Consider the following 72,089-nt stretch of genomic DNA (forward strand, 5'->3'; position numbering starts at 1 on the left):
AAAAAAAAGTATCTTTTGATGTAATCTTCTCCATCAATCCACTTCTGACCATCCTAACCACATTATTAAAAATATATCTCCCTTTTCAGAATTCTCATTGCACTGCAATTTGTCTAGCAATTACCATTTTGGTTACACTGAAATTATTGGGGGATTTATCTTATTTCTTTTACTATAATACACTGGAAGGTTCTGGCAGGAATGACAGCATACTACTCAGGTTTCTATATTGCATAGGGATGGTGCTTAAAAAAACATAGCTGTGGAATTTAATCACTGGAGTCTAGATTTCTAGTGCTGATAAGGTATTAATTAGCCACACATGACTATTTAAATTTAAAATTAAATCAGTGTAAAATTAAATTTAAAAATCAGTTCCTCAGGTGCACTAGCCACACTCCAAGCTCTCAACAGTCACGTGCAGCTACTGGCCGCCATATTAGATAGCTCAGGTACAGGATATGTCCATCACTACAGAAAGTTCTACTGAACAGTGCTCTATTCTAGAGCATCCTTGTTCACCTTTTTCATATAGTCCTTGAATTAAAATTGTGTTTACAATGCTTATACTTTATTTTCAAATTAAATAAAAACATTTTCTAAAATCCTGGTTGAATTACCCCGACTGTGCTCTCAAAATATGAATGACCCCTAAGACAACCTGGCTGTTTAGAGAAGTGGCTGATTCCAAGTCTAGGGCAAGAAATTTTTAAGATAAGCCTGGCCATCGAGTCATATCAGAAAATAAGGCAGATATCAAAGACTAGTGGGGTCCTGTCAAAAGGATTCGGGAGTCAACTTAGAGAAGATCCCAGTGGCCAGAGGATGTGAGGATTAATAAGAATTAACCACAAAGGACTGAATCACCCTGCATATGTAAAAATTCATAAGTTCATAAAGAACAAAACGAAAACCCTTTCAGTCCTTCTGGAAGATGAGAGGGAAACAATTTCTTATTTTTGAAACCTGGCAAATAAAGGGGAAGACTCTTTCCTGTAGGAATTGTTCCTCAGGGCAACCACAAACAGATGTTTATGGAAGCAATTCCAGGGGAAAAAAAAAGAACAAATGAAAGATTAGAAGATCCCATTTTGCAAACCCCTGCTGCAATAATGGCTGGGGCAAACAATCATCAGCGTCTGCTAAGAGCACAGAGGGACCTTGAGGCACAATGGGCCTCCTGCTGTAGGAACACACACTTATATGAAGTCACATCTAAGGTGAATGAGACCTGTAGGCCACCAAGAGGCAGGATCTAGCAGCCAATCTTAAGGAAACGCAGGCAGTGAGGAATGTGTTCAAGGACACCAGGGAATCCAGGCCTTGGAAAACTTTATGGTATAAAGGGGGAAAAACAGAAGAGGTGGGAAGCTGGAGATTAAAATAAATTGTAGAGACACCTGACATAGCAACCAAATGCAACAAGCAGACCTTGTTTGGATCCTGATGTAAACAAATCAATTGTAAGAAAGTGAGAGACAGAGAGAGAGAGACAGAGAGACAGAGAGAGAGAGAGCCCTCATGCATCTGCAAGAACTGGAGAAAGTTCAACAACGAGGAACTATTCGGTTATATTAGGGGATTATTACTGATTTCTAAAGTGTGATTATGCATTTTGGTTATGTCTTTTGTAAAAGAGTTCTTATCTTTTAGAGACACACACTGAAATATACAGATAAAAATGACACAATTCTGGGATTTACTCAAAATAATCCTGAATATGTGTTACATTTTTCCCAATGAAAAGTTCATCTAACTCAGTCTCTGTTTTCCCCAGCTCCATCCTGTAATCGTTTAAAATAAGTTTTCCAGGATGGCATTCTTCTGGTCTAATTTTGACAAGTGGAGGGGCTTAGGCATAAAGGTTCTGAGGAAAAGGCAGTCTCTGAACTTATCAGAGGGCTGTTGCATTAGAAAGCTCTGCAGCCAAGTTCCCCCCAGATGGTAACCGGGTTAAAAGCCTCACTATCTGCTGGGGTGTTCTCTCTCTCCCTGCATATTCTAATTCACCAACCAGATTGTCATTCAAGTCACATGCAAATTACATTGTTCCAGAAATTTGCAGGTCAGCCTAGAGGGGCTTTCAAGTGCAGGCGGAGGTGTCTCCACCTCCTCTCCTCCCCCTCCGGTGCTACCCCCTTCTATTCTTTCCACTTTAACAAAATGTACAGAAGTACAGAAACTCCTCTTTCAGCGTATAACTGAGGCTACCCTCTGGGAGAGCTTCTTCTGCCCCCGCCCCGGCCTTCCCTCTTCCAAGGATGAGTCAAGATCAAGAGCTCAAAGTTCAAACCCCCAGCTGGAAGGAAGGAAGCTTCTTTCACAAATCAAACTCCTGGGCACAGGTGAGCACTCTTTTCTAGGAATCTTTCAAAGAGGTTACAAGGCCTCAGTGGCATAGGACTAGTTTCTATGTTCACATTTTCTTCCAGGACGCCTGGCCTTTCTTCTGATTCCTATTCCGTAAGTTACGATCACATTTCACACCGACTCCTGTGATTATTCCCAGTGAGGCCACCGGGGTTTCGGATGTTCCAGCACTCTTCAATTACACGTTTGCAGGCTCTCTCAAGGATGGTGTGGCAAACAGCTAGTTATCCCCCTGCTGATCTATCCTGTCCTTTCAGGGTAAAGACTGCCCTGGTAAAGACGACATTTCCCAGCCTCCCTTGCAATTTGGCAGGGTCATTAGACTTAAGTTCTAACCAGTGGGCTAGAAAGAACAATTATGGTATCAATTTGGAATTCTGTCTTGAGAAAAAAGGCGATGAGTGCTCCTGGTCCTTCCCCCCTTCTACTGGCTGGAGAAGATGAGAAATGGATTCACAAGAAGAAAGCATGAGTTGAGAATGGAGTGGTCCCACAGCCCTGAATTGCCACCTCTGCACTGTGACACTGTGGCATGAGGAATATGACTTGTATCTTGTGGAAGCCCGGAGAACTCTTGGTTTGGCAGTTTACCCTGTATCTTAACGAATACAGACGGCTACCTACGACCTCTGGGAACCAATTCTACTTGGACAACTCTAAACACGACTTTATTTCCAAGAACCTGAAGCAGCTCCTTCCCATCACTTTCTTGTCCCAATTTCCTGTCCCTGAAGCCATGCGGTGCAATGCAGTCACTTTGATGATGTGTCTGTCCATGGCTATAAACTCAAGATTCACTTTGGGAGGCTGAAATTTTTCCATAGAGCACTCCACACGAACCTCTCCTCTTGAACGTCAAATGACAAGGAAGGTTTGGAAACATCAAGGAGCATTGGGCCTCTACTCCTACTTTCCGAGGTCCCTAGAGCTCGTATCTTTATGGTTCTTCCTTGGAAAAAGCATTTCCTTCCCACCAAGAGCCAACAGCTCGGCCAACACTGGCAGACATACTCCATTACAAGTAATAATGGGACGCAAGCACTTTAGAAGCTTTTACTAATTGAGCTGCTGAATATCCCTGTGAAGTAGGTAACTGTTATCATCCCCAATTACTGTCAAGAAGCTGAGCTGCAGAGATATTAAGTGGCTTGCCAGAATCGTGCAGCAGAGTTGCAAGCAGAGTAAGTTCTCTGGTAGAGGCTGAATTTCAGCCCTAGTCAAAGGAACCAGAAATGTCCTGGAAATCAGGAGACCTGTGTTCCGGTAGTGGTTCTGTCATCAACCACTGAGTAGAAGTCATTTCCTCTTTCTGTGCTCAAGCGTGTGCACGCTCGTGTGTGGGTGTGGGTGTGTGGGTGTGTGTGCGTGCACGCATTCGTGTGTGGGTGTGCATGTGTGTGTGTGTAGTCTGAATAATCTGCCCACCCTCCGGGCTTTTTCCCACTGAAGGCCGAAGCGGAATTTCAAAGGAACAGACATCCCACTGCTGATTCTCCCAGGAAGAAGTTAATCCTGAGACAGGAAATGAAGATTTAAAGGAGAAAACTTTCTCTTTAATGGGGAAGACTCCAAGGTGAAGAAAGGCCTGTGTTGGGTTAAAGTACGGTTCCCAGGATGTTCAGGGGAGTTAGGGGCTGGCCCAGGACACATGGTGAAGTGAGGAGCGGTAGGGAGTTCAGGGCCCCTTTCCAGGCCAAGGTGGGGCTGCTGAAGAAGGTGACGAAGGGAACACAGCCCAGCCTGGCAGTGATCAGTTGAGGCCAAGTTTATGGAGTGATGGGGCAAGGCCAGCAGCCCAGGAAGGAAAAATGTGAAAGACTGTGCTCAGAGGTGCAAAGTGGTACTTTGGGAAATGTTCCTAATCCACAGGGACACTGAGAAGAGCAAATTTCTCAGCATGAATGTTGTGTGCGCTGTGCCCTAAATATTTAGAAACAAACAGGAGGGGCGCCTGGCTTGCTCAGATTCGTTAGAGCATACAGCTCTTGATTTTGGGATTGTAAACTTGAGCCCCACGCTGGGCGCAGAGTTTACTTAAAAAAAAAAAGCAAAAGAACAAAAACAAAATACTTTGGGAACAAACAGAAGTCACAGGCTGAATGGCATGGGACACTCAGAGATCTGTAAGCCTCCTTTTCACTGAGACACATGAGCCAGAGCCCTGTGCGGCTGGAAATCCGGCCCAAGGCCTCGGGAGGAAGTCTCACTCAGGATTTTCACCCCTACTGCAGTCCACACTGGCCCCAGCTTGTAGGTAATGGCTGAGGTTGTGCTTAGGGCACAGGGCCTTCATTCATTGGAGGTCTGGTGAAGTCCCAGACTAAGAAAATGGGAAGGGGTGTCTGTGGTCTCTCTGTTCTATTCCCAGCTTTTGTTTTAAAGGAATTAAACTCAAGTAAAGTTTGGCTGACTCACTGCACACTCAATGCATCGTGACAAAGGTCAACACTACCCCAATCAATATCTGTCCCCCTGGAAAGTTCTATCACTCTAGAAAATTTCCTCAAGCTCCTTTCCAGTCAATCTCCTCACCCTTCAACAAGCAACTGATCTTTTGATTTCTATCATCTTTGTGTAGTGTGGTCTGTTTGAAAACTTGTTAGAAATGGAACCATACCGGGGCGCCTGGGTGGCTCAGTTGGTTGAACACCTGACTTCAGCTCAAGTCATGATCTCACGGTTCATGGGTTTGAGCCCCACATCGGGCTCTATGCTAACAGCTCAGAGGCTGGAGCCTGCTTCAGATTCTGTGTCTCCCTCTCTCTCTGCCCCTCCCCCACTCACTCTCTCTCTCTCTTTCTCAAAAATAAATACATTAAAAAAATTAAAAAAAAAAACCTGGAACCATATTGTTTGTACTTTCTACCCATTTTTAACATGCAGATGCTGTTTTCAATTATGTGCCAGGAGTAAACATGGCATGCCAAGAAGATACCAAGACCCAGAGGCTATGCATCTCCCCTAGCACACCTGACGAGGCAGAAACAAGCTGGCAGAGATTAAATTTCTCAACCTTCATCTTTTGCTGCGTGTCCAGGCTGATCTCTTGCTTCCCTCAGTCCAAAGTCCTGAAACCTCAGGGCTTGCTTTGACCTCAACTCGCCTCCACCTGGCCCCAGCACAGACCAGTCTCTGTACCCTGAGGGTCCCGGCATCCTGGGCTATATTGGGCTAGAGTAACAATCCTGATGCAGGCATAGAGCTTTGTTAAAGCTTTAGAGCTAATAATATTTGCTACCATTCATCGAAAGCTCTCCAAGACACCATGCTTTATGTTTGCATGTATCATCTCAGATAATTTTCACAGCCCCTCCCCCACTCCTGAATTATTTCAATTTTACACATGAGGAAACTGAAGCTCACAGAAATTAGAATGGGGCTTCTAAGACTTTCATATGCAAATGATTCACCTGGGGGGTCTTGTTTAAATGCAGATCCTTATTTAGTAAGTCTGGGGCTGGCCTGAGGATCGGTATCTTGTAATAAGCTGCCAATCAACACTGACGGTGTTGGCTCTTGGATCATAGTTGGAGTAGCAAGGGGTGACATAACCCCTCTGAGGTCACATCCAGGCTATGAACTCTGAATAGCTGCTTCCAAAGCTGGTGCTCTTAACCGTTCTGCTTATGTGGTGCGAAGAAGAAGGAGAAGGAGGAGAAGGAAGAGAAGGACGGGAGGGGGAGGAGGAGCTAAAGAACACTGGGGTGGTGGTGTGGGCAGATTGAACAAGTGAATCTGGAGGTTGGGACCCAGGGAGAGGAAGCAAGATGGTGGGCCGCTGGGGCCGGATTAGAGAAGAAGAATGGCCACCAGCCCCTGGAGGTGAGATTGATATAAAGTCTGGCCATTTAAATGTGTTTGCTATGTTTTGCTATAGGCCTTTTGATATAGCCCTGACCCTTCAGCAGCGTCTGTCACTCACATAACCTTGAGCTTGAATTGGTGCAAGTTTGGCCAGATGAGAATCGGGGTAGGATAGAACATATGTGGTAGGCAAAGATGGAGAAGGGAATCTAAATGGAAAGTCAGAGCCAAAGGAGGTTAGGGGAGGGGAGGCCCCCTTTGCCCCTGCCCCAATTTCCCATGAGAGAAAATCTGGGTCTCTTACTGTGCTTGAGCTGGGCACTCAAGCTCATCTTGTTCATAATTTTAAGAGCAGTTACAAGATTTCACATCTGTTACTTCATTTATTACACATAACAGTCTTGGGGGGCCAGAGGCTACGAATCATCACTCCTTTTTCAAAGACTCAGAAATCAAGGTGTGGTGGGGGTGGCCACTGGAATTTTCTCAGTCACCCAGTTGCAGGGTGTCAGAGGGGGGCCAGAAATGTGCTTCTCAATCCCCTCTGGGAATCAGAATCAGCTGGGAGTGTTTAAAGAGAACCTGTTGGGGCACCTGGGTGGCTCAGTCGGTTTAGCGTCTGACCTCGACTCAGGTCATGGTCTTACAGTTCGTGGGTTCGAGCCCCACGTTGGGCTCTGTGCTGACAGCTCAGAGTCTGGAGTCTGCTTCGGATTCTGTGTCTCCCTCTCTCTCTCTGCCCCGCCTCTGCTCATGCTCTGTCTCTCAAAAAAAAAATTTTTTTTTAATTAAAAATAAATAAACAAATAAAGGGGATCTGTTGCCTGGATCTCCACCAGCAACCTGATTCGAACCTGATTCGAATTTAGAGTTGGGCCCGAGCATCAGGACCTATAACCCCCCCCTTATCTGAGGAGGATACATGTCAACACCCCAGGGGATGTCTGAAACCACAGACAGTACCGAGCCCTGTATCTACTGTTTGTTCCTGTACATACATACCTATGATAGAGTTCAGTTCATAAATTAGGCACAGTGAGAGAATAACAATGACTACTAATAAAATAGAACAATTCTAGCAATGTAATGTGATAAGTTATGTGGATATGGTCTCTCTCTCTCTCTCTCAAAATACCTTTTTGTACAGTAGTCATCCTTCATTTCCTGGTGACAGGGAGATGACAAAATGCCTGTGTAGGAGATGCCGTGAGGTGAATGATGTAGGCGCTGTGACGTAGCATCAGGCTAGTAATGACCTTTTGACACTTGGTGAGAAGGAGAATCATCTGCTTCCAGACCACAGTTGGCCCTGGGGTAACTGAAGCCACCGAAAGCGAAACCACGGGCAAGGGGGAACTACCGTATTTTTCAAAAGCTTCTCATTGATTCTAATGTTCAGTCAGAGTGAGAGCCCCTACACTGGCTGATACACATAAAGTGCTTACCTCATTCAGCCCAAGGTCAGCCACAGCTAATGTCAGCGTCTGGGAACACTTTCACCATACAAATTCAAACCCCATGATGCCATGCTGTCAACCATGGTTCTCAGACGCTACTAATCCTAAGGATCACCTGGCTTGTTAAGACAACTCCCTGGTCCTCACACACACACACAGTTTCTGACCTAGTAGGTCTGGGCTGGGAACTTAGAACGTGCCTTTCTCACAGGTAGGCTTTCCGGGTGCTGTTGGCCCAGGGATCACACTTTGAGAACCGGTTCTACAAACCAAGTAAGGGAAGGGGACTCAAGAAGGCGAATTCTTTTCCATCTTTCTGGGTGAAATGGCCAGGCTGGGGCTCTTCCAGTGGCCTGCCATGACAGGTGGAAGGATCTGCTGTCCAGGCCACCTTTCACCAGGTGCATTTAGTTAGGTGTGACTAAAAATGGCTTGCTGGTGACTGACCTTCCAGGACGGGGGCCTACATTTGATGGCTAAGACTGAGAGAAAACACCCCTAGCCTAGGCAATGCCGTCTGGCTCACATGATTAGGGACTACTTGAAAAAGAGAGGGGCTAGGAGGGGGGAGGAAAGGAAAATCTGTAAAAGAAAATCTCTGGTGTCAAATGTTCTGAACACTTGAATGCTCATCCAGGCTCTCACAGACACAGAGAAACATAATGATATACTATCTATCCTTTCAACCCAAGGGAAGCGTTCTAGAACCTTCTTGGGATTTTCTGTTCTGATGGAAAAAACCAGACGCCGCCCCATTTGAAGCCATGAGTTGCATCACGTGCAACCTCCCACCACCTCCACCCTGACCACAGCCTGATCAGTCCTATTAGCCCCAAACTGCCACCTGTAGGCCTAAGGCAGTCCAGCAGCCAATGAGGAGGCCCGGTGCAAGAACTCTGACCAATAGGGAAGCTCTGTGGTGGGCAGTGGCTACCTGTCCAAGTTAGAGCTACTCTCTGGGGGACACACAGGATGACGGTAAAGCAGCAGCAGTGGTTAGGAGGTGAGACAAAAACAGAAGGAGGGCTGAGAAACTGGGTTACCAGGAGGACAGAGTCTTCAGAATAAGCAGCCCTTGTGAGGTGCTGACAGGGTGGCCAGGTCACTAGTACTGCTGATGTTCTCAGCCATGTTCCCTACTGGTTTCTTGCCCACGAAGTTTGTTGGCTAAGTAGAGCTAATGACCTCCTCCCCCTTCCGCCACCCCACAGACCAGCGATGGAAGTCTGGGTTTAATTCAAAGACCCTCATGGGCCACAGTCCCCAAAGGTCATGCATCCATGTGTTTTCTCCTTGACTTCTTCCATGTGGTTAAGCAAAAAGACCGAGGACAACCGCAGCCATTTCTGCCTCCACACGTTTGTTCTCCTCTGTGGAAGTGCCTTCATCCTACCTTCAGACAGATATTCTCACCCCCCACTGTCTCTCCGGTCATTGAGGTGTAAGACTGGAAAATCAAATATGAGCTACTTTGGTGCTATGTCATAAGTGTCCTATGAATTCAGGTAAAAAGCTTCTACAGCATAACTCACCAGAGCTTTCTGCACTGAGATGCAGGTGGAGTCCCAGTTAAATATGGATATTTGATCCACAACCCTTTTGGTTGCCAGTGAAAAAGAATTCCAATTCAAATTGGCCAAAAAACAAAGGGCAGGCATGGGGTAAGGCACACAATGGGAGGGGAGAAAGGAAGGGGGAGGGTACCTTTACTTTAGAACATCCCACTGTTGCTGCATTCAGGAGTTCCAACACTCTCATTAAGACTCAATATTTCTCGGGCACCTGGGTGGCTCAGTCAGTTAAGTGTATGATCTCATGGTTTGTGGGTTCGAGCCCTGCATCCGGCTCTGTGCTCAACACTTGCTCAGAGCCTGGAGCCTGCTTTGGATTCTGTGTCTCCTTCTCTCTCTGCCCCTCCTCTGCTCATGCTCTGTCTCACTCTGTCTCTCAAAAATAAATAAAAGTTAAAAAAAAATTAACAAAGAAAAGACTCAATATTTCTCCATTCCTCACCTCTAGTTCTCTTCATTCTTGAGTGGTAAGCACCACCATTAGTAACTCAAGGCTTACATTCTACCAGTAGCAATAAATGGACGCCTTCTTTTCTCTTAGACCAGGCAGGAGTCCTGGCAAGCCTCCATCGGTCACAAGTCTATCACAGCACCTGCTTATGGACTGGTGATACCTAGGTTTTGTGCCCACCTCTGGACAGAGAGTAAGCAAGGGCTGGTCCCCAAAGGAGGGTTGGGATCCTATTATCAGAAGAATGGAGAATGAATGCTGGGAAGGCAAAACCTATAAATGCCTTCTTCAGTATTTTCCTTGGTTTCATTCTCTCTGTCTTTATCTTTGCCAAGGAAAGGTGGCCCAAAGCAGGATTTGGATAGGTTGATGTCTTGGCCAAAAAGCATCTCCATAACACCACCCAACATCACCAGTTCCTGTGAGGCTGGCCATGTGTTTTCTGGCATGGATTCTCTTTTGTCCTTGCTTCTTTCTATAATCTAGAACACAAGTATGAGGATCTAACATTCCCTTGCCAGTTCTATCTCTAATTTGTAAAAGGGCATTCCGTCTCCCTGACTTCTCTCCAAAGAGACTGAAGACTGTCCCCCATACATGGTCTCAGGGCACAAAGCACCTGTACCAACAAGGCCCCTGGACGCTTCCCAGTAACATTGTTTCCTTGAGCCCCACCCTGAGGCTTCTAAAGCTACAAGGGAAATCCAAGATTTCCCTACGTTCCAAATAATGTCTGCCTTTCCGTTTTCTGCTGTAACAAAGCTTAAAACAAAGGCAAAGATATAGGGACTCCTTTTTGATAAATTCTTCAAGATAATGTCTTCTATCTATCCTGAAGGAATTAATCATGCATACAAAGCTTATTAAATTACAAGCATATTAATTCCTCTATCATTTATAAAGGAAAAGAGTTGGAGACCATTTAAATATCCAACCATACAAGAATCAGTAAACAGCTAATGTACATTCACTGCCATTATGCAGCTATCACATAGGAATACGATGCAACCAATAAAAATAATGTAGAAGGATATCCAATGATGTGAGAGAATAGGATATGCTGCTAAGTGAAAACAGAAGAAAATGCTACCTTCCATTTTTAAAAACTGGGAGCACACTGTTATTGGCCGAACTGTGTCGCCCTCAAAAATCATAAGGTAAAGCCCCAATGCCAATGTGATTGTATCTGGAGATCCAGCCTACAGGGAGGTAATTAAGGTTCAACGAGGTCATAAGAATGGGGCCCTGATACAACAGGATTGGTTCCTTATAAGAAGAAACATCAGAGAGCCCACCGTCTCTATCTCTCTGCCATGGGAGGACATGGCGAGAAGGTGACCGTCTACAAGCCAGGAGGAGAGTCCTCACCAGAACGTGGCCACCCAGATCTGGGACTTCCAGCCTCCAGAAATGTTGTTTACGCCACCCAGGCTATGATATTTTGTTCTGGCAGCCTGAGCTAAGATACTCATGTGTACAGATGGCATGAAGCCATGTTAACAGGGATTATCTCTGTGAGTAGGATTACTGGGGACTTTCAGCTTCAGCATTTTATTTTTGTAGGCTTATTATAGGGAACAAATATGATTTTTATAAATGTACAAAATCAATGCTATCTTTCTATATGTCAGTAATGGTTACTTATGGGTATGACAGAATTAATACATGTTCAGTGAAGAAACTGGTGGTTTTATGTTCTTTTTGCCGATCTGTACTTTCTAAAATATCTATGATAAGTAGGTATTAATTTCATTTTTCAAAAAGTTATTTTCACACAGATTTTCCCCTTACACAGTAAATCATCTCTAAGGGATGCCTGAGGCGCATTTGTGTGTGTGTGTGTGTGTGTGTGTGTGTGTGAGACAGAGAGAGAGAGAGAGAGAGAGAGAAGGAGAAGAGGAAAGAGAGAGATAGAAAGGGAGAGTGAGACCTTGAAAACCCATATCTTAGAATTCTTACACTCAACAAGCTTCAACTGACAGCCACTGCAGGTCAGGTGCCAATCTGTATTTTTTTTCTTTACTACTGTAATAGTTTTTTTTATCATGGTGTAAGAGTATTACCACACACTTAGCAGTTTAAAACAACACACATTTATTCTCTACCATTCCATGTGTATCAGGAACCCTGGCACGGCTTGGCTGGGTCCTCTGTTTAGGTTCTCACGAGAGTACAGTCAAGGTGTCAGCTGGGGCTGCATTCTCATTAGAGGCTCGACTAGGGAAGGACCTGCTTTCAACCTTCTTCAGGCTGTTGGCAGAAATCAGTTTCTCATAGTTTAGAGCTAAGATTTCAGATTCTTGCTGGCTGAATCTTGTTGGTCAGGGGCCACCGTCAGCTGCAAGAGACACCACAAGGTTTGTCCTTCCTACAGATGTTCCCCAGCATGGATGCTTGCTTCCTCCAAGCCTGCAAGGAATGTAGAGACTACAGCAGCACCTGACGTCTGGTAATCACATACACGTAATCATGTGTACTAGTGTGTAGAAGCAAGTCACATGTGGGGCGCCCGGATGGTTCAGGAGGTTGAGCAACCGACTTTGGCTCAGGTCGTGATCTCACAGTTTGTGAGTTCAACCCCACATCAGGGTCACTGATGTCAGTGCAGAGCATGCTTCAAATCCTCTGTCTCCCTTTCTCTCTGCCCCTCCCCTGCTCTCTCTCTCAAAAATAAATAAACATTAAAAAAAAAAAAGAAGTGAGTCACAAGTTCTGCCCAGTCTCACGGGGATGGGACCCACAAGGGCATAACCACAGGCAGATCACAGGGCCACCTTAAGCATCTGCCACAAATGCTATATTTAATTTTATCAATTTTGATGCATTTGAAAAAATGAAACAATGTAAGATTTTTTTCATATTCTGTCTGAGACCATTATTTTTACAGGGCTTTAATTCTCTCCTTATCATATTTTTTGAGATTCTCACTCATCTTCTCTTTAAATTACTATGTAAAATTTTTAATGAAGTATAAGAATATCTCCAGGAAAAAGAACAAATCATAGATGTATACAGTTTGAAGACTTTTCATAGGGAGACCTGGCTGGCTCAGTCAATAGAGTGTGGGACTCTTGATCTCAGGGTTGTGGGTTTGAGCTCCATGTTGGGTATGGAGATTCCTTAAAAATAAAAATCTTTATTAAAAAAAAAAGATTGTTCATGAAATGATTGCCCCCACATAACTGGCACAATGGATCAAGAATCACCACGTTCCTGGCTTTAGAAGCCCCCTTGTGCTTCCCGGCAGGGCTACCCTCTCCTCCTCTGCTAACTTGTTCATGCCTGTCGACCCCACTTATTGAGTTGTCCCAGAATAGGGATTTTTAGGCTTAGGAACAAGACCAGCTCAGCCAACCAGGACCAAAAAGAACCTTTGCTACAGACCCAGTGCTGATAGAAATGATGCTTTGGCTCAAGCAGGATTGAGCCGCTGGCATTTACAGGCTGATGACTTCCTCCCCACCGGAGAAATTGGAAGGAAAAAAACAAAAACCAAACCGTGTTGGAGGGAATCAAAGGCCAAGAGAGGAAGAGCTACTGTGGGGTGTTCTTCGCCCCTGGAGATGTCTCTACTTCCAGACTCACGTGAATTACTCCCCAGGGAAGCAAAGAAAATTTGCAGATGTGAGTGGGGGAACTAAGACTTCTCTGAGGCAGCACTGTCCAAGAGAAATATAATGCAAGCCATAGTATGCAGTTTTAAATTTTCTGGTGGCTGTGTAAAACAAAAGAAGAGGAAATAAGCTTTAATCCTTTTAATGATTGAATATTAAATAATAATTTAATTTTAATAATTTTTTTATTAAAAATATCCAAAATAATATCATTTTAACCTAAATCAGTATAAAATTATACATGAGATATTAATGAGATATTTTATATACAATGAGATGTTTTACTTTTTTATTTTCATACTAAGTCAAGGAAATCCAGTGCCTTAGGTCTAGAGTTTCACAGGCCAATTCAGACTAGCCACGTTTCAGTGGCTCAGTAGCTTATGTGCCTGATGACTATGGTATCGGTGGCCCGTAGAGTTCTAAGGATATGAGAAAATAAAAAATGCCGATTTTTCAAATGCTTCAAAGGTAGGTTCCAATGATAATCAAGACCCATGCATTCATTCATCAAACATTTTTGCATACAGGGGCTAGAAAGAACTCAAAGCTTCTGCCCTTAAGGACCTTAAAATGGAGCAAGGGAGACAGACGTGAATAGACCATTATACCATCAGGAGGTGAATGCAGTGCCAGAGAAAAGCAGGAGGGAGCAAAGAGATGACCATCTACATGGCAAGGTGACTGGACAAACAGGCACCCTAATATTACCACCCATTACAATCAGTTAAGATGCCTCAAACTCTCATCATTCAGTGGGCTCTGTGTCATGAAAACAGCCAGGTTCGAATACAAACACCTATTCGGGCAGGGGAACATAGAAATTCACGCAAGCCCATTTAAGTGCATTATTGTTTGAAACCAGATTTATTTGTGTTATTTAACAGAAAACAAAGCCGGAGGATGGGAGAAAGATCTAAGACTAAAGGCTCAACTGTGGAACACTCAGATCCTAGAAGGCTCCTAAAACACGACAGTAAAAGGGGAAAATGCATTGAAAGTGCAGATTTAAATGTCAGGAGGAAGCAGGAAAGGTACATGACTTTACACACGGAGAAAGTAGCCCAGACCAATGTCTTTCTTTTTCCTAACATGTCCTATCCACCTAAGTATGCATCCCTAAATAATAGACGATCGTACTTTTGAGAATCTCATTATTAAAAAAAAAATTTTTTTTAATGTTTATTTTTGAGACAGAGAGAGAGAGAGAGAGAGCGCAAGCTGGGGAGGGGCAGAGAGAGAGGGGGAGACACAGAAACTGAAGCAGGCTCCAGGCTCTGAGCTGTCAGCACAGAGCCCGACACGGGGTTCGAACTCACGAACCATGAGATCATGCCCTGAGCCGAAGTCAGACGTTTAACTGAGCCACCCAGGCACCTCTGAAAATCTCATTATTAAAAGAGAACTGACATACAAAAAATGGCACATATTTAAAGTGCAGTTTTTGAGGTGGATATCATTGTTGTTTCAGTTTGTCAGATGAGGACAGTGAGGCTCACAGAGGGGAGGCTGGCCTTTCCAGGGTCCTACACCTGTGAGGGCAGGTTAGTCTCCAGGGCTCCAGCCCAGGCCCTGTCCTCCCTCTCTGTCTCCACTCCAACTCCCCTGTAGGAAACCAGAGGCGACACTATGATGGCCCTGGTGAGGCTGGGATGGGAGACTTCCAGGCTGGCAGGAAGACTCGGGGTGACTGGGGGTGCCCAGAAGTCTGGGAGACTTTATTTGGGCTTTGTGTTCAGCCTTCCTCTTTGCGCTCATTTTCCTTTGGCCCCTCCCCCAGCCCTCCCCATGCAGGGAATGGAGTGTAGACCCCAGGAACGGAGGGGACGCACCCATGGCTGAGAAGCCCAGGTAACAACCACTCAGGTCCTCATTCTCCCAAGTAAAGTGCCAATGAAAGTCAGTTACAGTTTCACTAACAAATGAGTGTGAAAACATGTTGAGAATTTTCTGGTTATCCTCAAAGTATGCTGGAAGAGAGAAGCAGCGAGGTGCGGTGTTTAACCGTCAGCCTATGGGTTCGAATCCCACGTGTCCCTCTTCTTCTGATGACCCTGGGGAGGCTCATTACCTCCCTGATCTGCCCGAGTTTCTCCCTCTACTGTGGGATCCCAGCATTACCTACTCATGGAGTGGCTGGGAAAACCCACTGAGAGGAAGCTTGTAGAGCATTTAACTCAGTGCCTGGCCCACGGGAAGGTTTTCAGAAGGACCAGCTGCTATCACTAATGAAAAATAACACTGCATGAGACAGAAAGCAAGAGGAGAGACCTCGGTCTCCATAAAACCTTCAAGCGTGTGCCCCACTGCCTTTGTTCTGGAGTATTCCAGCAGGCGTGGAAGGAATTCTTATGGTGGTGGTGTCCTGTCAGGATGCAGGGGACTCCTCAGGAACATAAGGTGGAATCCTCAGAAGAACCAGGGGCCATGGGTATGGACACCAGGGAGGGGCCAAGAGGGGCAGGCGCATTCTCTCCCCAGTTCCCTGAGACCAGATGCCGCCACTCTGACTTTCTCCTTCCTTCCCACTTTGGCTCTACTTCCCTCCCTTGCCCTTCCATCCTCCTCCCTCCCAGTCCTTTCTCCCTCTCCCTACAGCATGGCTGCTGTAACAGCTCACCACAGACTTGGTGGTGTAAAACAATGGAAATTGATTCTCTCCCAGTTCTGGAGCTAGATCTGAAATCGAGGTGTCCACAGAGTTGGTTCTTTCTGGAGGTTCTGAAAGAGAATTGGTGTCTTGTCTTTCTCCTTGTACAGGCCACCAGCAGTCTTTGGCATTCCCGATGCCTTGGGCTGTGGACACATCACTAGGACCTCCACCACACTCTTCACATGCACCCCCACCCCCCGTCTCTGTATCAGAGTCCCTCTCCTCTCATCTCTGAGGACACCACTCATTGGATCTAAACCCTCAAACCCAGGGTCATCTCATCTTAAAATTCTTTTTTTAATGTTTATTTTTGAGAGAGCGAGGGAGGCTCAGACAGAGAGAGAGGGAGACAGAGGATCCAAAGTGGGCTCTTTGCTGAGAGCAGAGAGCCCCACGTGGGGCTCGAACCCGTGAACTGGGAGACCATGACCTGAGCTGAAATCAGATGGTTAACGGACTGAGCCACCCAGATGTCCCAGTTATCTCGTCTTTAAATCTTTAACTTAATAACATCTGCAAAGACCCTTTTTCCAAATAAAATCCTATTCTGAGGTTCTGGGTGACTGTATATCTTTTGGGGCCACTATTTAGCTCACTAAATGATTTTTCTATTTTCTCTCCAACCCCCAATTTTGTATATCCACCCCCTTTTCCTCTCCCCACTCCTTTGCCCACCCTCCTTGTTCCTCTCCCTCTCCCTCTTCTTCCCCTTCTCTCCCCTCTTCCCCCTCTCTTTTCTCTCTCCACTGCCTTTTTAAAATAAAGCTTCTCTGGGGTGCTTGGGTAGCTCGGTTGGTTGGGCATCCGACCTTGGCTCAGGTCATGAACTCGCGGATCTAGGGTTGGAGCCCCGTGTCAGGCTCTGTGCTGACAGCTCAGAGCCTGGAGTCTGCTTCGGATCCTGTGTCTCCTTCTCTCTCTGTTACCCGCCTCCCCACCACCCCACCACCCCACCCCCACCCACTTGCACTCTCTCTCTGTTTCTCTCTCAAAAATTAAAATAAAGATTAAAAAAAATTTTTTTTAATAAGACTTCTCTTTGGTGCTTCCTCATCATTTAGCTTGTACTGGCCAGAACTTCACATAAATTGTCAGATCGGATGCCCAGCAATAGCTAGTCTAGAATTTTTAATTTAACATTCTTGGGAGGACAGTTTTGACTGGGTGAGCCTGATCAGGTGTCCAATCAGCTGTGGGCTTAGAGGCAGGGTTAGTTATCAGGTGCAGGCAGGTCTGTCTGGGCCCCCAAGGAGGACCCGCCTGTCAATGGGTCCACTGTATGTGTAAACAGAACTCGCTGCCCAGTCGCTGAGGGTCATGGGGCATCAACAGAGCTTTCAGATACCTTTTTCTGCCAAGATTTAATAAATCTGCTCCATCTGGGCCTGTATTCAATGCCATGGGGCATAGTTTTTGTAACTTGCTTGATTGTGAGAATCATATGAGAAAGGAGGGTGTTTTGTTAAAAACAGAGATTACCATGCCCGCCTTCTCTGGACCACATTCTAATAAACACTCAAGGAGATTCTTACCAACAGAAAATTGTGGAAAACCGAACCATAGAGCAAAGTGTCTTTCTTTCTTCTTCTTTTTTTTTTTTTTTAACGTTGATTCATTTTTGTTAGACAGAATATGAGCAGGGGAGGGGCAGAGAAAGAGGAAGACACAGAATCTAAAGCAGGCTCCAGGCTCTGAGCTGTCAGCACAGAGCCCAAGGTGGGGCTGGAACCCAAAACCGTGAGATCATGACCTGAGTCAAAGTCAGATGCTTAACTACTGAGCCACCCAAGCTCCCTGAGCACAATGTCTTTCTTTAAAAAAATTTTTTTCAATGTTTATTTATTTTTGAGAGATAGAGAGAGACAGAGCATGAGCAGGGGAGGGGCAGAGAGAGAGGGAGACACAGAATCCAAAGCAAGCTCCAGGCTCTGAGCCATCAGCACAGAGCCTGACGCGGGGCTCTAACTCATGAACGGTGAGATCATGACCCGAGCCGAAGTCAGACACTTAACCAACTGAGCCACCCAGGTGCCCCACAATGTCTTTCTAATGTCAAAGAGTTTGTCTCACTGTTCCCAGCAAATCTATCCCCCGATAACAGACTGCTGTGAGGTTCAACCAACCTGAAGAGAAAACGTGGTAACAATGCGCAATGCCAGAACTGGAAGCAAGGCATGGCGTGGTGAGGAATGTGGGCTTGGGGCTGCTGCACAGACCAAAAGTTGCTGGCCGGTGGCCCGCGGCTACATGACTTCTCTAAACCTCACGTCCACTTGTAAGATGGGGGATGACGATATTCTCGTTGGTCTTTTTGTGAAGATGAAGGAGTGTAATGAACATGAGGCGTGTGTTTTGAGCATGTCCTCTACGGAACACGTCACATGGGCCATGTCGTAAAGCAGCCGGCACTGCACATGGCTGTGGCGGGGGGCAGCCGCCTTCTCTGCTGGGTCCGGAGCTGCTGCAGCCGCCCTGGCCAGGTAGAGAGCACCCTCTCTTGAACAGAATTGTTCTCTCTGCGGAAGAGAGAGATGGGGTGGCAGGGAATGAACACTGGGTTAGAAGCGACCCACTGGGTCTGCCACATCTTCTTAGGGGCATTTCCAGCAGCGTTTGGTTTTGTTTAATTTTTGTCATAGAAATTCTCAAATCTACAACAAAAGAAGAGAGGATCATACAACAAACCCCGTGTCCCCCTTGGCCAGCTGCAACGACCATCTTCTGCCATTCTGATTTCACATCTCTCCCTTCCTTACCACCTCCCCACTGCCCCCACTAGAATACTATAAAGGAATCGCTTCACTTTTTTTTTTTTAATTAAAAAAAAATTTTTAACTTTTTAAATTATTTTTGAGAGACAGGGAGAGACAGAGCATGAGCGGGGGAGGGGCAGAGAGAGAGAAAGGGAGACACAGAATCTGAAGCAGGCTCCAGGTTCTGAGCTATCAGCACAGAGCCTGACGCAGGGCTCAAACTCACAGACGGTGAGATCATGACCTGAGCTAAAGTCAGTCGCTTAACCGACTGAGCCACCCAGGTGTCCCTTAATTTTTTAAAATATTCTTTGAGAGGGACAGAGCACGAGTGGGGGAGGGGCAGAGAGAGAGGGAGACACAGACTCTGAAGGAGGCTCCAGGCTCCTCCTGGCTGTCAGCCCAGAGCCTGACGTGGGTCTTGAACCATGGAAGATCATGACCTGATCATGTAAGATTGTAAGATCATGACCTGAGCCAAAGTCAGACACTCAATGGACCAAGCCACCCAGGCACCGCTCTTCGCTTTTTTTTTTTTTTTAAATAGACTTTGTTTTTTTAGAGCAGTTTTAGTTTCACACCAAAATGGAGGAGAAGGTACAGAGATTTCCCATATAACCCCTGTCCCCATACACACAGCCTCCCCAACTACCAACATCCCCCACCTCCCCCCCCCCCCCCCCCCCCCCCGCCACCAGCAAACAGAGGCACATTTGTTACAATCCATGAGCCTACACTGACACATGGTTATTACCCAGAACCCAGAGTCCACACTCAGTCTTGATTGCACCTTCTATGCGTTTGGACAAATGTATAAGGACATGTAATTGTTTCCTCTTTTAAATAGCCCGGTATTTCTGACAGATACAGGCCCTTATTACATTATGAGCCCTCACGTGATGCAGTAGAAAGCATGGGCACCACCTATATAGGAATGTTGCCACAGATACTGAGCCTGACACAAGATCTGGACTTTACGGGAGCTACAGGGAATTGGGGTGTGTTCACTGTCACCTCCAGATTACAATCAGTTACGTCCATAACGTGCCATGTTCTACAGGACAAATAACCCACGTTTTCTTTTTTTCTGTATTTATGTATTTTTTTATGTTACACAAGTTTTTCAGGGCACCTGGATGGCTCAGTTGGTTGAGCGTCTGGCTCTTGATATCAGCCCAGGTCATGACCCCAGGGTCATGAGATCAAGCCCTGCATTGGGTTCCAAGCCGAGCACGGAGCCTATTTGAAATTCTCTCTCTCTCTCACTCTGCCCATCTCTCCTGCTTGCATGCTCTCTTTCTCTGTCTTAAAAAAATATATATTTTTTTTACAGTAAGCTCTAACCCCAATGTGGGGCTTGAACTCACAACCCTGAGATCAAGAGTCACATGCTCAGGGAACCTGGGTGGCTCATTAGGTTGAGAATCCCACTTTAGCTCAGGTCATGATCTCACAACTCATGGGTTCAAGCCCCGCGTCGGGCTCTGTGTTGACAGCTCAGAGCCTGGAGCCTGCTTAGGATTCTGTGTCTCCTTCTCTGTCTGTCCTCCCTGCTCATGCTCTGTCTCTCTCTCTGTCTCTCAAAAATAAATACAAACATTAAAAAAAATTTTTTTTAAGAGTCACATGCTCTACTGACTGAGCCAGCCAGGTGCCCCCAACCCCCACTCTGGGGTTTCTTTTTTCACCTAATGAATAGCCTTTAAAAAGAGAGAGGAAATTGTTAAAGACTACAGCAGACTCAAGCAGATGCAGTGTGGGGACTGAGAGAAGAATTTAGCCCCTGATTTGAACGAACCAACCATGAAGCTATGTTTTTGAGATGATTGGGGGAAATTGAACAGGCACTTTGTACTAGATGATGAGAGTGGATTGCCATTAGTTTGGGGGGATATTATAAGGGCATGTGGTCAGTATTATTGTTGAAGTCCTAACTGGCATTTCCTTTGACATAAACACACAGGGAAGAACTTTGGAGTGACTGGTTCAAGACCTTGAGCCCAGTCTGAGCTCCGCCAGTAAATTGCTGGTTGTTGGGCCTCAGTGTTCTCATCTGCAAAATGTGTAGGCTGGAAAGGATTTCATCACCTTCTACCATCCCAACCTCGACAATTTCAATTCCAATGTCATCTCCACCCTCTTTGTGCTGATACCATCATCAGGTCGGAGAGGTCAGCTAGGATGAGCTCATGGTTTACACAAACCATGCTTCTATTTATGTGTCACGGTAACTTCATTTTTTTTTAGAGACAACGTTATTGATTCCCATTTAGCTTGTGGGCCACTCTGAGATTCTTATCTTCCTTCATCCTAAGAGCCTGCCTCTGCTCAACCTGGATCCAGGGAATGACATTCCTCTCTATTAAATGCCTCTCTGATTCACACCTCCCCACTTTTCCACATTGTCAGGGTTATTTTAGCTAATATGCTGCATTTATTATTTATTATTCAAATAGCTGTGATTGCTCTAACTCAAGATGGGTAGATCCCAGCCTGGCTCTGGTGGCCATGGACTCACAACAACAAAAGTGCCTTCTAGGGGCCCCTGGGTTGTTCAGTCAGTTAAGCATCTGACTCTTGATTTCAGCTCAGGTCATTATCTCACGGTTTCACAGTTTGAGCCCCGTGTCAGCCTACGTTGGCAGTGCGGAGCCTGCTTGGGATATTCTCTCCTTCTCGCTCTCTCTCTGCCCCTCCCTCACTAGCACACGCACTCTCTGTCTCAAAAATAAATAAATAAAATAATAATAATAAAAGTGCCCTCCCATTCCATAGAGTGGCTCAATCTTTTAAAGCACATTTTCATGGAAGATGGTCTCCTTTTATATTCAGTCACTCTGGAGTGACATAGGCATTCTTATTCACATTTCACAGGCTGAGTAATTAAGGTTCTGGGGAAATTAAGTGACAACTCAAGAGACGGGAGCTTGGATTCCAAGTCGAGAATCACCTTCATGACCTTGGGCAGGGCTGAGGCCCCATGAGGCTACGGTGGAATTGACCACCCACGGGGATATGCCCAGGCTAACCCAGGCTGATACCTGTCGCGCCTGTGTGGTTATCACCTGTGACCCCTTTCGCTCTAAAATGTCTTCCAGCTTGGTAGATAAATTATGCAGTTCCCCACCTGGAGCCCTGGAAGAGGAGGAACATGGACCAAACCAGTGGTTTTCAATCCTGGTGGCTCAACAGAGTCACTGGGAGAGAATGAACTTGGGATACTCAGACCTCACCCTAAACCAATTAAATCAGAACATTTGCTGGGATGGGGCGTGAAATTGTATTTGGTTCGAGCTCCCCTGGGCTTCTAAGGTGCAGCTGGAGTTGCAACCACGGCAGGTGGTCTTGCCCCCAGGCAGCAGCACCAGGGAGTCCCCGACAAGGATGAGGCTCCTGTTCCATCACAGACCCCCTGACGGCACCGCAGCCTGCATTTGCGCACATCCCCTGGGCACTCACGCCATGCTCCAGCCTGAGCAACACTGCTGTATGGGCACTCGGAGCTAAACGACTTGGCCCGTACCACTTGGCTCCTGGAGCCTCACCGGAACAACGGCTCCCAGTTCTGTGTTACCTCGGCAGGTGGCTCATGGCCTGGGTACCGGAGAGGGCTGAGGTCTGGACAGACCATGATGTAGGCTGGAAGGGGAGCCCAGATGTCATGAAGGGATAACACGGCCAACTCACTCTCCAGAATGCGTGTAACAGCAAGAACAACACTCTGGTCAACTGACTTGACTATCTCCAGCAGCTTAGGACACAAAAAAGGACACACCCGTTCTTAACACTCACATTACTGATTCCAAGCCTCCTCCTGTCTATCAGCAGCATACCCATTACCTAACTTTCTCTTTTGCCCTATCTGTGCCTCCTGTTTTCTAGAACCCCAGGCCCTCACCACTCCAGAGGGATCAGCATATTGCATCTCTGGCTGCTGCCCACACCAGCCATCCTGAATCTTGAGAGGGAATATCACAGTGTCTGTATAGTCACTGCTGGCCAGAGAGCCCCAAGCGGGGTTCCATGTTCATAGAGCTGAACCTTAAACTCAGAAAGTGGCTGACACTCCCTCTTGCCCGAGGTGATTTCCTCTTGGGGGGTCCTTGGGATCTTTCCTGGGTAGTTGACCTCAGGTGTCATCTCTGTGATCAACATAGCGCTTGCTACTGCTAAACCTCAAACGTGTCCTCGTGCTCTCCCAAGAGGCTCCATGGCCGTCATGCAAATGTGCCCGCCCACTCCCTGGAGCTGTGTATACAGAGAAGTACAGAGGCGGACCGGCATATTAGCAGCGCTGCAATGGCCTCGGGCAGGGACATGGGGCCCACACCTTACATTCCTCAGAGGGGCCCTACTGTCTCCTTTGAGACACCCACACTTCTGTCTGCTCTAAAACTATGGAGGCCTTATTCCAGGCCAGGCACCGTGCTGGTCAACAGCAAGCTTGATCTCTCTGACCAAAGCCCTCCACTGGCTGCCCATTTTACTCAGAGTAAAACCCAAGGCCTGGGCTCCCCAAGCAATCTCCCTGCTCCTTTTCTCTCCGCCTGCTTTTCCTGCTGCTCAGGCCCCGCACTCCCCTCCAGACACATGTGCTTCTCAGGTTCTTTTTTTTTTTTTTTTTTTTTTTCTTTTTGATGTGTATTTATTTTTGAGAGAGCAACAGAGAGACAGAGTGTGAGCGGGGGAGGGGCAGAGAGAGAGGGAGACACAGAATCCGAGGCAGGCTCCAAACTCTGAGCTGTCAGCACAGAACCTGATGTGGCGCTCGAACTCACGAACCGTGAGATCATGACCTGAGCTGAAGTTGGATGCTCAACCGACTGAGCCACCCAGGCACCCCATTTCTCTGCTTCTTCAACACACCAGGCATACTCCTGTCTCGGGGTCTTTTCCCTGGCTGTCCCCCGCCTGCACCTGTTCTTTTCTCAGATCCCACAAAGCTGTCACCTCTTTAAAGCCTTGTTTCAAGTATCATTTCAGTAAGATCTACCCTAACAATAGTCTATTTAAAATTGCAACCAGGACCCACACTGCCAGTCCCCTCTCCACCCTCCCGATCCTCCTTGTCCAGATTTAATTTTTGTAATTGTACTTAACTTTCAATCACACTACATAATTTTCTTCTTCTACGCTTTCTTTATTGTCTGTCTCCCTCTGGTAGAATGTAAGTTTCATAGGATTAAGACTATTTCCCCCTCTATTTGCTCACTGGTACGTCCCTCAGTAAGTATTCATGGAATGGATGAAATTTCAAAGCCCCTAGATGTAGGTAGAATTGTAGCGCCCATTTTACAGACAGGAAAACTGAAACTCAGAGAAGTCACGTGACTCGCGGAGGTCATGGAGGACCCAGATACTAGCACCGGGTCACACACACTTCAGAGCCAGTCACTGGGCTAGTTTTAAGGATCTCAGTGCAGGCAACATGTGGATACTTTAGGTAGAGTCCAGGGAGGAGGAAGTAAATTGAAATTTGCTTTGTGTTTAGGGGTGGAGGTGGAAGATGCTAGAAGACTGACAATAAGAAGGCTGAAGGAGGGTTGCGGTGACCTGGAGTCTTCGAAGTAGTAACCTGCGGTTGGAGGGAGAGTGTGTCGCTTGAGGTCAGCAACCAGGAACAATACCAACACCTGCGGTAACAAACCACCTTCCCACCTGGGGGTTTACAACAGCAAGCCTTTGTTACTGCTCCCCAGTCTGTTTGTCAAACTAGGCATGCCCAGTGATCTGGGCCAAGATCTGCTGATCCCCACTGAGCTCACTCGGGTGCTACCGTCTGTGGGGCTGCCTGGGGCTGAGTCTCTCCCGGGCTTATGTGTCTGGCGGCCGGCAGGCTGTGGGACGGGGCGGTGGGGGTCTCTGGAGCTGCGTCTCCCATCCTCCGGCAGGCCAGCTCGGGCTTGTTCACACGGCGGCACAGCCCTTCCAAAAGAGGAACGGAAGCATTCGAGGCCACCCGGACTAAAGCAGAACCAGCCCCATTCCATCCACTGCAGGCTATTAATCAGGCGGTGGCACGGGCTCAACAGGTGGGGAAATAGGTCCCCCATAGGATGTACTGTAAGGGAAGGGACGTTGTGACCATTTCTGAAAACCAATCTCCTACAGGTTGGCTTAGCGTAACTGAAATGCACTCTATAAAGCAACAGGGACAAGCAATAGATAAATAATGAGGATGAGGGAGAGGGGGTGGACAGAAGGAAGAGATGTGGTGCCAGAAAACTAGCTTATTCATTCCTTTGACAAATATTCAGGGAACATCTGCTGCAGGCCCAGCACTGTGCTGGCCCTGTGAGTGCAGCAGGGTGAGTGCAGCAGGAGACAGACCTGGGATCAGGCCCTCTCAGGACTGCATGTTGGAGCAGGACACAGATAAAGACACCCACCCTGCAATTCACCATGAGTGAGGCTGTGTCAGGAGAACTGTGGGCAAGTGTCAAAACTCCCAGGGGAGGCACCTGGCCATTGTGGGAGAAGGGACCAGGGATGGCCTCCAGGAAGAAACCCTAAAGCAAGGTTCGTGGCACTAACCATGCCAGAGAGGGTTGGGGAAGAGAGAAGGGCATTTGAGGCAGGGGAACAGGATGTGTAGAATCCCAGACACGAGAGGTGGGTGTGCCTTGTTGACTGAGCGTGGCTGGAGTCTAGGAAGACCGGAGCTGAGAGAGGCAGACGGGGACATATGCGAGAGAGGCTGAGGGGTCGAGACTGCACGTGTAAAGATTTGTAACTGAGAGGTTACAAGATCAGGCTGGCATGTAAGAAAGACCACTTACCTGTTAGTACAGAAGGTGGACTTTTGGTTTTGGCTAAGAGGGTGGGTGGAGAAGCAGGGCAAGGTGAGATTCGGGAAGTCTAGTTAGACTCTTTGAGTAATTCAGGCATGAAATGGCAGATGGAGAGATTAGAGAGAGAGGTTTCAAAGAAAAAAGCTCCTGGATGGATAAGTGCCACAAGGAGACAGAAAATTCTAGAATGTTGTCTGGGGTTTCTGGCTTCAGCCAGAGAGATAGATGGTGGTACTATTTAACAAGACAGAAAAACTTGGCTAAAGGAAGTCCCCTTTAATTGAGCACAAAATTTGATTCTAAGCTTCCCAGCAGCAAAGGCAAAGAGAAACCAAGATAAATAACCTCATTTCGATGTTTCCTAACAGGAAGCACTGACGTGCACTGTGGAAACCAAAGTTCCTCATAAGGTATACAAGGGGAATCTACCAAAGGGATCTCCATGGAAAGTACCATGAGCCAAATACAGACAAGATCCTTAGAAAAGGTGCAGAAATATTCTTTGCAGGCCTGTTCTGTGTATATAGAGAACCTGATATGAGCTGAGAGCCAGTGACCATGTAGAGTCACTTGTGGGAAGACATTGTAATGGCCTCTGAGTATCCCACTTGCCAAAGATTTTTGAGCTCCTGGCATTTAGAAAAGTGAGAGATTGGATACAAACAGAAGGAACTTACAAATACATTTTATTTCATAAGCTGAAATTAAGAGTCCATGACCTTAGTGTATAAATTAATGCCCCAGGATCCTTTTTTTTTTTTTTTTTTTTTTTAGAAAAAGAGGGAGAGAGGGAGAGAGAATCCCAAGCAGGCTCCATGCTTAGCATGGAGCCTGACGCGGGTCTCAATCTCATGACATTGGGATCATGACCTGAGCCGAAATCAAGAGTCAGACCCTCAACAGACTGAGCTGCCCAGGCGCCCCTTAAAGGGAATAATGGGGAAGTCCCAATTCCCTCAAATGCCATTAACACCGCAATCAAATAACTTAGAGCTCTGTTTTTAAATGTCGAAGCAATTAGAACAAAACTACTGTATTTTTTCCCCGGATACTAAAGTAACTCAGCCTTACTATAGAAAATTCGGGAAGTTCAGAGAAGCCAAAAAAAAAAAAAAAAAAAAAAAAAAAAAAAAAAATTAAAGTCACTTCTAGTCGCAGCAAAGATGAAAAACCACTGTTGATATCGTGGTGCACTGGTCTTCACAGGTATTTTTCTGGAGCTAACTATAAGGAAATATTTTTCTCCTTAAAAGGTTAGGATAAGGTGAAGCTGCATCAACTCTCTTACATCCTGCTTCTTCCACTCACGTTTTCCAATGACAAACAGAAGCCTTTGTTTTAAGGAAACCTAGTGTTTCAACGACCTCACTTAATGTGTCCAAATTTCTATGTGTTCTGTCTCTTGTGTGGACATTCGTGTACTTGTTCTGCTTTGTGCTCACTAGCTTCCTGAAAATGAGAAGAAAGGTTAGTGAACTTGACTTTTTCTTGCCAAGTACTTAATTGTGTCATTTATAATAGAAATCTTGGGGCCTGGTATTTGAGCAGAAAGAGAAAGAAATATGCTAATGCGTTGTGCTTCACAGAGAGCACAAGAATAATTAGCCAGCCCAAGGCCACTCCTGAACAGGTTGTGGACTTGCCTCCTCCTTTCCTGGGGAACGTTCTCCTCTGATAACTGTTCCACGGGGATGCAACCTCCATTCTGCCTTTCTCTTCTATCATGGTACATGGCAAAAAGGCCACAATGCTTTACTGCTGCTCCCATCAAGAGATGAAGTCTATCTCCTTACCTCTTGAGTCAGGGCTTGCGATCTGCTTGGGTCAATGGGAGGGACAGATGTGACAGTGTGTCGGTTCTGAGCCGACAACTTATGAGACCTTGCAACAAGGTGCTTCCTTCTTCCAACATGCGAACAGGCCTGGGCAACATGCTGGATGATGAAAACCTCATGGAGAGAGGCCCCAGGCATCCCAGCCACGACCATTATAAACCAGCATCCCCAGCTGACCATGGCCCCAATGTAACCACCCACGTCCAGCCCCGCCCAGAAGAACAAGAATTCGTGACTTATAAAATTGAGAGCTAAATAAGTAGTTGTTTTGAGGTTGGTAAGCTTTGGGGTAGTTTGTTACACAGAAAAAGCTGGCTGATGACAATCACTGAGCATATTTGAAATAGATTTAAGCATATCATGGTGCAAAAGAATCTGAGAGTTCAAATGTTATGCTGATGAGACTGGAGAAGTCCTACAATGGCAGGTGCCACCTCTGTATGTTTTGTTTTCTAAAATATTTATTTATTTATTTATTTATTTATTTATTTATTTATTTATTTAGAGAAAGAGAGAGAATAGCAGGTGGGGGGGGGGCAGGGAGAGAGGGCAAGAGAGAATCCCAAGCAGTCTCTGAGCTATAAGCACAGAGCCCAATACGGGGCTCAAACCCACGAACCAAACGATGAGATCATGACCTGAGCCAAAACCAAGAGTCGGACACTTCACTGAGGCACCCCAGGTACCCCGCCACATCCATTTTGATTGCTGTGGTAGCTTCATGTCTAGCACAGTGCTGGGCACACAGTAGGTGGTGCCTCCATGATAATAATGGCATTTATTGAATGCTTACTACGTACCCATCACCATGCAACATGCTTTCATGTTGGTTATATTATTTTGTGATACAAAGAAAATGTCCTTCCCAGAGGCGCCTGGGTGCCTCAGTCAGTTAAGCGGCCAACTTCGGCTCAGGTCATGATCTCATAGCTCGAAGGCTCATGAGTTCGAGGCCTGCGTCAGGCTCTGTGCGGACAGCTCAGAGCCTGGAGCCTACTTCTGATTCTGTGTCTCCCTCTCTCTCTCTGCCCCTCCCCTGCTCACGCTCTGTCTCTCTCTCTCTCTCTCTCTCTCTTTCTCTCTCAAAAATAAACATTAAAAAAAAAAGAAAAAAAAAAAGAAAATGTCCTTCCCAATGTAAAAAAAAAAAAAAAAGATGTCTACATCCTAATCTCCAGAACCTGTGGATATGACACCATATGTGGCAGAAGAGACTTGTAAGATGTGACTGAGTTAAGAATCTTGAAAGGGAGGGATTATCCTGTATTATCTGGCTGAGTCCAGTGTCATCTCAAGGGCCCTTACATAGGGAGGCAAGAGGGTCAAGGTCAGAGAAAGGAGATGTGACTGTGGAGTCAGAGTGGAGTGAAACATTCTGGGAACGGAGGAGGGGCCACCAGCCCAGGAGCACAGGCAGCCTCTAGAAGGTAGAAGAGGCCAGGAGATGGATTCTCCCCTAGAGCTGACAGAAGGGACACAGCCGTGCAGGTATCCTGGTCTCAGGCTTCATCCCTCCAGACCTCTGAGGCAATAAATGCGTGTACTTGGTTTAAGTCACTCAATGTGTGCGTGTTTGTTACAGCAGCACTTGGAAACTCATACAGATTCCATCCTCACCGTCCCTTATAAAGTAAGCTCTACTGTCAACATTGCTGCTTGACATAAGAAGGAACTGAGGCTCGGACAGCCTAAGTCATTTGCCTGGCTGTGAAGTTGCAGAACTGGATCATACCTGGTCTTCCAAAATTTACCTGTAGAGCCTCCCAGTGAGTCAGAGAAAGAGCACTGACTATGGAATCTGGGTGGGAAAAGCACCTCTATAAAAATAAGGATGAGGAACTGGACCAGATGACTTCAAACCACCCCTTCCTATTCTGATTTTCTAGGATTCTAAAACATTGAATTGGCACTTTTCAGTGTCAGATTCACAACTCACAAGAGGACCAGGCAGGACTCAGGGGCTCAATCATCTCTGGAGAAAGAGTTGGAAGAAAGCTCTGGAAATACAGTATGGACCACATCAAACTAGGACTTCTGACAAATATAGGATTGTCGCAGTGCTGGTAGATCATGCCACAGCCCCTGAAATCCACGGAGTGAGCCCTGTGGCTGCCTCCCCACCACCTATCCACCCAGCTCCACTGTGTGGCAGCTCAAGGCTTGCATCGAATTGACCCAGCTCCAGGCCCAGGATGGGCTGTGACTGGCCCAACCCTTCAGTGTAATCTCATCTCCTCTGCCACAGTGATTGATCCAAGTACTGATTAGAGCATTAACTGGGACTTTGGTTCAGTGAATGGAGAAAGAGAGGCTATGTGTTTTGCATTTGTTCTTGAGGGCACCGTGTACAGGTATGAGACCTGGGGTTGTTGTACCCACTTTGCTACAGTGAGGAAGCCAGTTTGAGCGCAAGACCAACCCCAGAGAAGGGCAGAGCTGAGACAATTACACAGAAACTGAGCCAGGTCCGTGCTCAGACTCTACCTGAAGTCTAACCTATCTCTGGACTTTGAAGCTACACAACCCGATAAACTCCCTTGATGGTTCTAACATAGTTTTGGTGTTTTGGTTTTTATTTCTGTGTGTTTTAAAGCAAACCTATCCTAACAGACACCAATCAGTCACTTCTAAGATACCTACGTAAAAAAGCAGCCACGGCCATCTTTCCTACAATTTAGCTTCCTGGGAGAATCATTTGGCTCTTGGTACCTCTTTTCTCGTACCTCGCACCTTCCTTATCATCAACCCCAGCTCCGTGTGTCCTTAAAACCTGGCCTGAGCCTGGTCAGCTCGTGTTGAAGACAATTTTCCTACTTTATACAGCACGTATGTCTTTGCTCTCTGTTCCACCACTGATGTCTCTTTTCGTCTTGTAGTTCTTCATCATGAATCCCAGCTGGCCTAACATGCTGGTCTTAGCTCAGCTTGAAGCCTCTACCTACAACCCACATATTGGTGGTCAAAGACTCTGAGCCCAACCCACCCCTCAAAGGGGGAATGGGAAGGCCGGACATTCCCCCTCTTTGAAACTGGACGAAATGGCCCCACCAGAGAGGACACTGCTCAACAGTCCAAACTTGGGTGAAGTGTCAAACAGGCTAGAGACAGGCAGTGAGGGTTCATCACAAGCAGAGACTAGGCTGGCAGATTTGGGATGCTTATGGGGAACAGTCTCATCTGGGGATGGAACCAGGGATGGAAGAATAAAGAGATCTGGATTCTACTCCCAGCTCTCCCACTGGCTGGTGAGATCTCAGCCAGTTTGCTTATCTTCAACCGAGCCTCATTTTCCTCATCTATAAAATGGGTTTAAACTAGATTAGGGAGGGGCGCCTGGGTGGCTCAGTCGGTTAAGTGTCCGACTTCAGCCCAGGTCATGATCTCACTGTCCGTGAGTTCGGTCCATGAGTTCGAGCCCCGTGTTGGGCTCTGGGCTGATGGCTCAGAGCCTGGAGCCTGCTTCCGATTCTGTGTCTCCCTCTCTCTCTGCCCCTCCCCCATTCATGTTCTGTCTCTCTCTCTCTGTCTCAAAAATAAATAAACGTTAAAAAAAAATTTAAACTAGATTAGGGATTTTAAAACCTGGAACTCATGTTCAGGGGGCCAAAGTTTTCTTTAGAGGATTTCTGTTGTTTTCATTATATTATCAAAGGAATATGTAACATCAATTTTAAGAACTACAGGCCTAGATGACTTTAATCAGCCACTGGCCATCTGTGGTTCTAGATGAGGGACTACAGTGGAATCCCTCTAAGGATCACAGCCATACGCAAGCGCATACAGTGCAAGTCACGGAAGTCAAATCGCCCTAAGGTGTTAAGGCCACAGGGAGCTGAGGGTGATTATAAGGAAGGTGAGTTTTTTCAATTGTATAAAAAGTTCGTGGTTGTATTTCCTTTCAGATTGCATATACCACCGTGTACAGGAATTCTTAGGCACACTGACATTGAGACCCACTGAGCTAGATTTGAAGTAGAAACAAAGAGCAATTCTCCATGCAGGTGTTTAAGTGCTCAAACTCCTCTTCTTTAAAAGAATTATTACCTAGACCCCCCCCCCCCGCTGCCCCAAAGCAAAATTTACTCTGTAAAATAAGTTTTGCACCATTTCTTGGGTATGGAAAGTGCTGGGGGAGTGGAGGACAAGTCCCAACACTGATGTGGGGAAGTGGAGAAAGGCTCCAGAGCAGGTGATACAAGTGCGTGGAAGGGCGCCCTGGGCAGAGGGGAGTGTGAGCAGAGGCATGCAGGCATGGATGTTTGGGTGCTAGGGGAACATGGGGAAACTTCTGGTGTGTAAATAAGCAAAATGCTGGGAGATTTGAGTGGGGAGAGGGGTGGGGCTGAATGTTCCAGGTTTTGTGAGCTTTGTTAAGGGCTTAAGAGCCCCTGCAGGGAGGCAGGGCAAAGGGTATATACACACAGGTGGGATGTCAAACAAAACTCCTCTGGGCAAACACAGCTCTGGGCTTCCTGCAAGCACCTCAGCCTTGCTGGGTCTCAGATGGCTTGGGGACCACCTGCCTGCAGAGTCTTTGCTGGCTCAGACTGGAGGATGGGCTGGGAGAAAATAAGGTCCTCTTCTCAGAGAAGTTAAACTCACTCATCCAGGGCTGGCTGACTGGGTTACCAGGGTAGCCCTGCGAAGATCAGTGGAAACTGTCTTTTTACGCATATGACAGTTCTCTATTTGCTGTACCACAAATAACCCCAAAACATAGAGGATTCAAACAATACACACTTACTATCTCAGTCTCTGCGGGTCAGGAGCTTGAGAGCTGCTTAGCTAAGAGATTCTGGTTCAGGGTCTCTAGTGAGGTTGTGCCCAAAATGTCAGCTGGGGCTGCTGTCATCTGAAGGCTTGACCGGGGCCTCCTGATGGCTCACTCATGGGGCTGTCGGCAGCAGGCCTCAGGTTCTCTTCACGTGGGCCTCTCTGTATGGCTGCTTGAGTGTTCTTATGACCTGGGAGTTGGCTTCCTTCAAAGAAGTGAGCCCAGAGAGCAAAGAGGAGGCCACTTGCCGTTAGGCCCTAATCTTGGATGTCACATATTGTCACATCCTGCACATTTATTCATTAGAAATAAGTCTCTAAGTCCAGCCCACACTTAAGGGGTGGGAATCAGACTCCACCTTTCCAAGGGAGGAATATTAAAGAATATTAGACATATTTTAAAACCACCATATCCCATTAGAGATTTTAAGAATGTTCCTCATTGTTCCAGGTAGAAACAGTATCTCTGGAATAATGGTTCTCAGATTTTGATGGACATACAGACCATCTGGGGGTGCTTGTTAAGAGAGAAGGCTCCTGTATCCAGCTCTGGAGTGAGGCCCAGAAGATGGCAATTTAGGATAAGTCCCGCAGGGCATTCTAACGCAGGATATCGAGGTCCAGGAATCTGTATGTGACAAGCTCCCACAGTTACTCTGTTGCTGGTGAGCCATAAAATTCCTACCATTGGAATGGCAAGATCACAAATTCCAGTACAGTTGGGAATAACCACGTGGATAAGTCTGGTCAAGGGCTAAAGCAGGAATGGAAGGGCACTTGGGCACAGCTCCCCAGACATACGCCCGTGACAGGCAGAGCTCAGCAGACACAGCTCATTCCTCACTTTCTTGGATGCAGTCCCAGGGAGCTTCTCGACCCAGCCCTGCAGACAGCCTCCTCCCATCATTCAGAGAGTAGAAGCCTATTTGCCATACTTGATCTCCAGCCACAGGTCCGGGAATCTGCTTAGTTCAGACGCATAACACTGATTTGGAAAATCTTGGCAAGAAAGAGATTTCTCTAGCATGCATGGAGAAAGAGCTGAGCATAGCTATTATCTATTCCATAACTGGATGGGGATGATGGGATGGGCGGGGGGATAGGACCTCGGGGGCGGGAGGGGCACTTGACCAGCACTGAGCCCTGGGAATGCGTGGTCTGAATCAAAGGTTGGAACAGTTCAGTGAGGGGCTCGGCACAGAGGCATATGCTTCTGCCTTGATGAGGAGCTGGGGGTTTATGAGGTGGCCCCGGGGGTGGCCCTTTTGTTGAGCTCTGTCTGGTTCTTCACTGGCGCTTTCAGGAAACTTGCCAGGAGCCCCTCTGCGTTTCCAGTCATTGTCTGGGCCCCTCTTGCCCTCTTTATGTGGGATGGTTTATGTCTGCCCCTCAGCCCCGGGAGGAAGCCGACACAAGAGCGGCTAACCAGCTGTCGGGGCCTTTCTGTTTTGAGCTGGGACACTATTGTCTCTCTCTTTATTTCCCATAAGGAGCCGTGACCCAGGTGGCTATGGAACGGCTGCTCGGTGGCTCAGGGCAAAAGGCAAATGCAGCCATCACACAGCATGAGGGGCAGGTGAGGGCACTGCAGACCCATCATTAGCAACTGCAACAAAGCCCAGGCCTCCCTCCCAGAGCCTCCTGTAAGTTCACCTCCACCGCTCTGGGTCTGACCTCCCCAAGGTGGGTGTGGCCTCCCCTGCGGGGACTCTCACCCTCAGAGGCATTTCCCCACAGCTTTCCTTGGGCTGAGTTTTTACCCCAGCTTCAGATCAGAGAAACTGTTAGAGGCCTGGCTTCACATGGCATCGGCTTGAACCCCTGGAAAACTTCCCCCCAAACCTTCCTCCCCTCTTCTGCTCCAACTGAACTGTTTCTAAGGCAGTTGTAACTATATAATACCCATTCTGGCCGCCCCTCCCCCCCCACACACTTAGTCATGTTCCTTGTTTAAATTTTTTTTTTTTTTTCAACGTTTATTTATTTTTGCGACAGAGAGAGACAGAGCATGAACGGGGGAGGGGCAGAGGGAGAGGGAGACACAGAATCGGAAACAGGCTCCAGGCTCTGAGCCATCAGCCCAGAGCCCGACGCGGGGCTCGAACTCCCGGACCGCGAGATCGTGACCTGGCTGAAGTCGGATGCTTAACCGACTGCGCCACCCAGGCGCCCCTATGTTCCTTGTTTAAAAAAAAAATAGAAAATGCACCTTACACCCAAAGATAGAGATTTTTATTCTGAAATATTCCTTCCAGACTTTCTTTCTCTCTGCATGTGTACATGTGTGTATGAAACCATTGACATTTTGGGTTTGTTTGTTTCTTAAGGTTTTTTTTTTTTTTTTTTTAAAGATTTGTTTATTTTTGAGAGAGAGCACAAGCTAGGAAGGGGCAGCGAGAGAGGGGGACAGAGAATCCCAAGCAGGCCCTGCTCTGACAGCAGTGAGCCTGGTGCAGGGCTCGAATTCATGAACCGTGAGATCATGCATGACCTGAGCCGAAGTCGGACTCTCAACTGACTGATCCACCCAGGCGCCCCAAACTATTGACATTTTGGTGGGATAATTCTTTTTTTTTTTTTTTTTTTGACGTTTATTTATTTTTAGGACAGAGAGAGACAGAGCATGAACGGGCGAGGGGCAGAGAGAGAGGGAGACACAGAATCGGAAACAGGCTCCAGGCTCCGAGCCATCAGCCCAGAGCCCGACGCGGGGCTCGAACTCACGGACCGCGAGATCGTGACGGGCTGAAGTCGGACGCTTAACCGACTGCGCCACCCAGGCGCCCCAGGTGGGACAATTCTTTGTAGTGAGGTCTGTCCTGTGCATCACAGGATGTTGAGCAGCATCCCGAATCTCCTCCGCCACATTTGTGATAGCCAAACCTGTCTCCCGACATCGCCAAACGTCCCTCGAGGGGCAAAATCACCCTCAGTTTAAAAGCACTGTTTACAGACACACACACACACACACACACACACACACACACACACACACACACTGCAGTCAGTCATATTGCAAACACTGCCTCTTCTCTCCTCCTTCTCCTCCTTCTCCCTTCTTTTTTAATTGACTCAGCCACGAACCCCTTCCGTATCAACTATTAGAAATCAACAGCGTTATTTGCAATGATGGTAGAGATGCCCATCAGCTGATTCACATGTGACATAATTTGTAACATCAACCCCCGTCATCGGCCCTTGTATACAAAATTGAAATGAGTCAGTACACCCTGAGTTAAGCGTTTTAATTTTTTTAATTTTTAAAAATTTTATTTTATTTTTAAGTAAACTCTACACGCAATGTGGGGCTTGAACTCACAACCTGAGATCAAGAGTCACATGCTTTACTGACTGAGCCAGCCAGGTACCCTATAAGCTGCTTTAAAAAAAAATTTTTTTTTTTTTTTTAGTTTATTTATTTTTGAGAGAGAAAGAGTGTGTGAGTGAGGGAGGGGCAGAGAGAGAGAGGGAGAGACAGAATCCCAAGCAGGCTCCACCCTGACAGCACAGAGCCTCATGTGGGGCTTGAACCCACAAACCTGAGATCACGAGCTGAGCCCAAATCAAGAATCATATGCTTAACCTAATGAGGCACCCAGGCGCCCCCTATAAGCTGCTTTTTAAATTTTAAGATGTCATGAACATGTTTGCACATCACAGCTGTGGGATGTTGACCAAGTGATTCTACCTCTCTGAACCTCCATTTCCTCATGTGTAGGAGGGGGATGTGCTGTGGGAATGAATCACCAGAATGGGTACCTGTGCACCCCCCACCGAACACCCTCAACCCAGGGCCACGACTGCAGTTAAAGTCCTTGTTATGTTTGCTATGTCCTGGCTTTTCAATGGCTTTTAGCGCCCACCCTTTATTTGGAGACGCCGTACATTTTTTAGTTTGCCCCTACTGATGGACTTTTAGGTGGTTTCCTAATTTCCAGCATCATAAATGACCCTGCCATTAATATAATCATAGACAGTTTCCCCTGACGCCTTGGGAAACCAGTGAAAGAGAATGTAGTCACCCACCTGTCCTCACTGGAACCTGTGAAGCAAAAGACAAATTGTTTTCTTCATGGCCTGGTTCTAGAAACTTTCCTAAATGTGAGGCCCCACCCACCCTGCCCCTTCAGGGCCTGCCAGGCAATTAGCCTGTCTGCTCTCCAGTCGGGGTGCTAACTCCAGGCTCCCCTAGGCCAAACCCGGGATTTTTTTTCCTTGCTTTTAAGTCAAGCTTAATCCTCTTCTTCCTGCCTTGAGATCACCCGGGCTTGTATTTAAACACCTGTGAGATTTCTATTCTTTTCTATTTGTTTTTAAGTTATGGATGTGCAATATTTTGATGGATGCAGTGTGTGCGTGAAAACATTTGCACAGTTTAAAGAGCCATAGTAAAATAAAGACTCCTATATCCAGCACCCAGGTCAAGGAACAGTACATTTGCTACCCATTAGCACCCACACATGCCTGTCTCTCCCACAGGGAGCTTTCCTGAGGGGCGTGGAACAGAAGGGGATGGTCCACTGGGGACCGTGGAGTCGGGGAACCAGATTCCGCCCCAAATTCCATTCTGCCCCTGCTTGTCCTTTGAGGTTCTGACGCCTTGGGCACATTACGTAACTCTGAGAGCTTGGATTTCTTGTCATTGAAGTGGAAGATTGTTATGCAGATTAAATGAGATGCTTCTTTTGATAAACCCCAAGTCTGGTGTCTGGCACCAAGTAGGTGCCAAAGCACAGAAGCTGTTGTTTTTGTTATGGTGAGAGTTTCTGAACAGGGGATTCAGAACCGTGCCCCCATCCCCCACCACCTCGCTCTGCCAGCCCTGAGCCCTGTGATTCCAGGCAGGGCACGTCCTGGGGCTCAGCTTCCTCAGGTGGGAAGTAAAGAGGACTCACTGGAAACTCTAACTTCCTTTTTTTCCAGCTCCAGCCCTTTGTTATCAAGCCAAGGAGAACAGGCTACGTTGAAGCAAGAACTTAATACCAAGGACTCAGTGAACAGTGCCCTTAGCTGGACCCTAGAAAAAGATAAAGCGGCCCAAGGTGAGTCACATGGCCAGGAGGTAATAATCTGGTTAATAATGACAATATTGTAAGCACTTATTCTGGGGACCCTGTGGTAAGAGCTGCACGCGGGGCCATTTATGTCCTCACTGTGTGTGATAGATTCTGTTCTTTGATGCCTATTTTACAGATGTGGAAACTGAAGTTCAGAAAGGTCGTGCGGATGGTCCACAGTCCTACAGCCCACGACTTTCTGATTGGCAACCAGCACCTCTCATAATGTGCCCCGAAATCACGTGGGGGTCTCGTTGAAAGGCAGACTGTGATTCTGCAGGTCTGGGGTGGGGCTCAAGGCTCTGCATTGCTAACACGTTCCCAGCAGTGCTCACGCTATCTGTCTTCTCAGCAACTCACATGCCCCCCGCCCCAGAGCCAGGCTGAGGAAGGAGTGGGGCCTTCAGATTCCCTGGTTTCGACGAGCATAAACTTCATTTTCCGGAATCTGCCTCCACTTGGTGACCTGCAAAGACCAGGTGAAGAATGGAAGAGAGTCTGGGGGTACACACACGGATCGTGCAAAGTAAAAGCACAGCAAAACCGTGGAGAGCTGAAGGGCAGGGCCTCGTCCTCAATCTCTCCTGGCCTGGCAACCGCCAGTCCCCAGCATCCAGGCACAGAGCGTGTCCTCAGGGCTGGCCTGCGACAGGCTACCATAGAAGACTGCTCAGAATGAGCTCGGCTTCCAGTTCCAGATTGCTCCAGGGCCCGCCTGCCCCGGCCCGATGATCTGGGCACCACCTTTCTGTCGAGGTGAGACTGGGATACAATGATGTTTTTGAATTTTAAATATTTATTGTTTTAAACATTTATTGTTTAAAATATTACTTGAAAATGTTTCGGGGCACCTGGGTGGCTCAGTGGGTCAAGCGTCCGACTTCAGCTCAATTCATGAGTTCGAGCCCAGTGGCAGGCTCTGTGCTGACAGCTCAGAGCCTGGAGCCTGCTTTGGATTCTGTGTCTCCCTCTCTTTCTGCCCTTCACTGACTTGTTCTCTCTCTCTCTCTCTCTCTCTCTCTCTCTCTCTCTTTCTCTCTCACTCTTGGGCTTCATCTCCCATTTGGGATTTGCTTCTCTACCCCTTCCCAGAGTATAAGAACCTTGAGGGCAGGGATTCTGCCTTGCTTCTCTGAGTCTACCTTAGAGCACCAGCATGGCCCTGCTAAATGCTCGAGAAACGACTCTGGTTAACATGACCATTACCCATGTGGGAATCCTCGAGCGAGTGACTACACATGTGGTCTTACATGGCATCTCTGTCTCCTCCCCTCCCAACCCCCTTCCTCTTTGCTTGCACCCCTGTCCTCTGCAGCCTCTGGGATTTCTGGGGGTTATTGGGTTTCTCAGTGTGGGAGGTCAGATGGTGAGCATGCCTCTCCTTTAGTAGGATGGAATTCTCTTTCTGCCATGACTGAGGTTGTACAGTCTCTGCTATCATAATCTTGGCTCTCATTCACACATTAGCTATGAACTTGTCCACTCTCTTGCTCCTCTGGGCTCAATTGCCCACCTTTCCTGAGGTCAGCTGGCTTTCAGAGGCAGAGGACTCTCAGGTGTGGCGGAGGTCTGCCAGTGGCCGGAAAACAACACTGGGGGACAGAGTTCCCAAAAGGAAGGGTCTAGAGGCGTGGTAAGGTCTTGCTGTGGATCCAGTGATAACATCTGTTTGTCCCCAGGTCTCTCTTCACTCTGAATCCCTGGAGACCTCCTCTTCTCCATTTCAGTCACAAATTCCTTCCGGTCCCACAGAGACGGACGACGCGTTGGAAATCTCCCTGCAATAGAAAATGGCAGCACGTCTTTGCAAAATTCCAGCTCACAGCAGCATTCGGTCCTGATTATTGCTCTACATGGTGGTGATGGTGCAGGGAGGAAGAGTCATTTATTTACACCCAAAGAGTGGCTATTTTTATTACATCCCGGGACAAGAAAAATTAGGGCTCGGCACACTGCTCGGGACTGCTTCTGACAGACGAAAAGGGAAACGTTTCCTGTTGACGAGAAGAAGTTTCGAGTTTCTCCCGCTGGCAATGTTTATTTTTTTCCAGACTTTTGTTGAAACCTCTGCTTTGTACTGCTCCCTGCAGAGGATAAGGATTCGCGACAGGAACTCACCGTTGATTTTTGACCACACACCTGCGTGAAGGCGCTGGGCCTCCGCTCTCCACAGATTCCCATCTTGGGATAACATTTATTTTGGCAACCACTGCACTTCATCCCGTAGGTTATACCTGGCAAGTCTGGGGGCGGGGAGAGGAATTTACATAAAGACTATTACAAGAAAGGCGATCTTACAACCAGGTGGACCGTCCGGAGGAACAGCAAAACACGATTTCTCCCCAGCACATCATCCTCTGGCGCAGAAACACAGGCATTTGGAACCCCTCATGGCTCCAGTCTCCCTGGATCCCTTCCTCCCACTGCTCTCGGCTCCCAGCCCTGCCAGTTCCCCCAAGTATTCTCCCCCTTCCTGCTCTCCCCCAACCAGGGTCCCGGCTTCACGCTGAAATAGTGGCAGCAATTCTGTCCTCCTGGAGTCCTGGGAGGGAAAACAGCTCCACAGAGAGGCAGGCCTTTCTTTGACAAAACTGTGGTGTGTTAGCAGACAGGGACACCGCAGTCTCCTTTCCCGGGAATTGTATCGCTGCAGAAAGGAACTGGGGAGGCAGAACACCTCACCTGCCCCTGATGCTCCTTTGGCGATATCCATTGACATGTGGAGCTCAAGCGTCGGACACCGTGGCAGGGAACGGGAGGCAGCTTGTCCAGGGAACAGCAGGGAGGAAGGGCCGTGCCTCAGAGCAGCCCTGATGGGAGGGGGGTTATGGTATTCAGGAGAACGCTTGTCTGATGAGTGTTCAGATGAGCAAGGTTACGGCGGGAAATACTCTCAGATCTGCCACGTGCTCCAAGGTGACCGGGTATGGGACAGCCGCAGAGGCCACAGAGGCTGTGGGGTATAATCGCTGCTGACCAGTTGGGTGTTGGGTTAAATTATGTAGTTTTAATTCCACAAGACTTTTAAGCCTTCGGTCCATATTCACTGCTTTTGGTGTAAAACCTTCAAGCTCAAAAAAGGCCTTCAGTGAATGCAGCCCTTGCCTAAGTGCTGACACAGGCACCTTCATGTGCATATATCCTGATGGGGGGGAAGGCTCTTCAAAGGGCCCTGCGACGTGGTTTAGTGCCCAGTGTCGCTTTTCGAAATTCGTAACGATATCTGATCAAGCAACTTATATTTTCATTCTGTACTGGGTCCCGCAAATGACGTCGCGGGTCCTGAAAACCAAGGACAGCCACTGGACCTCCCTGACCTCACTTTTCGGTTATGCTTTCTTTTCCTTTCAGTGAAAACAAAATTCTGGAAAGAGCGGGACCAACCGAAATGAGTAACTGAACCAACAGGTACCTGCGCGGTGGGCCCGGAGGGGAGAATCACCCCTGCCTGCTCCAGGGTTCTCTGGGAAAGGAGTGTGGACCCAGCTGCATACCCTCAGCTATCTGACCTAGGATTCAGGGAACCTGCAAGCCCCCCAACCGGGGTCAATATTCGTCCCTCTGCCAGAAACACGTGACTAAAACTTCTCCACCCCTTAATATTAGGGAACCCGCTCCATTCTGTTCATTCAGCCTGAATTTAATGGCTATTCACTGTGCCCACAGGGTACTGTGTTAGGGCCAGGGCAGGGAGGGCCAGTGGGATGGTATATATATATATATATATATATTCCCACTGCTATAAAGGATGTTATTGGGACAGGAGGAGAGATGTGAGTATGAACTGAGGAGAGTACTATTATGTCAGTGTTAGGTTTCTTGGGTGTGATCACGGAATTTCTGATTACAAAGCAGAGTGCCCCTTTTACTGGTAGACACATGCTAAGGGTTTACAGGTGATATTTCATGAAGTCTGCAACTTATTTTCAAATGGTTCCAAAAAATACATGCACACACACACACACACACACAAAATGTATCCATTTTGTAAGAGAAAGGCATGTTCAACTTATAAATGTTTCCCACTGTAGACTCTAAATACATGTTTGTCCTGAATATATTATAAAATATAATAAAATAGAATTATAATAAAAGTATAACATAATTATATACATTATATAATTACAGTCTTTATAAAACTACAAACATATATATTAAGAAAGATTGAGAGAGAGGAAGAGGGCGAAGAGGAGTGAAAACAATTGTGGGAAAGTGTTATTGATTGGTGAAACTGATTGAAAATGTTCAATTTTCTTTGGTTTGATATTTTCCTAAAAGAAACGTTGGAAGGGGAAGTGCACTATCTATCCTGGTAAGGTTATCATCATGGGGAGGCAGGATGTGGTCTATCTGTCTTACTTTGGGTTTTCTCCAGCAGCGGATCCTGAGATAAAATTTGGAGTGCAAGTCAGGCCAATGGGGAAAGGCCAATGGGGAAGTGAGATAAGGGGAGGCGGCCAATAAAGAGAATGTTACCAAGCCAAACATTACTGGGGAGCAGTGGGGCCGTGCGGAACATCCCAGAAGAGAACTGGGGCATTTCCACATCAGGGCAGTCACAGGCTGGAGGCTGCAGCAGCCTGAGAAACGCTCCCCAGACGTTGGCAATCAGGCTGGGCATGGCCACAAGGCCTGGCTTCTCCTCCATCTGTGCGGTCATCCAACCTCAGGGCCAGGCCCTGTTGTAGGCTCTGGGGAAATCATCTTCATTAAGACAGTTATAATCCCCACTCCCACAGGGGGATAAAAAAGTGGGGAAGAAAAATAAAAGCTGGGTATACAGAAGTCTACAACAGTGGCAGGAACTACAATTCATCCATTCATCTAGTCCTCAAATGGTCACTAAACACCTACTCTGTGTTGGTCATAATTCTTAACGTGGGGATGTGCAGATGGAGTAAAAACTGTGAGTCCTTAAGCAACTCACAGTTTGCTTGTTTGTTTGTTTGTTTGTTTTTAGGATTTTTCTTTTTTTTTTAAGGAAAAAAAGTCTCATCAAAGTCCTTACTGCTCCAGGTGGGTGATGAGGCATGGATATCCCGCTGCAGGGACAATGAATGAATGGGCCCATCATTTACATTTGGTTAGAGAAACCCCTCTCCTCCCTGTCCCCTTATCCTCACGGCACCCGGCGTGCTAACTCTGCCTGTGAAATGACCTTGAGGGACATCCTTCAGTGAACTGCTCCTGAAGGAGATGCAGCAGAAAAGGGTACTCTGGCTCCGCTCCTGAGACTCTGGCTTTTCTGGGTGGCTTGGCACCTGCAAGAGCCCAGGTGGCCCCAGGTGGAGAAGGGGTACCCACGTCCACCTGCAGAAATCACACCCCCTCCATTTCTGCCCAGCTACCCCTGGCACTCCCAAACATTGCCCCCTTAACATGTAAAAAATGGAGATGTCAATAAAATGTGGCTCAATCCCCTCCTAAACAGCAGATGAATTATTTGTACAAGAGTTGTCATTTAACTGGTGTTGGCAGAATGTTGTGTGATTTCAGCATTGAACACTGCTCTTCAGTCATAGCATCTGTCCGTCAGGAAACAAGGACAGAGACGCCCTTGTGGCACCCATTACAGACATTAGGCCCTGGGCTTTGGGCTATTATTAAACAAACAAAAAACAAAAACAAAACAAAAAAGTCAGGCAGAAGGTACAGCTTTGAGGATTGCAAACCTACTAGTCTGGGTTGGTTTTTTCCCAACATGGTGTGGAGTGAATCCTTTACTCTTGGTCAAGCCTTCTCTGCTTTCCTGTAATTTGGATCAGGGGTGGGTGGATCTAGCAGTTTTTAAAAAGAAGCTTGAGGAAAGCCATCCATCTGAGTCAGGCCGGTGGTTTCAGATGGTGCCAGGCTGGTGGCAGGAGAAGCAGCCGTGGGAGGTCAGGTCAGCCCCCTCCTTCACTGGGCCAGCTCTAGGCAGTCCACACGCAATAGTGTTCTGGGCTCCACCGTCTCCTTGGAGGTTTTTTTGCCTTCCATTTGCAAACAATTTGCCTTGAGTCCTACGGGCTCTGCATCTAGATGTCCAGGCTGTGCGCCTCCTCTCAGCCCCCCCGCCCCCCCACCAACAAAGCTGGACTGGGACCATCACCTCAAGCTGGGTGTCAACAGCAGCCCCCAGCTGGCCTTCCCCTCCCTCTAACTTCTGCACACATAGCAGTCTTGGGAGCCTCCTGAAATGCACATCTGCCTCTGGGGCTCCCCTGCCCGGGGCCTGCAGCATTTCCTGTGCTCCTTGGGATGAAGCCTTCCACCCCCACCCTGTGCTCTAGCTCCTAGCCTCATTTCTTCCTTTCTCCACCTCTGCACGCAGGCAAACCCAGCTCCCTGCTCTGCCCTGAACACACCGAGACGTCCACCAATGCCATTCCCTCTACTGGGAAAAGACTTCTTCTGTCCAGTCCCTCTTAACACTTTGAACCCCTGTTTTCCATTGAACCATTTTTTCCTACTGTTTCAAGACCTGGCTCAGATGCCACCTCCTCCAGGTAGCCTTCCCTGAGCCCTCAACACTTGGGTGAAGTGCTCCTCCCACCGTCAGTGACCTGGTCCCTGCCTTGTTCCCGTGTTCCCCCTCGACTTGACGGGCTCTTTGTCTTATCTTTAACTGGCAATGTTTCACAGAGCTCCTGATGGAACACAGGCTCAATAAACGCATGCAGGATAAGCGGGTGAATAAACGAACATCAGGCATTCAGTCCACCCCTGAAATGGGGGTTCTCCATCAGTGCTGTGTGGAGTGTCCTCGACCCACTGGTTACCAGTTTGCAACAAATTAAGTATAGAAATTGAGAGTCAGTATTCAGAAACCTTTATAACAACCTAACTGAGCACTTTCATGCCTGCGCAATCTAACAGTAAGAATGTCGGCTTGTACTTTGTATGCCTTTGTTATATCTGCTTCTATAGACATTTTTTTTTCTTCTATTTTAGGAAAGTATTTGTCTGCAAGGGATTAGACATCTAAAACAAAAGAATTCTTTATCCAGATAATTTGAGAAGTGCTGTTCTATACCCTTCCTGGGGTGACAACATAGAAGTGTGGGGAGCAGAGACAGATAATGTAGGCACGTGTGTGAGTGTGTGTGTGTGTGTGTGTGGTGCTTCTGGGGTAGGGGAACAACAGGAAAGGGAAGGATTAGAAGCTAAAACATGGTTGAACGTGAGGCTGCAGGGAATGCTTTCCCATATGATGCCACCCAAGAAACTTTCTCAGAATCCAGCATTCCAGACAATAAACAGCTCATAGAACAATCTTCTGAACCCTGAGTCCCAAAAGGGAGAATCAATCACGACTATTAAGAACATCTCATTCGCCTAACTGACCCAGACAGCCCCGTGTCACGGGGTCCACACCATCAAAATGTGTCCCTCTCACTCACACCGGAGACATGATTTTTAAATGTTTCCTCACTTTCCCCAAATCTGGCTTCCATTAGAGAACTATTTCCCAAATTAACCTCTGCACCCTCTCAAGTAAAGAATGCAGGAGATTTCCACCAACTATTTTCTCCTGTTTGGAACATGCCATATGCGTTTAGAAGGAGGCAGAGATTTCCAGGAGAAAAGCGGTAGCGAAGGCATCATTCCAGTAACTGCTCTTTGGAAATCTGCGCAAAGTTTTTGTAATGATAGGCACCTCTCTGCTCCCCAAGTGGTCCCTCACGGTGCCATCCTGAGGCTAGCCTGTAATTGATGCTAAGGAATTTCACATTAAATCACCCTCGAAGTGCTGAGCAAGTAGAAAAATGATGTCCATGGAGCCAAGAGGCTACGTGGTTGGGGACCCAGGTAATGGTTGAACTTTATCTGTGTTCGTGAGGAGAGATCGAATGAGTCACTGGTGGCCCCAGGAACACTGAGTTATCATTCTCCACACTTGTTAAGAAAAAGGTCAGAACACAGGGTAGTGATCATGCATTCGAGGCTCACATTCAGTCTCCCCAGAAACGCTTTTCTTAGCCATGCCTCCAGAATCAGACACATCGGGTTAAACACATGTTAGTGGAAAAGTTCAGGGCCCAAAGTGTAATTTCAGAAACTCTGAACCAAGTTCCCAGCTCGGGCATTTAGATAAACGGGCACAGACAACGAGCTTGGAATCAGAAGCAATCCTATTCTGGATAGGCTTCTGTTCCCAGCCCTATATCCACACCCTTCTGTCCTAATCTGCGTGTGGCCACGAGACTTCATTTGAGCAAAGGGACGAGAGCAAGTGTGACCAAGTCAAGATCTGAAAAGTGCTTGTGTCCTGGCACTTGCCCTCTTCTGCTGCTCTTTGGGACTCCAAGGCTAGCCCCATGTGAACGGGCTAAGGCTAGCCCACAGGAGGATGTGAGACAATGTGGAACAGAGATGAACCATCCTGGATGAGGCCCTTCAAGACCAGCTAGCCTGTGCACTGCCAGATATGTGAGGCCACACTAGCCCCAGCAGAGCCTGGGGAGAGCAGGTAGTCCAGCCCAGACCAGAGGAACCACACAACTCACTCACAGAATCCTCCAAAATGACAACTGTTTGTTGTGCTAAGCCAGTAAGCAAAAGCCAACTGATAACACGCTCATTCATTCATTCATTCATTCATCCGTTCATTTATCCATTTGTCCAGTTAACAAATATTTGTTGAGTGCCTCCTGTTGAGTCACTGTGCTAGGCACAAAGGCAAGTGGGCTTTGGCCAGGGGTTTTTTTGAAGCCAAGGATGTAGCTTATTTTTCTCTGTATCTTGGGCCTAATATAGTCTGGGATATAGGACATACTCGAAACTGTGGTCTTATACATACATGACTCGGATAAATCCCTGGGGGAGAATTATAGACCCCACACCTTAAAAGCACATATTACTTAACTCAGCAGTTTCACGTCTGAGAATTTAAGGAACTATTTTTTGATGTGTGCAAAAATGTAATTACAAAAATGTGCTATCATAGCCTTGTTTACACTAGCTTCATTTGTTTTGACTGAAAACACATCGGTTGCAACTGTGGTTTCATCTCTGGCCATCTGATTGAAAAGAATATCACCAATCATAGGTATATGGATAATCTGTATTCATGGTGAGGGAGCTTTATGGCTTTTTTGTATCTTCAGACACAAAGTATTTAAATATTTTTCATAAATATTAGGGGTTTTTTTGTACCTTTGACATTCCTTTTTTTTTTAAGTTTATTTTTATTTATTTTTTAAGAGAGAGATAGAAAGCAAGTGGGGGAGGGTCAGAGAGAGGGAGACAGAAGCCCAGGCAGGCTCCTCATGGTCAGCGCAGAGCCCGATGCGGGGCTTAAACTCACGAACTGTGAGATCATGACCTGAGCCGATCTGAGCCGAAGTCAAGATTCAGACGCTTAATTGACTGAGCCATTCAGTTGCCCCTCTACTTTTAAAATTTCTAAACCCTTTCAGCCAATTAAGCCTGTTTCTGGGCTGCTAAGAAGACAAAGCAAAAAACAAGTTCTGTGTCCATCAGTAAGGCATTAAGTGGCCACAGAAGCACACAATGGACGTTTACATTGTATGTAATATGGTAGAGATAGGGTCGATAACAGGGCTTCTGTTTACATCAAAAGATGGTCAGGGTTCTCCATAGGAACAGAAAGAGGGGGAAGGAGGGGTGGGGGGAAGGGAGAAAAGTTTTTAAGGAAATTGGCTCAAACGATTTGCGGCGGCTGTCAAGTCTGAAATTTGTACGGCAGGCTGAAAACTGAGGCGAGTGTTACAGTCTCAAGGCAGAATTCCTTTTTCTCCAGGAGATCCCACTTTCTTGCTCTTAAGCCTTTCCACTGATTGGATAAGGCCCACCCAATCAAGGGCAATCTCCTTTACTTAAAGTCAACTCCTTGTAGATACTGATCACAGACACAACATACCTCGACAGCAGCATCTACACTAGTGTTTGACCAAACACCTGGGTTCACGGCCTCACCAAGTTGACACATAAAATGGAACCATTAATGTCATGATGTAAGTTGAAAAAAAAGGCTTTTAAAATAGAATACTTAAGGCTTATTTTTAAAGATAAAAATAATAACCTATATGTACAGAAGTCAGGAAAGGTCTACACACAGATGTTAACAATGGTTGTCTCTGGGAGGGTTGAGTAATTGTTGGGTCTCTCTCTTTTTACCTTGCCTGGTTTTTGTTTGTTTGTTGTTTCTTTTTTTTTTCTTTCTTTTTTTTTTTTTTTTTTGCCTGAAAGAGAAGGCTTTGCTATCGAATGAGAACAAATATAGAAAAGAAACACCAAATTAAAGAAAAGAATGTTGTCGATGCCTTTTAGCCAAAGCGCCACCAGGAATACACCTGTCATTGAAGAAGTGGGCTTACTGTTGCCGTGAGGAAAAATGCACACCACGTGTGCTACAAAGAACCCAGTGCAGGATCAGGGCTTCGGATGGGTAATTTGGGTGAAGGTGAAGGAAGCAGGCTCCCTCAGAGGGCAGAGGTGACTCTGTGATTGGGCATGACAGTAAATTCTACCTCTGTGGACAGCACACGGCAGCTGTAATGGATAAAGAAGCAGCGGTCACTCCTGTTCGCTGAGAGAGGGGAGGTCTGGTATTTTGTGGGTTGCACAGTGACCATGTTTTTCGGTTCACTTTATTACGGTCACAGTGTGACCTTGGCTGATGTTGGTGTTCTGTGAGACCGTGTCTGCCCAATAGGAGAACAACATAGCCTAGCTGTGAATGGCAGACCAGTGCCCAGATGTCAGAAATTGCTTTTTTCTTTTCTCAACCCAGCTAGGAAAAAGAGTAGGAGCTTTATTTGCGCTTTTAAAAAAAGAACAGTTTTATTTTTAGCAACAGATTCTTTCGCTGTTGGTTTAGCCATGTTTTCCTGAAAGTTTTTATTTAGCAAAGTGAACCAACCAAGACTAATTTTTTGATCACTGGTGCACATGTCATAAACTTTGAGGGCTCTATACGAGGCATGCAATGACAAACACTTAAATTGTTTCCAGCATGCAGGGGATGGTAGCTTATGTTGTTTCCTTCTCAGTCTGATCCCAAACAGAGCAGCCCTCTGTGACTGGAAATATGGAGACATTTAAAAGTAGAAAAGTAAGAAACAAACTAAAACTTCACATGAAAAAAAAAAAAAATGGAGAGAGGAATTGCTGAAAGATGCATAAAAAACTGCAAAATCATTCCAGACAAAATTTCCCCTTGGCACACATAAAATCTCCTCTTTGCATAAACATAGTGTCTAAAACTTTTCATTCAGTGGATTCAACATCTCAACCACACTGGCAGCTTAATCAATTTACTTTTGGCCACACTGCTTCTGACCAAATTGTCTGTTCTGATGTGTAACAGTAAAATACCCAAGATAAACGAAACATCCAACAGGAAGGTTAGGAAAGAAAGTGACATAAATCACAGCTCATCAGTACAACGACTGTCATGCGTGCCTTGAAAGCAGTGCATACACATTTATTTTGAAAGGAGGAAATGAATCCTTGTAAACAGTAAGGAAAAAGTTACAGGTGCAAGTAAGCCTGATTTAGTTGCCCAAGTAGCCAACTCTAGGACTTTGACCAATAGGGATGGACACTCCTTTCTCTTAAAAATCGCTCACATTTCTACTGTTTATTCAGTTCATCAAACCTAATATTTCCTATTAGGCTGGCTATCTCAGAGCATGAATATCAGGTGGAAAAAAGCAAATCCACTTAGTTCCAAAAGGGTAAGGGTGGTTCCAATGGTATTCCACCCAGTCAAGTCTCCACAAAGAAGAGGACGAAGCATCAACTCACGTCAACTCAGGAATGAAGTGCTTTCTTTCTCCCCGAGAGAGAAATTTGACTCTTTATGTAAGCCATGATGCCCTCCTCCCCCTGGACTGTGGTTTAAAGAAAATGTCTCTGAACAGCTTTACTGAGATATTGTAACTGACATACAATAAACCGCGCATTTGATGAGTTTTGATATATTCGTATAACTGTGTAACTATTGTTACTGTAAAGGTAAGGAACATATAGGGCGCCTGGGTGGCTCAGTCGGTTAAGCGGCCGACTTCGGCTCAGGTCATGATCTCGCGGTCCGTGAGTTTGAGCCCCATGTCGGGCTCTGTGCCGACAGCTCAGAGCCTGGAGCCTGTTTCAGATTCTGTGTCTCCCTCTCTCTGACCCTCCCCCATTCATGCTCTGTCTCTCTCTGTCTCAAAAATAAATAAACGTTAAAAAAAAATTAAAAAAAAGATAAGGAACATATATATCCGTTCTCTCCCAAAGTTTCGTTCTGCCCTTTTATTCTCTCCTTCCCGCTGCCCCCCACTTCAGGAAACCACTGAACTGCTTCCTGTCACTACAGATTAGTTTGCTTTTTCTAGACTTCTATATTGTTGTCAATGTCAGCAATTCTTTCCTTTTGATTGCTGAGTACTATTCCACTGTAGGGAGGTACCACATATCGTTTACGCACGCACTGGCTGAAGGACACATGGATTATTCCCAGTTTGGGGCTATTAGAAGTAAAGCTGCTATGAACATTCATGCACAGGTCTTTGTACAGACATAGGCTTTCCTTTCTTCTGGGTGAATACCTAGGAGTGGAATGGCCAGATCATATTTAAGTATGCTCTAACCTTTTAAGAAACCTCCAAAGTGCAGGACGTGAGGTCTTGACCTTGTGTTAAACCAAGGGAGAAGTCCACAGGAGGGCTGCCCCTTGCATGTAAAGGTATGCTATGAGCGTGTTGAAGAGGAGCCCTGGGTGGAAATAGGGGATTGGTTATGATTATGTGGGGACCAGCAGAGGTCCACAGGGAAGTGGGGGGCGCCAGTCTGATCGGAGAGCTGGGGGCCCTACACCGATTCCATGCTGCCTTTAGCCCAGCCTGCAGGTGGGGGTGCACGTAGAGGGGGAGAATTCCAGCGAGCTGCTCTGACAGCACTGTTTTGCTGGTGTCAGTCAGTACTTGTTGAATTAGTAAATAAGTGTCAAGGGAGGCTGAAAGGGAAGAGGCAGAGGGCTCAGGTTCTGAAGACAGAGAAAAGAGCCCGTGAAAGAGAAGAGCGGAAACGTGTTGGCAAGGCTGACACAGGCTGTCATTTTACAAAAGGCCTAGAATCGGTATTGCAGTGCCTTTTCGACGCTGGAGAAATGACATCTCTAAGGCTTGCTGTCTCAACCCCGCAAAACAAATTGCTTTTTTTAAAATCTCAGGGTAAAAGAGGTAGTTGAGGTCTCTTGGGCCTGTGGCCAGTGGGTTTTCTGATGGGAATCCGTGATTGGATATAACAGAGAATAAGCCAAATAAAGAGGCTACCTGATAGGCTATCTTCTCATGGCCTGCCATCTTTCCCGGCCCAACTTCCAGACCAGCTGTACCTGTCGACACTCTCTCTGCCTCTCCCATGAACCGGGATCACTGGCTTGGGGATCTCTGCTGCCTCCCTAGTTGCTCGGTCCGATAGCCTTTCTCAGATCTTGTTCTCCAGGTCTCATGGCAGCATTTGGTCCTGCCACCTGTCCCTTCCCGGCTTTCTGTCTTTCCAAGGCCTGCAGGCCACTGCCCTCCTACCTGGCTCTACCCTCACAAGCCACCTGCCCTGGGAAGCCAGACTCTGAGGTGGAGAGGATTAGGGAAGACTCTCAACACCAACACTCATGAAAGGGAGGGGAGCAAAGTGGGATTAGGCCGAGGGAGAAGTTGAGCTGTGACTAGATCTTGGCAAAGTCCTCAGCCAGCCTCACGGGGAGCTGGGGAGCTGGCACGGACCTTCAGCACCTCGAGCTGGAGCAGAAGAGCCAGATCCTTGCAGTCTGTGGAGATCAACCACCGGATGGGGGGGCGGCCCCTGGAAGCAGGTGTGGGCTTGGGTGAAGCAGTGTTCAGCCAGAGGCCATTCTGACAGCAATTCCAGCATCTGGGACAACCAACCCTTCCCTAATGGGGGCCAGTGGGTGGTACAGGACAGCATCCACTGTCCCTGCCTGCTCTCCAACTGCTGCTTCCTGGTCATGGTTGACCCCTTAACCCTGGCCTCCACCTCTGGTCTTGGGCTCTTCTCTGTTTACAATCTCCTTTTTTTGCAAATCAACCACTAAGAAGAACCAAGAACAGTAGCTAACATTTACTGGGTGCTTGCTATGATAGAAGGCAGGCGCTGTTGTCCTGCCCATACAAAATATCTTATTTAAGTTCTCAGAAACCCAATGGTTTCAGTGGCATTTAAATCTCATTTTATGGCCAAGGAGCGTGCCAGAAGTCTTCCTAAGAGAATCGTTTCTGCCATGACACCTCCTAGCTCAAACACCTCTGATGGCTCCCAGTTACAGTCAGAGTAAAAGCCCAGTGTCCTAAGCCAGCATCCAGCCCTCCACTATCTACCCTGAGCCTGCTTTTCCACTCTTGCCAAACTGCTCCCTTTGGTAGCACCTTAACCCAGTCTGCTCCAGCCTGCTTCTAGACCGTTAGGCTTAGCTGCCTATGCCTATCCGCTCATTCTTTGCTCATTTCCTTATTCACCTGCTCTTTACTATAGACCCCATAAATGTAAGGTTGTGTGCTTGGTGCTCTGGACACAGTGCTGACCACACACGGCCTGTCTGCCCCTTTGGAGCCTTATACTCTAACAAGAAACTTGGACAGGATTCAAATATTTGCCAGAACTTTGAGCAGTGCCAAGACAGAGCCTCAAGGTGTGTTTAGAGCTTAAGAAACATCCAACAGAGCGGTATTAAGCACCCTCCAGGAGCTGGCCACTCTTGGAAGGTCATGGATATGCCTGCTTATATCAACCACCCTGTCTTCATATCCTACTTTCTTTCTCTCTCTCTCTCTCTTTTGAAAGTTCATTTTTATTTATTTTGAGAAAGAGAGAGAGCACACACATAGGCACATGCAAGGGAGGGGCAGAGAGAGGGAGAGAAGGAATTCTGAGCAGGCTCCATGCTGTCAGTGCAGAGCCCGACACAGGGGCTCAAACTCAGGAACTGGGAGATCGTGACCCAAGCTGAGATCAAGAGTCAGATGCTTAACCAACCGAGCCACCCAGGCGCCCCCTATATCCCACTTTCTTCATGGGTCTCTATCCAAGCATTCCTGCCTTTTAGGTCCTCCATATCCTCCTCCAAGCAACTAAACCACTCCATCACGTACAGGCTTGCTTTCTTATTGTTAAGCACCGACTCTCTCAGATCAATTTTCAGACTCCTGTTCATAGTAGTTATTTACCTGGGGCCTCACTCTGTGTCAGGTTCTCCACATGCACTAGCCCTGCTCACTAATTACAGCAACCCCACAATAACCCGCTTCTTCTCATCATTTCCTCCCCCCCCCACCCCACTGTCTTAGTTCCCTCAGAAGCTGATCCGGGAGCAGCTACTCGGGTACAAATAGTTTATTTGGGAATCGAAAGAAATATGGGTAGGGCGGTGAGGAAGGTGGTCAGTAAAAGGCGTGGTATTAAGCAAGGTAACCTCAGGGGAAGCTGGGAGCTCGACCCTGCTGGGGACATTCTGGGGAATGGTGTGGAATACCTATACTCAGAGTCATCATACCCACGGGGGCAGGGAGTCAGGGCAGACTCACCAGCTCCCATCAGACACTGGGTGGTTGAAAGCTGTGTGTGAAGGTGGGATCGGCATTAATTCCTGGGCACTTCTGGCCCCTGCAGGGCAGATACAGTGGCAGTGAGCAGCTAGAGAAAGCCCTCAGGTGAGGAAGTGCAAGCACGGGGGTGCACAGAAGTGGTCAGAGTTCGGGGCCTATTGCCCCATATTACAGACAAGGAAACTGAGGCTTGGGGAAGCTGGCCCAAGGGCACCTGGCTAGGAAGTGTCAACGCCAAGATTCGCTGGAGTCTTTCTGGCCCTAAAGCAACACCACCTGCCACTTGAGAGGCATTATCTTGTCTTATCCTTCAGTACCCCTTCCAGCCCTTTGCACGAGACTACAAACCCAGTGGAGATTCCACAGCTGCTTCCTGATGGACGAGCCTTAGTGACCAGGAGCTTATTAGAACCACAGAACAACGAGCTCTTAAATGTGCCTCCTTCCTTCATAATCGCGGGTTTTATCTCCCAGCTTCCCTTTTTTATCCTATCGTCTCTTAGGCTTCGTCATTTGAAAATGGGGAAACTGAGGACCCAAGCGTGGGCAGGTCCCTCTCACGAAGCGGGGGCCAGAGCAGGAGTTGCTACTCTTGGCCTCCAACAAAATCTAAAGGCCCAGCCGATCCTTGTTTTCCTTCCATGAAATTTCCCCTAACTCGATTAAAGAAAAAAAAAATCAATCAATTTACATGGTAACAGAAAAGGACAGGGTCATGTATAAAATATTCCCCCATCTGCACTGGAGGGCACGGCTTACACGCTTCAAGAGCACAGCCAAAGGCTCTGGGGATTTGTTTTTCTTTCCCTGACCCGAGGACTCTGATCTCTCACTTAACCTCTGACCTCTTCAATTCAGATAACCAGGGAACTGGCAGCTGGGGCTGGGGGCGCTGGGAATGCCACCCTGCCCCGCTGGCTCCTCCGTCTGGCCAAGGTGCCAGAACAAAGGGAGGCAGCGCCCCCCCCGCCCCGCCCCCAGCACTTCAGAGCCCCGCCCCCAGGACTGCAACCAGCTTTGTGGAGACTCCTGCTTGTAACCACTTCTCCACCAGGCCCCCCACCTGGCAGCACAGGGGGCCGCCTCATTACAGCTAATGCCATTTAGAGCCTGCTTTGTGCAGCAGAAAAATAATAAACAACACGAAGCCCTTGCTTTGACTCCATTTTAAAAACTCAAGCTAAAACGGGCTTCACTGAAGATGATGACCTCCCCTCCCCATAGGCCTTTTTTTTTTCTTTCTCAGGCTTCATTTCAAACAAGGCCAGAGCCTGGATTTTTAACAGCAGCTACTTAGAGGTGGGGATGAGCCACTTGTTTGAAATTGAATCAGCTGTTTTTATTAAACCATATATTTTCATTCTTGCCAGCGAAGCCGGGAGAGGACTTTCGAGCCCCTCTGGTATACTCTGCGGCTCATTTTCATTGGAAGGACGGCTGCAAACCTGGCCCCGCAGCCCCCAATCACCGCACTCCAATCCCATAGCGCCGGGGCCGGCCCCAACCCTGTTGTAACCCCAGAGAGGATGCATCTGAAAGACCACTACCCCCAAAACTCTTTTTTAAATGAGAGGCCCTTTGGCCCCTTGCCCCCACTACCCAGCCCCTACATCTCAGCTCCCCCATGTTTCCAGCTCGGTGGCCGCTACCAGAAGTGACTTGCTGGTGACTTGGCTCAGCAGTGACCACCACGGTTGTGCCCGAGAGCTACATGACTACTTAATCTCTGCTTTGGCAAGAGGGTATACGCTGCCTGCTAGACAATTAGATGTGGTAGCAACAGACATTTCTTTGGAGTCTCCAGTTCTCAGAGGTACACGGTGGGCTTTTCATTCATTCATTCATTCATTCATTCATCTTCAACATTTATTTATTTTTGGGACAGAGAGAGACAGAGCATGAACGGGGGAGGGGCAGAGAGAGAGGGAGACACAGAATCAGAAACAGGCTCCAGGCTCTGAGCCATCAGCCCAGAGCCCGATGCGGGGCTCGAACTCACGAACCGCGAGATCGTGACCTGGCTGAAGTCGGACGCTTAACCGACTGCGCCACCCAGGCGCCCCAATTCATTCATCTTCTTAGAACAGTGCCTGGCACACAAGGACAGCATGTCTGTGTCATTCATATTCACAGGCAACATTTACCAGGGGCTTCCTATTATGTGCCGGGGCCTAGAGATAAAATGAGACCCAGCCCCTACTTTCATGGAGATCATACTGTCAGAATATGGTTTTCTACCAAGCCAACACACTGGAATCACCAAGGGAGCTTTTAAGAAAAGCTGATGCTGGGCCCCACCCCCAGAGGTTCCAATGTAATTGGTCTGCAACGTTTCCAATGCACCATTGGGCCTCAGAACCACTGTTCTCTAGGGAAGGGCAGACAACAAACAGCTACGCCCCAGGGTGAAGAGGCGAGGAGCAGGGGTGGGCGGGGGGGTGGGGGGGGCTCTACACAGAGGAGCAGGTTCTGACCCCGAATGGAGTGGGGAAGGCTCTCTAGGGGAACTGAGACCTAAAAACATAAGTCAGCATGGGCCAGGCCAAGATAACTGGCAAAAGAGAATGGGGGAGAAGAGTCTAGAAGATGTGAGCAGCACAGGTAATGGCCCAGGTGGAAGGTGAGCATCGAAAGTAGGAGACTCTCCAGTAATTACTGTGGCTGGAGTTTACAGGGAGAGAAGTGATAGGGGATGGGGGGGGGGGACTATGCCAGAAGGGTAAGTGCACAGGGACTGGTAGGGTCTGTCACCTGCATAAGGGGTTTGAACTTGCTCAAGATCAGTGGGGAGGACTGGAGGGAAATTATTAGCTTTGCATTTTAGAAAGCTCCATGTCTATGGAATGGACTGGCGGGCAGCCAGACTGGAATCCAGGTGAGAATTGACAGTGGCAGAACAAGGGATGTACTGGTCTGACTTCGGTAAGGCTCTCCCAGGCGCAGACCATGAGAGACAGTGTAGGACGGTGTCAGAGTTGTCCTACTTAAGGAATGAAGAAGCTGGGGTATTTGTCTGCCAACTTTTGCCTGGCATGGGCACGAGGCTGCTCCTTTCGGGGTTTAACTCGGCACCATTCTGGCTTGCCCCGTTCCTGCCCTCAAGAATGGTCTGGCCAAAGAAAGCTCCCTGGCTAAGAGTCCCAGGCACTAGCTATAGGAAGCCATCCATGTGGGTGAGAACAGGGAGTGCCAAGGGGGACACGCGCAGAGCTTCCACAGCGGACTTCACCCAGGGAGCCAGGGAACGAAAGACTGAGGCCGGTTACTCCTGGAGAGGCTGGTGAGTGTGGTGTGACTGATGGGTGGGGATGGCAGTGAGGAGGGGCGGGGGAGGGGGCCAACCTCACAGATGCTGGTTGAGTGCTCGAGCAATTAGAAAGGAAGCTTCAATAAAACCCAGGGTAAGATGAGCACAACCGTGGGCAGGTGCCAACCAACACTCCCCTGAGTGTCAGCCCAGGGCGAGGGCGGGACTGTGGAATTCTGGTTGTTTGAGCTCCCTGGACTCTTGGTTTCCAGGACGGAGGAACGTGCATTATTTGTAGCAGACTCACAAAGAACCTTAACGGGCTACTCTGAACCAGCTCTCATTCTGGGTCACTCCCCCAACCCCAACTTTGTGCCTCCTTCCTTCTCCTCTCCCCATGATGTCCTCCCTGACATCATCTTTGGTCTGCTTCTCTTCCCTATCCAATTTCTCATGCCCCATCTAATCAGCTGCTCTGTTGCTTGTGAATTAATTCAGGGCAAGGAAAAGAAATCCACTCAAACCAACTCAAGTGCAGGAAACCAACTTATTGGAAGGAACAAGGTCAGGGGAAGGAACTGAGGGCAGGAAATGTGGCCAGGTTCCCCGCTGGTTCAGAAGCTAGGACCATGAAGACCCCAGCAGTAGAGAGAAGGCCTATCTCATTTTTCTCTGAGGCCCCATGTTCTCTCATCTTTCCCTCTTCCTGTCCATCTGTTCCACCTCTCTCTTATTCCTTTCTTCTCTGTCTCTAGTATTTCTGTTTACGTCTGGCATTATGTGGCTTTAGTTTAAGCCAATATAAATGGATTTCAGTCTTTATGTCAATTTTTAATTCTCAGGAGAGAATAATCTGATTGGAAAATAATAAAAATAAAACAACTCAAACTGGCTTTTGGACAAAAGAAAATTTATTGGCTCAGGTAACTTAAAAGTAGTGTACACTTCAGGCATAGTTGGATCCAGGGGCTCAAGCTCTTTCTTTGGAAACGCTTGACTTTTAGCTCCATTTTGCTTTGTGTGAGTGTCATTCTCAGGCAAGCTCCCTCTAAGTTCAGATCCTCCAGTTTGGGAGCCCCAGGATAAAGAGGACTTCTTTCTGCCAGAAGTTCCAATCAAATTCCTAGGACTGACTCTCCCTGAGCCACCCAGGATCACAATCTCATTGCTAAACCAGTCACTCTGTCCAGCAGTTGATTGGCCAGACCTAGTAACATGCGCACTCTGGGACCAAATGGATGAAGAGTGGGAGAAGGATGTTTCCCCAGAAGTAAAGGAGGGGCTGGTATCAGAGGAAGGAAATGTGGATATGAATAGGCAAAAGTAAACAACCAACATGGCCATGGGGGTGATGCCAGGCCTCTGCCTACTCCCGAGAGCTCTGAACAAGGCGGTTTCCTTATGATGATGTGGGAAGCAAAGCAGTCACTGAACCCTCCTGTCAGTCACTGAACCCACCTCGCTGCCTCTGAGTCACGGCCTCTCCTTGCTCCCAGGCACCAGCCAGTGCTGACCACCACCCCGTGTGCACTGACATGGCCATTACCATTGTTAAAATATTGCACTATTGCTGTATCTGCTGGTAAGTATCCATTAGCCTGAGTGCTCCCAACCCAGGCTACCCAGGCCCCGCAGATTGCCATTGTGTAGCCAACAAAGAGTTAATGCTGAACACAGCAGGAGGGGGAGGGGAGGCACCAAGACCTTGCTGCAGGCCCTTCTGATTGGCTGATCTCATGACCTACCAGCCTTTCCATTGCTCTGGGGCCAGCCTTTAAATATTTCAGATATCATCCTGATTCCAGCAATAGTTTCCTATCTGTTCTCCTTCACTCCACTCTGTCCCTCACACCCCACAGTCCGTCCTTCGCAAAGCTACCCAAGAGTCAGCTTCCCAAACCCCGCCCTGAGCTTCTCACTGGCCACCTTCTCATTCCCCCATGCTTCAAGTCCTAACTCCATACAGGTGGCAGCCTGCCCCGCGTGATCTGGTTCCAGCCTCACCTTCCATCCGCTCCCACTCAAACCGCTTCCCCTATGTGTATGCTTCTCCATGCCCCTCTGCCCTCACTGGACGGCAGCTTTCCTCCATCTGATATACTTTACCCAAGTGTTTACAGTGATCCCACGTGTCCCACATGGGCTTGGAGTAGGAGACAGAGCGGGAAGCAGAGAGAAGCAGGACAGAGGCTCTGAAATGCAGACAGAGAAGCTCAGCCATGGGGGCTGCTTGATCCCAACTTGAAGAGCTCCCTGGAGAAAGATTCCTGGATGTTGAGCAGGAAGCATGAGAATGAACTCAAGGAGGTGCCCTGATGCACCGTGATTCTGGGGAAATCAGCCTCAAGCCCGCCTCCCATTGCCCGAGTACCTTCCACCTGCCAGCTTGGGGAGCACTGACCCCTTCCATGCCTGATCTCACCTGGTCCTTACCTCCACCCTGTTTTGGTAAGAGTGCCTGCTCCGTGCCCATCATGGGGAATGATCCGGCTTCCCTACCAACCCGCAGGGGCAGTAGGTGGGTCCCCTCAGGGAGCCATTGGCACAGGCAGGCTGCAGCTTATATACAGGTAAATACGGTAATCTTTCCTTCCACCTCCCTGCCACAGCAGCAGGGATATGAATTGATTGTCAGAAGCTGTTTAAGGGCCTGTGATTGAGGAGATGATCTGAGATAAGCCGCTCCAGTGAAATAAAGGCCAACAGCTGCCTGCTTCCACGTCAGCCAGCCGCTGTGCTTTTCTCAAAGGCAGCTCTGTGCTTCGGCACCCACCCCCACTCCACCCCACCTCCAGGAGGCAGGGAGCACTCTCCTCACACTTTGGGAGGAAGGAGACCATATCTGGTGACAGATGAGATATTGAGGACCAAACCGGAGGGGGTAGGAAAGCGCAATAGTTGGGGCTGGGTACATCAGTTTCCTTTTCTTCGTGGATGGGGTCTCAACTGTGGATTCGAATTTCATGGGAATCTTAGCATTGGACAGAAGGAGGGGTTGGGGAGACTCAGCCCTGCTCAAAGCCAAAGCACGTGAATTTCCTAACTTCATGTGGAGCCTTTCACACAGAATCACTTCTTGCGTCTGAAATGCTCATCCGTCCATCTGTCCGTCCATCCATCCATCCATCCATTTACTTATTCACTCATTCTACAAATACACAATGCGTAAGAGCTTGGGCTTTGGCAGCTGACAGATGCATTCAGTGGGTTTGGTCACTTACTAGCTATGACCTCAGGCAATTCACCCAACCTCTGGGAGTCGCTGGATATCAATGCCAACCTCAGAAGACTAGTTGAGAATTAGTGAGATAATGCCCACTTGGGATGGAGCCTGGTGCCTGCATGTACAAGTGACCATCTGCTGTAGGGTGCCAGCGAATGAAATAAGTGTACAAGAATTTCAAAACAAAATCACAGAGCTCTTTGAGGAGTTCATAGGACACACATGACTATGTCGTAGAGGGCATTCATGTTACAAGAGCTACAGAAGAAATGACATGGCAAGAGATGTCCTCCCATTGAAAAAAGGAGGAACAAGATTAGGAGTGACATTTGAGCTGAGCTTTAAGGGACAGGTAAGGAGAAGAGGTCTTTCTGGGAGGAGAGGACAGTGCAAACACAGCCATACTCTTAGCATCTCACTCCGCAAAATATGGCTCACAGACAAGCAGCACCTGCGAGCTTGTTTGGAATGCAGACTCCCAGGCCCACCTAGACCCCCTGGATCAGAATCAGAGGTGGAACAACCAGGAGATTCAGGTGCAGATGGGTTTGAGGCGCTCAGGGCTGATGATCTCTGAGCTCTGTGAAATGCCCTTTTGGCAAAGACAAGAAGGAGGGACGATCTCCCTGCATGTTTGGGCTGATGGCAAGGGCATCGCGCCAGGCCTTTGACTGGACATGCTCCCAGAATCAGGGACCCCCAGGAGTGTGGGGAGCAGAGCACCAGAGGCACTTGGAGTGTAGGTGCTTCAGGACAGAATGTTCTCTGAAGCCGCATCTGAGCCTGCAGGCTCAGGAGACTGGGGTGCAGTCTTGGCCATTCACCTGCTCACCCTTTTATTCCACAAGCTTGTTTGAGGCACTTTTATGGGCCAGATGCCATGCCAAGATCTGCCTTAGCAGTGCTGTTAGCCCTGAGGCACGTCACCTTCCCTCGCCCTCAGTTTCCCCATTTGTCAAGCCCAGGTCATCGTGGCTTATTACCTAAAGCCGCATCCACTGCAAACATTTCTGTTACCTGCTCCCTCACTTTCTCAGTACTTCCCTCTTTTTCTCTGCCCCTCCCCCACGACTCTCCATTCGCCTTCCTTCCCTAAGGCAGGGGAATTCCCCAGCCCTCTCCTTACGCTGGGTTCCCAGGAGAAGACCACAAAATGAAGATTCATGTGAAAGTGACTTATGAGGAGGAGGGGAGGGGGGAGGCGTGGGAAACAGTATGGGGGACAAAGAGGCGCCATCCTGCAGGAAGCATCTCAGAGCTGCCCTCATTTGCACTGCCAGGGCGAGGGAGCCAGCCGCGCCAGGACATCCCAAGCACTTCCAGCTCTCTGAGGGCACATGCTATGCTGCCTTCCAGCAGCGTGAGGACAGCCCGGGAGTCTCATGAGGGCCCTTGGGGCAGGCTGGGGGCAGGGAGACCCCGGGAGCTGGTGTGCAGGAGAACCGCAAAGAAATCCCGGTGTACAGAAATAAACTTAAAAAAAAATTTAGGGGTGCCTGGGTGGTTCAGTCAGTTAAGCATCTAACTCTTGGTTTCAGCTCAGGTCATGATCTCAGGTGCATGATCTCACGCCCTGCACTGGGCTCTGTGCTGACAGCTTGAGGTTCTCTCTCTCCCTCCCTCTCTCTCTCTCTGCGCTTCCCCTGCTCTCTCTCTCTGTCTCTCAAAACAAATATATAAGCTTAAAACAAAATCTGGGTATATGGATACAGCGCCGAATGCAACCACTATGCTCTCTAAATAATCACAGGCCAGACTGAACTGAGGTTCTTAGGGCACAATAACAATAATGACGTTGGACTAAAGCTTCTCCTTTATCGAGTACTTACTTTGTGTCAAGCACTGTCTGAATGCAGTGACTACACAGTACCTCACTTAACCTAGGGGACAACTTTCCGAGGGCTTTTCAACTTTCCTAACTCCCACCCCACCCCCAGCCCATACAACGCCACGATTTCTTTGATCATTCCAGTTACAAACAAAACAATTAACATGTATGATGACTGTAGAAGCTTACTATGAAACCAGAATGGAGGAAAGTCTTCAGGCAAGCCAGAGCACTTGAGAAATCTTCACCCCACCCACCCTACAGACCTCCACTCATTGCCAGGGTTTTGATAATTATCTGGAAGGCAGAATGATTTGACTTCCCAAAAACTTGCACTCAGATTTTCCATCGGTCCTTTAATGGGCCTGGAAAATTCTGTGCAGCGTTGGAGATACACAAAATCACATAGACTAAATTTTATGGCGATTTAAGTCATTTTTCAAGGGTATTTTGGACTCTACATGATTTCCAGCTGACTTTAGAATCCAACCCTGTGTTAAAACGTAAGTCTGCGGCACAGTAAGTATTTCGTCACACAGATAAGAGAACACAGGCACAGAGAGGGGACAGAACTTGTTCAGGGTCACACAGCTAATCAGGGAGGTGGTGGGATTGTGAACTGTGGCCAAGTAGGTACCAAGGCTGTGTTCCTCAGTGCAGGGCCGTGCTGTGCCTGATGCGGAAGAAAGAGGGGCCCTCGGTGGTACTTTCTGGAAACCGTGAGGGGGCTGACCACTCTGGACAGTGCTCTGAGCAGCCCTTGGCTCTTCCCTTCCTTGGCTCCAGAGAGAGGAGATAATCCCTCATCCATCTTTTACCCAGCCTCCTGTGGTCCCTATTGGCAGCAGCTGCCTGACACTGTCTCTGAAAGATGTTTAAGACTCTGCCAACCCAGTGTTTAATGCATGCAAAGCCTTTTCCAAAGAAGTCACTTAAAAAGATTACAGAGGACAGGATTGCCCCTCCCGCCTCCAGCTTAGGGAGACTTTGCAGCTGGCCTGGAGCTAAGCTAAGGAAGCAGAGTCTTTAGCAGCCTGAAAATAAAGTGAGCCTTCATTTGAGAAATCACTCAGAATACCAGCTGCAAGGGCTCAGTTCATTGATGTATTCACTGACGATTTGCCGCCCATCCACCGAGTGCGTGCCCTGCGCGGCGCCCTGGGGATAGTCTGGGGACACGGCCCCCGTCCTCCTGGAGCTTACACTCTAGGGCAAAGTGTCCACTCTGTCAGGAATCCCTTCTTTCTCATAAGCTTCTGCTTGGGGTGGGGGTCCTCTGCCCATCTCCCCCCCAGAGAACAGTTCAGATGCCTCTTCGCTGCCCCAGTACTTTGGCGAAGCATACGAGTTTTGGTCAGCCCTAGGGAAGGCACCCCCTTCCTATCTGGATGGAAGAAGGGGGGAGAAGAGGAGAAGGAATGCACTATGCATGCGGGGAAGAAGGAAGAAAGGAAAGCAGCTGAGTGTGAGAGGAAGGGAAAGGAAAAGAGAAACGCTCAGGAAAAGAGAAACGCTCAGGATGACGGCACTTGCGAACGTGGGGCTCAAAAGGACTGGCTGCCCTCTCCCTTCCGCCCAAGCACTCCAGGTACTGAAAGCACCAAGAAACGAAGAGAGGGTTGACGGACAGGAGGAGACTGAGAAGAAACATACTCTAACCTTGCAGCTCCATTCCCCAGGGTCCTGAGTCTACTCAGAATTTTTTTTTTAATGTGATACAATTAGCGGTCCTGTGCATGCAAACCAGTGCCCTGAGCCAGGGGTTAGTAGCCTCCAGCCCGTGGGACGAATCCCACCCACTGCCTGATTTTGTAAATAAAGTTTTACCGAAACACAGCCATGCTCATCTGCGTATCATCGATAGCAGCTTTCATGCTGCAGTGGCGGAGTTGATTAGTCGTGACAGAGACTGTGTGGTCTGCAAAGCCTAAAATATTTACTAGCTGGCTGTTTACAGGAAAAGTTTGTTAACCCCTGGGTGTTATTTCTAGGATCTCCAGCTTCAGAGTTCTAAAATTGCTTATCAATTCTTCAGCACTTCCTTTAAATTCACTCATCAAATATTTATTAAAGCCTACAGTGTGAGAATATTCTCTTTTGGTCGCAAGTGATGGAAAATTCAGCTCAGGTGGGCTTAAGCCAAAAAGGGGGAAGGGGAGGGGAGAGAAGATTATTGTCTCCTGTAGCTGGAAAGTCCAAGGATTGTAGCATGAGCAAATCTGAGCCCAGAAACTCAAACAGCAGCAGCATGCCATGGTGGTGAGAAGCGATTCGCTTCTGAACAGTAGAGCACTGCAAAGGTGACAGGATGTCACTTCCATAATTAAGTTACAAGAGACTGTACCCTCTGCCTTGCTAGCAGACTCTATTGCCTTTTCTGATGCAAGCAGCCATATTGGAGAGAATATTTCCTTCTTCGTGTGGCAAGAAACTGAGGGCAGCCTCTGGCCAACAGTCAGCAAGGAACTGAGACCCTCCATCAAACAGCTCTCAAGGGAACTGAACTCTGCCAACAACCACGTGAGCTTGGAAGCCTGTCCCAGTTGAACCTTCGGTTGACCCCAGCTTTGGTTGCTACCTTGATTGCAGCCTGGTGAAAGAGCTTGGGGCCAAGGACCCAGGGAACTGTCCCCAGATTCCTGACCCATTGAAACTCTAAGATAACAACTGTATGTTGTTTTAGGCCAAGTCCGTGGTACTTTGTCATGCAGCAACAGATAACTAATGCATTCCCTAGTCTCTGAGGGAGGCTGGGAAGGTACTTTTTAGCTTGGCATGTTGCCATTACCACCTGGATTGGGGCTATCTAGAAAAGAAGAGGAGAACGCATAATTTTGGGAAAGTAGCAGTTGTCTCCTAGAAGCCATGGAAGCATTCCTGGGAGGAGAAGCGCAAGTCTTGGATTAGGACCGTGGCAGATAGTGACTGGATTCCTGGTCCCTTACTTCTTGAAGAACTGGCTTCCTTTCGCTCACTAACAATTGCTTATCGCCAGTTTTCGAGGTCCTCTTAGCCCCTCTCATACATGACCTGGTTCCCACACAGAGTTCCTGAACAGGAGCTCAAATCAGAAACACAGGCGTAGCAGGAAAGCAGAGAGGACGCAAAGGCAATGGCTACTTCAAAATCACACATTTCCTCTTTTTCCACCCTATTGATCTCATTTATTGTAGGATCTGGTGGCAAAGTGAAATCTCTCTCCTGGACAGTACTGCATGACTGTGATTCCAGATGCAGAAATGAGACTTACCCTTTGAGGCATCTGCAGAAATGAAAAGAAACCCAGGTCCCTTTAAACAGTACAGATTCGGGGGTCTAGACATGAACTTTACGGTTAAAGATCCAACAAGCCCAACCCCTTCGAGTCTTCTCTTGGGGAGTTTGGAAAATGCATAATTTTAAGTGAGGCTGAATTTATGAGCATTGTAGTTATAGCAACAGACACTTCAGCTTCTGGGAGGCAGGTCCATGAGACTGTTACGTAACAGTCAACTTCGTGGTAAAAAATGCAGGAACACCGAGACCGGTAAAAAATATATAATAGGACCCAGAGAAAAGGGCAGTGGTGGGCAAGAGGGAGAAAAATGAAGGCTGGAAAGGCTTTTTCAAAGAAGAACATGATGAATCTTTTTGTGAAGGAGCGAGAGCTTCATTTCGCAGGCTCACTGCTGCCAGCTCAGGCATGTAGGAAGAAACTCATCAGACAAAAGAGCAGACAAAAATATGGATGCAGCACTCAGGGGCCTGCCAAGCTGAGGATTAGGAAACAACAGAAAACACATGGATGGTGGAAGGAAGAGCCGCCTTGGATCTTTGGACCATAGAAGGCCAAAATGAAGGCACTGGCCATTCTCGGGGTGCTCTCGAGCCTGTCGCTGCTGTGTTTGCCTGTGGTTTCCCTGATTCTGTGGGGGTTCCTACTGTCCCGGTGACCCTTTTCCTTGCTTGAGAGGAAGGAAAGTGAAGGATTCATCTCCCCCCAACATCAGAAATCATGTTCTCTGCCATATGAGCCTTGTCTCCACACTGGCAAGAAATTAGAATTTCACAGTGTTGTTAGCATGGACAGAACAGTGTTTGGAATCAGGCAAGACGGTCTTGCCCTGGCCCCTGCTTTAAAGGGCCCCTCTGGTCTCTTGCCTCCCTACACAGAGTCCACGGGAACAAGGGGATATGCCCATCTGGGTCCCATGCCTGGGATTCCGTACTTTCCGGCTCAGTGGTCCTGACCCTGTTTCCAGGATGTTTCCAGGGCACCTCTTCCCTTCTTTCTTATCTGGGAGACCAAACCTTCCATCCAACATGTATGCTCCAAGCCTGAGTTCATTATGGGGCAGCTGGGAGTATCCACAAGCAAGCGAGTGCATGAGCGAGGCTCTTCACCATGTAGAACAGGGCCAGGGGAGAAACAATGTGAGCAGGCAGGGTGCTAGGGACAGGCTCTTCCCAAATTCCACATTCTGGCATGGAACGCCAAGGATGCTGAGAAATCTAAAGTCAGTCCTGGTGCCACAGGGGATCAGGAAGGTATTATCTGTCAGGGGACTGGAGGCTAGTATGTATTTTATGGAATATCTTGCTACCGAGATTTACAATTTTGGAAGGCTCAGACTCAGACATAGTGTACGGGGGCCCTCATTTGTGCTCTTGCTCCAGGATCCCCAATATTAGGGGCCCAGCCTGAACAGAGGGCTTGTGGCTCGGCTCTCTTCTGCCCTGCTCAGCTGCCGCCATCCTGGCAGGGGAAGGAAGGGCATTTGCGAGTGTCAATCCCTTTCCCCCTGTGAGGCCAGACACTGAAGGGTATTTCTGCAAACTGTAAACAACAGAAAAAGCCCACTGGCCCCTTGGCTGGAATGCCCCAGGGTAACTTCTCCATAGCCCTGCCCCACTGCACAAGACACACACTGGCTGCAGAGTTATGATCTTGCTTCTGACACGTGCCCTCTCCTCCACTGACATCAGCCAGGGGCCCAGGCTTTTTCAAAGGGGCTCCCCACACCACCCCCGCCCTTGGCCTTCCAGAGCTGGCCCATGCAGTGGATGCAAAAAAACAGTCTCTTGTCTCAGCCTAGACCCTAGCAAGAAAAATCAATAGCAATTTGGCCCCTGGCCAGCCTCCCATTACTCTGGAGAGGCCAGTCTTATTTGCCATCCACCAGATAAAGGCAGAAGGCCGGAGCCTTCAGACAGGAGGCAGCCCAAATCCTCCTTCTAGGCGATCACGGCATGGCCTGATTTACAGCCTTGGGAGCGGCTCTGGCCTCAGGTGCCCCAGCCAGGCTGTGTCTCCAGCCCTGGGGATAACCCAGAAGCATGTGTTTAGCTGTTAGGGGTGTAGCCATGGCCCTGGCCTGAGCCCCAGCCCTGCCTGACTGTGCTTGGTAAATTGATGGTATAGGCCTCTGGAAGTCTATTTGCTCATGAGCTTTGAGAGCCTCTGGGAGATGACCCACCCGAAGGGACAACAGAGCTGGGAGCCTTAAGTCTGGCCCCAGGACAAAGCTTTGATTGTTAAGAAGTACACAGAGACCATGAGGTCTTGTAGGTTTTATATTCCACCCTGCCATCCCATGGGCTTGTGTCAGTCCTGGGATAGGAGGGAGGAGGGGGTAAAGGCTGTAGGGGTAAGGCCTTTCGAGGGGAAGGTATTTTTAAGCCTCCTTTCTCATACCTACTTCCCTCAGAAGACACAAAGAAGAATGTTTAGTTAGTGCTCATGCTGTGTCAGGCACTCAACTCAGTCCTGTGTCCTCATTTTGCTTATACTACTCCAAGCTTACAAAATAGTACTTCTCTCATCAACAACATTTTATGGAGGAGGAAACCAAGGCATAAAGAGTGTCACTCAGATAGGAGAAAGGTCAAAGCGGGGTTTGAACCTGGGCAGTCTGGCTATAGCCTCTGGTTTTAGCCACTGAGCCACTAGACCTCATTGGTCTGCTCCAGGATCTGACTGGATCGGGTTAACAGTACAGTGGGTTTACAAGAGATCATTCAAAGATCAGGACATGATTGTAATTCCTATCTTTCTTTCCGTTCATGTAGAGAGGATGCAAAAAAATATCAGACGTAGGTACCAGTAGGTAGTGGGGGGAGGTAAAAGGGGCAGAATCTACCAGTTCTGGGTTGAAACCTGAACATTTAAAACTTAAGGAGTGTTCCCCCCAAATTCACGTCCACCTAGATATTTGGAAATCAGGTCTTTGCAATTGTAATTGGTTAGCATGAGGTCACACTGGATCGGGGTTGGCCCTAAATACAGTAACTGGTGTCCTTCTAAGAGAGGAGAGAACACACAGAGGTACACACGGGGGAGGAGACCACATGAAGACAGTGGCAGGGATGGGAGCGAAGCAGCTATAAGCCAAGGAACTACCCCCAAGGACTACCAGAAACTCCGGACGCTAGGGGGAGACAAGGAGGCAAGGAAGGATCTTCCCCTAGAGCCTTCAGAGAAGCGTGGCCTTGCTAACACCTTGACTTCATCCTCCTATGAAGTCTCCAGAACTCTTGATAGAGCAGATTTCTGTTGTTTCAAACCACTCAGTTTGTTGTCGTGTTTTAGGGTAGCCCTAGAGAACACATACACTGTTTAGAAGAAAGAAGGTGTTCCATGTGGCCCAGCCGAGCTGCTAGAGTTGTCTGCGTTATAGTTGGGAGCGCATGCTTCAGCTACTGACAAGCGTGTCTTTGCTTCCAATTGGCCATTCTTCCTTGTGCCTATCTCTCTCTCATATTAGTGAACAGCCATCAATTTCTGGCTGCCCAGTATCCATTCTTCATTCTAGCCACACCAAGCTTTCTTTGAGGGAAATTGTCTTCTCCTTGATGCAGGGAAATTCCTGGAAACCAACTCGCACTACAAAACTCAAAGGGACAGTCATTCCCTCTCCCTCCCCTAATGTGGCCGGAGCACAGGCCCACTGTGTAAGCTCAGTCAATTGGATTTTCCTTCCTGAATCATTGCATAATGAAGGATTGAGAGGGAGGCCATCTGAGGCAGAGTGGCATGCTAACAGCTCCTGCTTGGAGATTGCCACTGTGGTTCATGCTGCCAGCTTCTTAAGGCGCCCCACTTCCTGTCCATATCTGAGTTCTTTGGCACAGAACCCATTTTCCATTCTAACAACATCCAGATTTGCCTTTGGAGAATTACCTTCCATCATTCTCCTATATGTGAGTTAGAGTTGACTTCTATTGCTTGCAACCACAAATACTACCTGATGCACTCAAGAGGCTGAGGGAGGGGAGGCAGAATGTAGGTATGTGGGGGACCCCTGGACAAAACCAAAAACCGTTCCTAATACTATATAAATTTTTTCCAAATTCCCATACCACTGAGGAGAGTATAAATTGGTATAATCACTTTGGAAGTCTTGCCAAACCTAGTTGGATGCTAACACTCACACTTAGTGGATACTAAGTTTGGGAGTGTCCACTAAAGCTGAATACATGCATAGCCCATGGCCCAGAAATTCCACTCCTTCTCCCCCTCTCTTTCTCTCTCACACACACAAACATACAACAAAAAATGCACACGTTGCATATATATTCACCAAAAGATACGATTATCATGGCAGCACCATTCATAGTAGTCCAAAATTGGAATCTACCCAAATATCCATCTATAGTGGAATGGAAACTAAATTGTGCTCTATTCCCACAGTGGCATACTATATAGAAATGAGAATGGTAAACTACAGCTACACTCATTAATATAAATATATCTCACAAACATAACTGATGAGCGAAAGAAATTCAACTTGCAAAAGTCTAGGCTCTATGGTTCCTATTTACATCGAGTACACAAATGGGCAACATGAATGCACAGTGTTAGAAGTCAGGAGAGTGGTTACACTTGGCATAGGAGAACCTTACCAACCGGAAGAGGACAAAAGGAAGAGTCCATGGCACCAGAAAGGTTCTAGTTCTTGATCTCAGTGCTGGTTACATGATGGGTTCATTTTATGAAAAACTTTCTGGAGCCGCACACTGACAGTTTGTGTGCTTTTCCATACGCATGCTGCCACTTCCATTTGGTCCCTCGAGGACTGTGGAAAACTTAGCGGCTTCATCTCCTTTGAGAGCACCAGCAAACCATACACAGGGAGCGAGAGCACCCTCCACTCCCCAGGAAGAAGCAGGAATGGTGTCTCGTATTCCCAGGATGCCCAGGAAAAGGGGACCAGAGAGGAAAGGACAGAAAATGGCTTATGCTACGAAGTACTGACATATTCACGAGCACATGCACAGGGTGATTTATATGAAGGCTTATTAGGAGGGGATTCTGTAAGAAGTCAGGGTCCTGACTTATAAGTAGGGGCCGGAGCTACCAAAACCCTGACACCCATCACTGGTGCTGATCTGGTAGCTCAAGGCAGACACGAGCATCAGAGATCTTTGGCAATGCCATTCCTCATAAGTTAAAGATGATGTTAATAAAGAAGGATTTAGTCCAAATAAAACCCAACCCCTATAGGCAAGGAAGTATCTAATGTCTTCACACATAATAATGCATTTGATTCTCTCAGCATCCCTGTAAGACAGCTAGACAAGTTGGAGACAAGGTCCCATCATGAAGTGGCAGGGCACCATTTTAATTTTAAGAACATGTATATTTAAATTATACCAACTTGAGTTCAAATTCCGACTCTATTATTTACCCTATTACTTACTAGTTACATGGTCCTTTATTTTCTTGGGCCTCAATTTCCTCATCTTTAACATGGGAACCATAACATCACTTTCTCCATTAGATGCTTGTGAATATTAAACAGGATCATTCACATAAAGTTCCTAGTGGCGTGCCTGACACATAGAAAAAGACTCCATAAAGGATAGCTGTTGCTCGTATGTTTTCTTATACTGATAATCTTATTTCTTCTAAAGAGAAACTATAGAACATTAAGAATGGTATTATCTTTTATAAACTTTAAGATAGAGTCTGCTGAGTACAATTCTCTGTGGTGACTTCTTTGAACAAACTTTTATTCTCATGTAACTCTTCAGAGTTAATAAAGACAACATTTCGCACATGCCTGGGACACAGTATTTTGAAATACTGGCCACCTAGCTCTACTGGCTCACGTCTGCTGGATCCAAATTGCTTCTTTCTGTCAGGAACTCATCTGGGCATTAATCCTTAGAGGAAGGAGGGAGGGGAAGGGCATGACCCTTTTTCCCATAGGTGTCATATGTGATAAGAGGAGAATGAAGACCTCCTCATTGATTCCTACTTTGGAGACTCCAGGATGCAATGGAAAAGTGATTAAGGACACTGTGGAGGAAATGTATGGGGTTCAATTGTCACTTCTCCTAAAAATATATAAAATCTAGCAAGTTTTGCATCTGTTTTGTAATAAAATCTCCAAGAGAATGGAACATATCAAAAAAGGGCAACGGGGTGTTTCAACCAATGTGACCTGTTCTAATTCGGAGATTCTTTTTCTCTTTGCTAACATCCCTAACTCTGATGACCCACTTCCAAAGAATAACTGGAAGGTGTAATTATGCAGATATAATACACTTCTTATATTTCTAAGATGCAGCATTTCTCACTTTGTGCTCTGCAGACGTAACTCTGCAAAATGCTTTCTGAAAACAGGGTTCAAGGATGAAATAAGTGTGAGGACGTTGAATACTATTACGAGAACATTTTGCGGTTGTCTCTCCAGCATCTGTTCTCCACTCTTCCGTTGTTGATCGGGGACCTAGGAAAGAGCCTGACTGTAGCAGTGTTCCTCCTTCCGGAATGGAGTTTGTGGTCTAGGCCTCAGCCAATCAGCAAGTCATAGTTCTCTGGTAATAGTGATTGGGTCAGAAGTGGGCACATGACACAGAACCAATGAGATACAATAAAGCTTTTGCTAGGCCTGCTGGGAAAAGGGCAAATGCTCTTTGCCATTGGCTTATGTGGTGAAGTGGGATACTGGAACTGCGGTAGCCCTCTTCGAGTTACGAGGGGGTAGCCTGCCTGAGTGTGGAACCAGCAAGGGCGCAGCAAAGTGGAAAAAATGAATGGAAAGCATGTAGTCGCTATAAAAGTGCGCCACTCAGATCTCCTGCTCTTAGGAGAAAAATGGACTAATGGCCCAGCCAGTGCTTTCTGAATCTACCATCATCTTGTGACAAGACCCTTCTTCCCATGGCTGCTCCCAGCCAATGGCTAGCATAGCAGGGATACTAGTGCAGGCTTATTTCTGTGGGACACGGACCCACCGCCACATCACCCTGCAAGGGAGGCTGGAGAATATGGTGTTTATCCTGGGCAGCCATGGATGCAGCTTGAAACGTTGAGCTTTGTAACTAAAGAAGGGGCAAAAGGAGGCTGTGGACAAATAGCAGTCTCTGCCATTGTTATCTGGTTCTTCGAACTTTCAGAGCACTCCTCTGGAAAGAATCACAGAAGACTCCCTCCCTCTTCTTCCCACTCTGCCTACATTTAATTACTCCTGGGCAGTCTTTCTTTTCAGTGTCCCTTTTACCCATCCCCCCATGCTACCACTCAAGTTCAAACGTTCTTTTTCCCCTGTTATAAAAATTTCTTCTTGCCTCTTCCTTTCTGTGTCAAATTCATCCTTGTTAAGCCATCAGATGAAGCTTCTTAAACACCACTTTGTACACTTTTCTTCCCATTTAAGCCATTGTCTATGGGGAAGAAACAACCTCTTTGGTCTTGCTTGTCCCACGGGCTCTCCTTGATCTAGCATTTTCCAAACCACTGAAACTCATTCTCACCACCACCTGAAAACCCAAGGCTACTTCTCTTCACCAACATACTGCCTCTCACCAGCTTCTCTTTTCATGTCTACTCCCTGTTGTTTGCCCCACGTCCTTTCTCCTTCTTGACCTTCTCCTGGACTGTTGTCTTTTGAAGACAAAGAATCTGACTATGTTGAGTTATGGGTGGTGGGGAGTGGATTACAAAGACACATATAGCACATTGGGAGACTGGGATCTTAAGAGAACCTAGGAAAGGTGAACCCTTGAGTCTCATAGACACTGGAATGGCCTTTGAGATTTGGCAAAGCAAGATGATTTATTGGTTAAACTGTGGACTTTGAAGTCCAACAGGCTAGGTTTGAGATCTGGTTCTTCTACTT

At 47.6% G+C, this 72,089-nt stretch overlaps 1 long non-coding RNA gene across 1 annotated transcript; it reads right to left on the reverse strand.

Moving 5' to 3' along the window:
- Positions 1-36,335: 36,335 nt before the first annotated feature.
- On the reverse strand, positions 36,336-39,415 carry LOC116737928. The gene is made up of 3 exons (XR_004343271.1): positions 39,269-39,415; positions 38,643-38,907; positions 36,336-37,595 (listed from the first exon to the last, which is right to left on the reverse strand). It is a non-coding gene; the product is annotated as an uncharacterized LOC116737928 (long non-coding RNA).
- Positions 39,416-72,089: the final 32,674 nt, after the last annotated feature.

Source organism: Lynx canadensis, chromosome A2 (assembly GCF_007474595.2).
Source record: "Lynx canadensis isolate LIC74 chromosome A2, mLynCan4.pri.v2, whole genome shotgun sequence".
NCBI classification, from domain to species: Eukaryota; Metazoa; Chordata; class Mammalia; order Carnivora; family Felidae; genus Lynx; species Lynx canadensis.